This window comes from Nicotiana tomentosiformis, chromosome 12 (genome assembly GCF_000390325.3).
Source record: "Nicotiana tomentosiformis chromosome 12, ASM39032v3, whole genome shotgun sequence".
Lineage (NCBI taxonomy): Eukaryota > Viridiplantae > Streptophyta > Magnoliopsida > Solanales > Solanaceae > Nicotiana > Nicotiana tomentosiformis.
This window is the reverse complement of record NC_090823.1, coordinates 127,537,124-127,609,212: the sequence shown is the minus strand read 5'-3', so window position 1 is coordinate 127,609,212 and position 72,089 is coordinate 127,537,124. Positions and strand designations below refer to the sequence as shown.

Here is a 72,089-nt window from a genome sequence, read left to right as displayed (position 1 = left end):
ACCTGGTGGTTTGCTTAAGAAATTAGAGATTCTTGAGTGGAAGTGAGAGCATATAACTATGGACTTCGTTGTTGGACTCCCACAGACTCAGAGGAAGTTCGATGTAGTTTGGGTCATTGTGGATAGGCTGACCAAGTTAGCGCACTTTATTCCTGTGGCAATTACCTATTCTTCCAAGCGGTTGGCAGAGATTTACATCCGCGAGATCGCCCGTCTTCACGGTGTTCCTGTGTCTATCATTTCTGATCGAGGCAAACAATTCACCTCACACTTTTGGAGAGCAGTACAACATGAGTTGGGCTTGCAGGTGGAGCTGAGCACAACATTTCATCCTCAGACAGACGGATAGTCTGAGCACTTTATTCATATATTGGAGGATATGCTCTGCGCTTGTGTTATAGACTTCAGAGGTTCTTGGGATCAGTTGTTGTCGCTCGCAGAGTTTGCCTACAACAACAACTATCGGTCGAGCATTCAGATGGCTCCCTATGAGGCATTATACGGTAGATAGTGCCGATCGCTAGTTGGATGGTTCGAGCCGGGGGAGGCTCGGTTGTTGGGTACATATTTAGTACAGGATTCCTTGGATAAGGTCAAGATTATTCAGGATCGACTTCGCACGGCTCAGCCCAGGCAGAAGAATTATGTTGACCGTAGAGTTCGTGATGTTGCATTCATGGTCGGAGAGGGAGTGTTGCTCCGGGTATCACCCATGAAGGGTGTGATGAGGTTCGGGAAGAAGGACAAGTTGAACCCTAGGTATATCGGGCCTTTCGAGATTCTTGAGAGAGTGGGAGTGGTGGCTTACAGGCTTGCATTTCCACCAGGTTTATCAGCAATTCATCCAGTGTTCCATGTGTCCATGCTCCGGAAGTATCACGACGATCCGTCCCCTGTGTTAGATTTCAGCTCTATCCAGTTGGACAAGGACTTAACTTATGAGGAGGAGCCGATGGCTATTCTAGCCTGACAGGTTCGTTAGTTGAGGTCGAAGAGTTATCCTTCAGTCTGAGTGTAGTGGAGAGGTCAGCCCGTCAAGGCAGCTACTTGGGAGTCCGAGTCGGACATACGGAGTAGATATCCCTACCTTTTCACCAGCCCAGGAACTTTTCTATGTCCGTTCGAGGACGAACGGTTATTTCAGAGTTGGAGAATGTGATGACCCGATAGGTCATCTTATATTTTAGAACCTAATTCTGCACTATGAAGCCTTAAATACCTCATTTTAGCCTTTCTCTATTTGCGTGCGGAGTCCGAGTGTTTTTCCGAAAAGCTTTTATGTTAAAAACTGAGAAAATATGATTGTTTTGCCTTAAAAATCTATTTGAGTTGACTTCGGTCAATGGTTTGAGAAAACAGACCCGGATTTGTATTTTGACGGTCCTGGTGGGCTCGTATCGTGATTTGAGACTTGGGCATATGCCCGGAATCGAATTCGGAAGTCCCTAGCCTGAGCTATCGCACTTTGCCAAAATTTAAAAGTTAAAGGCTTAATGACTTTGAAATGTTTGATCAATGTTTGACTTTTTGGATACCGGGTCTGTACTTTGGTTCCAGAACCCGGTATAGGTCCAATACTATGTTTATGACTTGTCTGTCATATTTGGTGAAACCGAAGTTGGTTTGACGTGATTCGGACGTCCGGTTGTGAAATTAGAAGTTCATGAGTTTTCTTGAAAATTTTCTTTGATTTGATGCTAAATTCGTAGTTCTAGGTGTTATTGTGGTGATTTGATCGCGCGATCAAGTTTGTATGATATTTTTAGACTTGTGTGCACAATTGGTTTAGAGAACCGAGGGCTCGGGTGAGTTTCGGATAGGTTACAGAGTGAAATTGGACTTAGAAATATTGCTGGTGTGTTTCAGTTCTGGTGCAGGCCTTTGATCTCGCATTTGCGAGGTCAGGCTTTGCATTTGCGACCTCTAATGGGTTCGCATTTGCGAGCAACTCATCGCATTTACTAAGAGTACCTGAATCACCTCAAGTTCGTCTTTCGAAGTGGGTCGGGGGGAGGGGGGGTACAGTGATCACAATTGCGATCAAACGGTCGCATTTGCGGAAGGTCAATGTTCGCATTTGCGAACAAATCATCACAAATATGATGACAACTGCATGGAAGGGACTTCGAATTCGCAATTGTTTCTTCGCATTTGCGGGGCTCGCATTTGCGAACCCCAGGTCAATGGGAGTTAGACGGGATTTTTTTTCATTCGTCAAATTTTCAAAACAAGAAAACCCTAGAGGCGATTTTTCAATGAACTCTTCTTCCCCAATCCATTAGTAAATGATTCTAACCTATTTTCCTTCAATATTTCATTACATTTCATAAATTTTTAACCTAAAATCTAGTGTTTTCATGGTGGAAATTGGGGGTTTGGGTAGAATTAAGGATTTTTATAAAATGGGGATTTAGACCCTAAATTGAGGTCGGATTCCAAAATAAATTACATAACCGGGCTCGGGGGTGAATGGGTAATCGGGTTTTGGTCCGAATTTTAGGATTGGACCAAGCGGGACCGGGGGTTGACTTTTGTTAACTTTTTCAATAATGACCTAAATTGAATCCTTAGCAATCATGGGTAGTTCCTAAGGCTTAGTTTGATTCGTTTGGTTGGTAATTTTCTAGATTCTATTGGTTCAGAGGCTTGTTTGAAAGGCAAAGTTGTGATTGAGCTTTGAGTGGACCTTTGGAGCGAGGTAAGTGTCGTGGTTAATCCTGACTTGAGGGATTAGGAATTGTTTGTCTATTTGCTACATGTTTAGATGTTGGGTACAACGTATATGTGAGGTGACGAGTACTTATGCGTTGTTGTCGGGTTAAAGCATGTGGGTGAGACTTATTCCTTGTAGTTTATTGCTTACTTTGATTTTGTTATCCATGCTTAAACTAGTTACTTACTGAATTGATTGTTCTTATCGTATTTATAGGCTTTTGTGATAATTGAGTATTGATTCTAAATTTGAGATTTGTATTGTGGAACTATTGTTGAAGCAAGGCTTGTTCTTGTTGATTCTATCTCCCTGCTATGACTTGTTCATTGATATGTGGTAAGGGAGAGTATTAATGCACGAAGGGTGATGCCGTGCCATATTGTGAGTGTTAATGCACGAAGATTGATGCCGTACCATATTATGAGTGTTAATGCACGAAGGGTGATGCCGTGCCATATTGTGAGTGTTAATGCACGAAGGGTGATGCCGTGCCATATTGTGAGTGTTAATCCATGAAGGGTGATGCTGTGCCGTATCTATTAATTTTCATTGTGAGGTTGAGAGTAAAAGCACGAAGGGTGATGCCATGCAATTTTCTTCATTGTGTTTAGTCGTTTTCACGGGTTAAAAGCATGTTGACTGTTCTGGTTATCATTTCCGTTGTATCTCTTATATTTTGTGCCCCTTTAGCATGTCCCCCCTCCCATTAGTACATGTTTAGCTGTTATTGTTGTTTTCTTATACATATGTTGTTATCTGCACAAGGTTTATTGTGTGGGTCTCTTGTCATAGCCTCGTCACTACTTCATCGAGGTTAGGCTCGACTCTTACGAGTACATGGGGTCGGTTGTACTCATACTACACTCTGCACTTTCTGTGCAGATTTTGGTACCGGTCCTAGCTGATCGTGAGGCTTAACAGCTTGGACTTGCTTATTGGAGACTCAAGGTAGATCTGTTGGCGTCCGCAGACCTTGGAGTCCCCTTCTATCTCCCCTATTTTACTGCTTCTTTTAATTCAGAATAGTTGTATTTCTTTCAGACTCTATTTGTAGAAAATGTTAGAAGCTCGTGAGTTGTGTCTCCAGATCCGAATTGTATCAGATATTATGGGCTTTATGTTATTCCACATTTCAGTTTTAGCTTCTATTTAGTTTAATTGATTGTGTTATTGAAGTTGACTAAAATTGGTTTAAAGAATCCTCTAACACTGGCTTGCCTAGCAAGTGAAATATTAGGTGCTATCACAGTCCCGAAGGTAGGAATTCCGGATTGTGACACAATAAAATTGCAATTCAGTCTGTTATTCCAAAAGCCCCAGATTTTGGTGCTGTCATTAGTGATGGCTTGATCAAATTCTAGGTACCTTTTGTATTCCTCTACTTGATCTAAGGATAGAAAAGGCTCATGTAGAGTAACCAGGTCCACCTTATGCATTTTGATTAGTCTTGCTAACCTTTCACTTGATCCTTTGAATTTTATCCCTTTCATATTCCAATTAATGATGTTTATCATTAGAAAGGTTGGGGGGATAGTAAGTCACCTTGCTTTTGATTGGCCTTACTGACCTTAGGTTCTATCTTTTTCCTTTTGTATTTTTCCTTTCCCTGTCCCCTGGGTGATAGTCCTTGTTTTTCTATGACATCCTCTGTCTCCTTGAACACTGGGCTGATTGGTTCCTTTGGAGCAGTGGCAAATGCTTCAACTAGGTTGTTGGAGATCTCATCATTCTCTTCATCAGTATCTTCTAGAGAGCTTTCTGCCACTTCCTCAGTAGAGTTTTCCTCCTCTCGAAAATCAGTGTTGATATCTTCTCCTGATTCATATTCAGAATTGTTGTCTATGTCAGGGCCATGACAATTCTCCAGCTGATATCCACCAAAGTCTATTTCAATATTTCCCCCTAGCTGTAGCAAACATGTAGTGTCAGCAGTGAGTGGGGTTAGTATGCATGCATTGAGACTTCCCTGACTATTGTCCCTAGCCTTGTTGAGGTCTTTATCATTGTTGTTGACTTGTTTGTCTTTGCTTTGTTGCTTTGATCTATCTTTTTCCTTTTTCTTTGGAAGAACAATGCTGCTCTGTTTTTGAACTGCCTCAATATTTTTTTCCTCAATGTGTCTTGTTTTTTGTTTAGTCCATAGTTTGCTTTTCACGTTGAGAATATTTCCAATAATTTTGTTAGACTTCTTTTTCTTGCGATTGTTTCTCTTCTTGACATGTTCCTTGTCTTCCTTTTGCTTTGGATTGGTATGACCTTGCACAAGGTTCTGCTCCTTTTTCACTTGCCCAAATGCTTTATTTTCTTTTCCTGATGTGCCTTCTTCCTGTATATGATGCTGGTCATTGCTTTGATCCTTTAATTAGATTTTGCTACTATCTGTCTTTGATTGATTTCTTTGTTGTTTATTTCTTCTTCCTGTTTCTTTTGCTTTTCACTTGCGTGAATCCATCATCATCTTGGTTCTTTGGTAAGTTCTGTGCTTCTTTAATCACTACAAGAATTTTGATCTTTGATGACCATACTTTTACGAAAGGACATGAAATCGGTCGTTATAAGTATACTTCTAGTGGCCGGGAATTATTCTAGACATTAAAGTCAAGTTTGGATTCAACATTAGTGAGGGTAAAATATCTTGCTGTTAAAAGTATATCATCCCTTCGTGAAAACATAATTTATAGAGTAATTAAAAAAGAAAAAAGGCAGTCTTTTCCCAAATCCCCCCGCCCCCAAACCCACTCCCACTCCCACTCCCACTCCCACTCCCATGTCCCCTTTCTAACTAAAGTGAAACGAACCGGACTCTACTTCTCATCATTGTGATTTTTCATTCTCTGCGCCTCTCTAGTGAATTAGTCTTAGGGTTTTTTCTCCTTCTCATGGTAAGTTTCGCCATCTTCATTTTTCGATTGGTTTGATTTCGTGTAATAGTTATGGTTCTACCTAAAGAAATTTATGATCGTACAAAATCAAATATTGAAAATGTTAGATGTAGTCTACAACTAGCACTCTTTTTCTTTTATTCCACCAAACTAAATAGTTAAGAAATGAAAGGTTTTGTCATTTTTTGAATTTTTATATATAAGAACAGTGCCTTCTCTTCGTCTGAATGAAATTATATGCTTTTAGTTTTCCGATTTGGTTGAAAAAATAATCTTAACTGTTGAAGTGTCGTAATTATGTAACTAATGGAGCGGTGCATATATGTAAAATAGAACTACGGGAGGATGTTGTAGTTTATCCCAACACTTTTGGGAAAACAAGCAGAACCTCTTTTTGGGGGCTGAACTTGGATTGTTTCCTCTCCTAATTTAGCTGTGAGATAGGACCTTGATTAGCTGTGATGCCATTCAAATGCCATTCATTACCTGCGATGAGTATTTAGTGTTTGTGCATTTAGGGATGTCCAATTGACTATTCTGAGGTATTTTAGTTGTTTAAGCAATCAAAAGTATTGAGGGTGTTGTGCACCCAAAATCTAAGCTGCTATATAGTAAAAGTTGTCAGCAGAGTGTAATACTATTATTTATTATATTTCTCTATGTGAGCGAAGTGGTTAATATGTGAATTTGAGTTCCTTCTTTGTCTTTTTGTTCCTCCTCTACAATAGATCATCTATGGTTCTCTGCTTATTAAATATAAGGGGCTTGGATATATGGAAAAGAGAATCTTGGGACCTACTTTATTTGCAAAATTTTGATCTTTATCTTTATTAAACATACAACTTATGTTATATAAGGTGGCTTCAAGATATACTTTATGATGTCACAACAATGTCCTTCATGCTCTATTACCAATAATTTAATTATTAAAGTTGATTCCACATTTGTTTGAGAACTTTGTTGTAGATAGTCTAGGTTTAGCATGATTATTATCATTTCTGTCAGGTTGTATATTAGTTTGTTGTTAGATTAAGGTTTTATATTAGTGTGAATCAGTAAACTTACAATTTCAACTATGACTTTTTTTATTCTGAAGTGTCCTATATGCAAAGTTTCATGTCTTTCTAAAGATGGATATCCTTTCCAACGCATAACCTTAAGTTCTACATCCCTTGAGTATGGTGGTAATTTTTTTTAGCAAGTTTACAAATGTTGTTTCAAAACATAATAGATGTGGTTTGTCATGTTTACAAAAAGTTGCTAACAATGTAATGGTTTAATGGACTTAGCAGTTCGTCATGTTGTTCAGGAGCACTTAGGATAGGCTAGGAGATATGAAGAGGGAGGAGGCTAAGGAAGAGTATGTAGCCTTGATCTCAGATAGAGTTGCAGATTGGAAGATAGATAAGATTGATGTGCGAGTCAATATTATTGACAGCTCGCTCTTACTGATGTTAACAAACTTCCTTTGTAGTCATGTTTTCCCACTGATTAGTTGGTATATGGTAGCTATAACTAATTTCTAAAGATGTCAGACACATTTCATCGAAAAATCCTGTTACATCGTTGATAAACTGGTGGCAGATTAACTATAAATTGATCTTTCTAGATGTTGTAACGTCTCAGGATAGCCAACACTTTTCGCACAAGTTACTCGATAAAGATGAAAAGGTACACTTTCTACAAATATTGGGATAAATTAAACCAAGTCATAGTCTTTCATTTTGAGTTTTATCATCTTGAGATATGTTTATAACTCTGCGAAACTATAAAATCTGTATGTTTTTGACTTATGAAAATCGATAGTTTTACTTATTAACTGAAATAATTGACTCATTTCTTGTAAATAAACTATTAAAAGACAAAAGAAAGGAAAAACGAAGTCTTGATTGTGATTAATAATGATTTTCACCTTTCTTCTAGTTCAAGTATTAGTAGTTTTTTTTTTATTAAACTAACATAAACCTATTCTTTTAACAGATCATAAAAAATGATGTGAAGAAACCGGCCTTAAAGAAAGTGAGCAAGTAACAGAATCTGAAATGTTAAAGAACAAGTTGAAGGACAATAGGACTTATGTTTATCAGAAATATTTAAGGTATGACTTCATATCTATTTTCGTGGACAATTTATGGTGGGGTCAAGTTCCAACTATGATGTTTCATTTTCTATTAGAGATGATCCCATGTCTCTCTTCTTGGACATGGTAATTTACAGTGAGCTGTAAATCTCTCAGTAAGCTTTGCATCTAATCTTTATAGATTCAAAATTTGAATAATTAAAGAGGAAGCAAGTAAAGAAACCGAGTCAATAGATCTTAAGACGTTAGTCAGTATGAGTACATTTACATGTTATGATATATGGTGGATACTTCGACATTGTTATTCATCCCTACTACGTTTTCCAATTCATGTTGCGCTTATGTCAATATCTTCAGATTATTTAGAAGATCTTCCATTACCACGATCATCGTGCTTGTGGTATCAATCCTAATAACAGTGTCCTGTTATAGAAAACACAGCTAGAGGGTAGGACTGTTGATTTTACTTGCAACTGGATAATTTCCTCAGAGCTTATGAATTATAGATCAAGAGTAGGTTGCTAAACTTATATCCAACCAAAGTTAGCTCTAGTTTCTCAACTAGAAATAGGAAAAATCTAACCAGTCACTATTCATTTTTTTCCCGAAACACTCATAAACAACTTTTTTCATGGACCTTTTGTAATATATGATTATGAAATATGTTATCCAGTCAATTTACAGCATGCTAAATAGACACCAAGAAATTTGACCAGTAAGATTTTTTTGTTAATAGTGGTAGTAGTAACCGAGGCTGCAATTTCAATTTTATCTCTCATTTGATTTGTGGAAAGAGGTCGCAAAAAGCTTCAGCTTGAGTAGAATATGATTACTAATTCTGTAAGTTTCTTGATACAATAGTCTCCCAAGTAAGAGCCCTGCAGTAGAAGTTTTCTTTCACATCCTAAGTAGTAGCAACCTAGTAATCGAAATCTTATACATTGGTTCTGTAAACAAAATGAGCTAGGAGAAGCTTTCTTACTAAACTAGCTTGAACTTATTGTATTTACAGGTCAAATTTGAAATTTAATAAATCTTCCCTTGAAGATAGTGCGGCAGAGCAAGTTGAAGCAGTTGAAATATTAAAGAACAAGTTGAAGCCAAAAAGGAACTTACTTTATTTTTCTAGGGGCTGTTTGAAGATGTTGCCATTTGTGGACCCTACAATTCTTCTCTTCCTTTTTAGGAGTTGTAAAAATAGTGTTGTACAATTTGGATATTTGGTTATGTGATTTTTGTAAAAATAGTGTTGTACAATTTGGATATTTGGTTATGTGATTTTTAGTTCTTTGTAATTTACAATGATAGTTAATATAATTATTGAGTATTTTGTATGTGTTCTTCTATATACATGTGAAAACATATGCAATAATGATTACTATTTGGGAATTACCAAAAAACAATATTAAACTATCATACCAAGGAAGGGAAACTTGGTCGCTAAAAGTGTTATTTGTGAAAATGATATACAATTAACGAAAGGCAAACTGGCCGTTAAAAAGGAGTTGCAACGACCGGATATCTTGCTGCCGCTAAAAGATATTTAATGACCAGGATTGAGTCCGGTTGTTAACTTTTAACGTTAAGGCTTTTAACGACCGGTGACGACCGATTTTTCTTCGGTCGTTATCGACTGGATATACTTTTAACGACCGAATTTTCCCTTGTTAAAGACCATTTTTCTTGTATTGAATGTTGGTGTTCTTTCCTGTGTCATGGTTGGCATTGGGTCTTGGATGATTGTCAATGGCAGATGCCTTTTCTTTGTTCCTGTTTGCTTCTGCTTGTTCCCTTTTCCTAGCTTCAACTTTGCATCGCGCAACATCATGACCCTGCAATTTGCATGTCCTGCAGAATGCAGGGACTTCTTCATATTCTAGGGGTTGATCTTTTTTCCTTTTAGTCCCGACCCATCTCCTTCAATGCCCACAAATAAAGAGTCTGGTTGTGGCTTCATAAGGTCAACCTCAATTCTTACCTTGGCCATGTGTGGCCTAGTTCTAGTGACAATAGCAATGTCTTCTTTGAGGGGTTCCTATTTGTTCTAATACTTGTTTCAAATAATCCCACTTAAACACATGAAATGGGAGTTTTTGTAGCAGCACCCATATAGGGGCGAGGGAGGTTTCTTCGTTTGGGTCAAAATCGGGTGACCATTTAAACATTCTCATTAATGACCCAGTAATTCCCATGAATCGTTGGAAGTAGACAGTATTGAAATCAATTTCATTGTCAAAGTCGATAAAAACGTGTCTGTAATCATAAGCCCCAATTCGTACCTTTCCTTTCAATGGAGTTTGCTCTATGAATTTAGCGAGAATTGCTTCAATTTTTGGTCTCCCCATTGTAAATTTTCCAACTAGAGTCCACTTACAATCTTCCTCCATCACCCCGCAGTAATCGGAAGCTTTGAAGATGACTGCCGGCTTGCCATTATGGGTGGTTTGCCTTGCCACAACAGGGGTGCCGTTTTGTGCACTCGAGGTATGTTTGTAAGCGATTGCGGATGAGTACGTGCCTTTTGATCTAATTGCTTCTTCTGGTGGCCTGAGCTCCACTGGGGGATCCTTTGGCTGATCAATACGCGCCGGTTGTCCGGCCGTAGGTAGATCCATATAGGTGGCACGTGAGATCAAACGTTTGGTTTAAGAGGTTACCATTGAGAGAGTATTTTGTAGAGAGAGAAATTTTAGTCTTTTAATTGACAGTTCAATCTACAAATACATACATAACGTAACTAGTTTTGCGGAAAGACCATGATTTCACGCGCTTCATAATCTGAACTATAAATCCGCCCTCTATTAAGGTTATGCATATGCTAGCTAAAATACTTTTGCTAAAAAAGGAAATAGTCTTATTTGGTTTAAGAATAAAAACTGGACTTTTGAAAAGAGAGAAAAGTATTTTTTCAGCGGGATATAGTGTATAAGTTTAATCTTTTTTTCACGGCGTTAAAAAATAATTACTTGATAGAAAAAAGTTAAACTCAAATTGTTTTTTATGACTTTCTGAAAGCTACAAGAAAAAATACCGACACGCCTGTTTAAAAAACAAACTAATTAAACTGTAGTTCGTTATTTTTTCAAAATACTCAAGTCTCGTATTATTAGTTACACCTTCGTTATGTAGCAAACATTAGTATAAAAGTTAAACAAAGTGACTTGCATTAAAAAAATGATATACGATCGCAATATACTAATATGAAAATGTTAACCATGCAGGCACCAATTCATGAGTTTTTGTTGAAACACTTCTTTCTTTTTATGTGTTATTTTTATAACCAATTAGTATTCAGTATTTATTGGTGCGACTAATTCAAATTCGCGCCAGTAAAAAATATTAAAGGGGAATCACTCCCTACATGAGGTTTCTCCACTCGCATAATCAAATTAAATTCAAGACTTCTGATTAAATGGAGGAATCCCATCTATCCCTATCCAGTGCCGAAGCCAAAATTTATCAAGAATATTCAAAATATAAAAGAAGTACCTAACAAATTTTTTTGATGAGGCGATTCATTGACATCTTGTTCAGCCTAGCGATAATCTGCCATGAACATCTCACTTATCTGTTTCCACCAAAAACAAACAGCCTAGAAATTTTTATTTTTCTCAGTTCTGTTGCTTTTATTTTTCTCAATCCTGTCTTCGCCTAATCAGTAAAATAATGCTCAAGTGGATAGAATCCTGATTTCAATCCAACTATAAAATGGGGCTAGTGATCAATGTTGATAGATTCCACCTATTTGCAGGTTGATGACATCAGTTGTTGTGGATCATAGATGACTATTTCTTAGTTCTTTAAAATCTACATTACAATTTTATCCAATGAGAATTATATCAATACATTTCGTATTGGAACTTTGTTCTTTTATAATAGCATATATGAATAATTGAGATTTGACAAATTAAATATAACCTTAATATAGGTCCCTGTTAAGAAATAATTTAGGGATGTTTGAGGTTTAGAAACGCTTGATAATTTTCTTTTTTCTTTTTTCTTATAACCTTCGATAGATTTAATTCACGATTACATGTATAAAGTGAAAAATAGTGAAACAAAAGAAAGAAGATACACATGCCGCCTAAACCCGAAACCCTTTCCAAGCGTGAAAACTATATAACCCTTCCCTTTTTGTCAACGTAACATAATGTATTAAGCCTTTTCTCCTCTTTGCCGCCTCCCTACTACAAGTACATAGAAATAATTTGCTTCAAACACCAAAACACTATCTATGGCAGATTTACCCAACGAAATTACTCTGATTATTCTCTCAAAATTACCAGTGAGATCCCTCTTAAGATTCAAGTGTGTTTGTAAACCATAGCATTCTTGGATTTCACATCCTAAATTCGAGCTCTCTAATCATCAACGAGCGGGTGCCTTGGCACTTCTACGGTCCCTCGTTGATTTCTGCAGCATAAACATGTATAGGGTAAAATATGCTATGACACGTGGCCGTCCAAAAGAAGGACATGTGGAATCCAAGACGGGGATGGCCAGAGACCGTACGCAGCTATTCCGCTTGTCACCGGAAATAATAACGTTCATAAAGGTGTGATAAATGCTATGCGTCCGGTAGTATTTAATAAAGAATATTCCGTGGCATTAAGAGCGATGGCCCATTATAGGAAATTTGGCATTCATGTTCACCGTTACATCTTCATCAATGACCCTTATAATTAGCATTAAAGAAGGGCACGATCCTGGGACCTCCTTCCCTAGACATAACTAAAAATAGTGAGCTTAGTTATCATTGCAAGGGGCACGAATTTTTTGGCAAACTTACACTACATTCTATACAAAGCTTAATAAAATCTTACTTTCTCGCTTTTTGATTAAATTATTGTTGTACCCGGAAACCTTGTTCCCGGAACTGTTGCTTCTGCCGTTTCGTCTATATTTTAAGGCTAAGTTTTACATAATTCTTCGATTATTTCAGGATCAAATTAGTTCACTTGTCTAGAAATCAAGTATAAATTTAACTATACCATTTTACGGGTAAACAGTTTGGCACCCACCGTGGGGCCTAGACAGCCGTGTAATTAAATTGATCCTTGTCTTTTTTACTAACATGTTTTGATTATTTTGTCTTAGAAAAAATCATTAGAAATGTCAGATAGCACCGTTAACAACACGCACAACCCCGAGATTCGAGGAGATCAACGTTATTTCGAGGACTCAATCAGTGACACCCATAATGAGAGGAATGACGCCTCACCGGTGCATGACATGCAATATCCTCGACATGTTGAGGAGACAACTCCCGATGATGCTGATAAAAAATATGTCATTGACACGGTAAGGGTCTTATAAGAGCAACATGCGATCATTCTAGGCCACCTCACGCGTATAATGTTATGACGGAGTTGAAGCAGGCGCTGTCGGGGGGTTCGAATAATGCAAACCGACGAGATCCAACTCCTCCCGGTGTTCCCGCAAACCAAACAATGCATAGGGTCGACAACAACACTCCCAGGGGTGAAGTTGGCTCCGATGGGGTTGGGGGGAGCGGATCCGGCCTCAATAGCGAGAATGAACCTTTCAAGAATGAACTTTTACGGTTTATGAGAGAAGTGAATGCCCGCATGGACCAAAACCCGGGCGCGCCACCAGTGCTGAAAGGACCAGACTCAAAGAAGTATACTCAATTTCCATACAAGCCAAGTGCGGCACCAGAATTAATCCCGAATCGGTTCAAAATGCCTGAAGTGCCAAAGTATGACGAAACTTCAGACCCTCAGGAGCATATTACCACCTACACAATGGTGGTAAAGGGAAATGATTTAGCTCCTCACGAAATTGAATCTTTGTTGCTAAAGAAATTTGGAGAAACTCTTACGAGGGGAGCCTTGACGTGGTATTCACTGTTACCCGAGCATTCCATAGATTCCTTTGAAATGCTCATGGACTCTTTCATCAAGGTTCATGTCGGGGCCAGAAAAGTACAGGCCTGAAATGTCGATATATTCAGGATTGCGCAAGGAGAGTCTGAGTTACTACGAGAATTCATTATCTGATTACAGAAGGAAAGCATGTTGCTCCCGGATGTCCCGGATGAGTGGGCAGCTGAAGCATTCACAAAGGTATTGAATCTGATAAGTTCAGATGCTTCTCGTAAACTGAAGGAAAGCCTGCTTGAGTTTCAAGCAATGACTTGGGCGGATGTCCACAACCGATACGAGTCAAAAATAAGGATCGAGGATGATCAGGTTGGCTTTCCATCGTCGACCAAAGGACGGGAGAAGAACAGAAAAAAAATCAAAAGATGGTTAGGACACGGACAGACAGACTTCAAGGGGTCGGTTTTTTCCCTACAAACGGACCGAAAGCTATGGCAAAGGTTTCCGGACAATGGACAAGTTCATCATGGACAGAAGGACTGATCGTGGTCAGAACAATAGATCATTGGAGGATCAAGAAACGTCAGGGTCACAGGGTCCTTCTTACCCCAAGTTATTGGAATACAACTTCAACGTCAGTATAACAAAATTGGTTTCAGTCATGAGAAACATCAAAGAGGCACAGTTTTCGAGCAAAGAGATCTAATTCTAGCCAGAAGTATCCCAACTTATGGTGTGATACCATGGGACGAATGGCCACAGGATAGGGGACTGCCGACACCTCCGGGAAGAAGTGGCAACATTTTTGAAGAATGATCACCTCAGAGAATTCTTAAGTGACCGAGCTAAGAACAATTATGGTCGTAACTGGGACAATGCAGAAACCTCAAAAGCAGGATAAGATCCCCCCACACTAAACGATCAACATGATCTTCGGAGGGAATGAGATAAACGGGGTCACATTCTCAGCAGCAAAGAAGACTAAAGTGACAATAACTCATAGTAAAAGGCTCTGGGAAGATGATATCACTTTTACGAAGGAAGGAACAGACGGATTGCTGTTACCACACAACAACGCTCTGGTAATTTCTTTAAATATGCTAGATTTTAAAATTAAACGCATTCTAGTAGATCCAGAAAGTTCGGCTAATATCATACAGTGGAGAGCGTTGGAGCAAGCTAAATATACTAGAAGCATCATTCTGGCCACGAAGCTCCTCACCGGATTCAACCTCACAAGCGTGACAACCCGGGGAGAAATTGTATTACTCGCGAACGCTGAAGGAGTAATGAAAACAACTCTTTTCGAAGTGGTAGATGATAATATAGGATGAAACATCATTCTAGGAAGACCGTGGTTGCACGATATGAAAGTTGTACCATCAACATATCATCAATTGCTGAAGTTTCCAACGCCCGAGGGAACTAATCAGATAAGGGGTGATCAACCGGCGGTGAGGGAGATAAATGTAATTCGGTCTCCAGTAGCAAATGAAAGGAACATGCGGCATAGCAATTACAGGAACCGGCACATACTCCCGAACTAGAAGAAGTTAGCCCGGGGACAGAGGCGTTAGAATATTATCAGGTGCCAAGATATTTTCAAGTTCCAGAAGAGACGGATGCAACGAAATCCATGGTGGAAGAACTGGAGCAATTTACATTGTTCAAAGAATTTCTAGAAAGAAAATTCCACTTGGGGACGGGAATGCACCCAGAGCTCAGGTCTGATTTTATTGAATTTCTTAAATTTAATACCGATTATTTTGCATGGTCGCATGAGGATATGCCAGGCATCCCGACGGAGGTAGTCATACACAAGTTAAGCTTGGATCCCAACATACCTCCAGTAAGGCAAAAGAAACGCCATATTGCCGAAGCCAGGAATAAATTCGTCAAAAAAGAGGTAACCTGCTTACTTAATATCGGTTCGATCCGAGAGGTAAGATATCCAGACTGGCTAGCCAATGTAGTAGAAGTTCCTAAGAAGAACAATCAATTTCGCATGGGTGTAGAATATAAAGATCTTAATAAGGTGTGCCCGAAAGACTCCTTCCCACTGTAAAATATCAATCAACTGATTGATTCCACGGCGGGCACGAGTTAATGAGTTTTCTCGATGCTTATTCCTGGTAAAACCAAATTAAAATGAACCCGGAAGATCAGGAAAAGACTTCGTTTATACTGAATTTCAGTACATATTGTTACAATGTGATGCCCTTCGGGTTGAAAAATGCCAGAGCCACTTATCAGCAATTCGTGAATAGGATGTTTGAACATCAAATAGGAAAAACTATGGAAGTTTATACAGACGATATGCTCGTTAAGTATTTGAATACAGGTGATCACCTTAAATATCTGTAAGAAACTTTCAACATCCTGAGTAAGCATAATATGAAACTTAATCCCGAGAAATGCGCGTTCGGGGTTAGCTTTGGTAAGTTTTTGGGATTTCTAGTCTCACAAAGGGGAATTGAGGTAAACCCCGATAAAATCAAGGTCATAGAAGACATCCCAGACCAACTGTCAAACGTAAAGGAAGTCCAAAGGCTCACGGGGAGGTTGGAAGCTTTGAGCAGGTTCATTTCCCGGTCGTCAGAAAAATGTCATTGCTTATTCGCACTGCTCAAAAAGAATAATAATTTCGAATGGACACCGGAGTGCTAGCAGGCTTTGATGGATTTGAAGAAGTATTTGTCAAGCCCTCCATTGCTCTCAAAACCAAAAAAAGGTGAAACGTTGCTAGTTTACCTCGCGGTCTCGGAAGTTGCGGGGAGTGTGGTTTTAGTCTGAGAGGATGAAGGTACACAATCTCCCATTTATAATGTTAGTAAAATTTTAACGGGGGGAGAAACGCGCTACCCAGATTTCTTCTGAAACTAAGGGTTTAGAGCAAAATCGGTATTTTACAGAAAATCGGACAAATTTCGTCTTTGATATTGTTTCATTGTCACAACCCTAAGGGTTTAGAGAAAAAAAGAAAACACAAACAGTATAACTAAATTATTTATATCTCACATATGGAAGGCGGCAGGAAAGGGTTTATATTTTATACATATTTTTCAAGGTTTCGAAAGGGTTTAGGGTTTTGAAAGAAAAGGAAAATGAGTTGTGCCCTCCTTGTGTAACGGAGAATCTAAGAGATCTGTTTAAATCTAAAAATTGCACACACTTTATTGGATAATTTATAATTACAAGGGCAGTCCTAGATTAAATTTCATTTCTGGATGATTTATAAATAAAAGTTGTCCTAGTATAGCACAAAAAGACAAATAACTAAAGCTACTCAACCCTCATTTGTTTGCATTTAATGGAGGTCTGAATCTTAATCATTCAGATCTCAGTCATTAAGTACGTCTGTATCTTAGATCTGAGTCTTAATCATTCAGATCTTAACGATTAAGTCTTTTTATTTTATTTTTTCAATTTTACAATCACTTAATGAGTCTGAATATATTTTAATGATTAAGATCTATATTATACTTTCAATAATTTAGGTAAAAATGATATTTCACTATTACTTATATACTTTCACCATCGGAATCGATGTCCCCTATCATTATAGATCTAGTCCTTTAGTAGCCAAGATCTGCCATTCAAAATCTCCTTCAAACACTTAGGAGAATTTTGAAAAACAGATTATCATTAAATGTAATGCTACAAAAAATTGGCATCAATACTATCTCTAGCTAATTGTTGTCGTTGCAGGACTCCAGTAGAGGAAACTACAAATAACCTATTTGCTAGTAACAAGATAACAAAAAGGATATGGATAATCATTGCTACACCTCTAGGATTCCAACCACAAGGTAGCACAATTTTCAGCATCATAAACTAATGGTGGAGCATGCAAGTAAATAATTCCATCCACAAATTTCTCCAACAAATTACCCCAAACATTGTATGCTGGGAATTATGGAAGGCAAAATGTGGAAAGAAATATTAAAACCAATTAATATCAACTTTCAGGATATGCAAACAAGTGTTGTTTCAGGCAAAGGTCTCTTTTGGAAAAAAGTATAGTCAAATGGATTGGGAATAGCCACGGAGCAAAGTATGTCAAGTTGTAGAAGCCTACATGCCAAAAATTTAAAGTTTGATGGTTAAATGGGACATGCTAGAAGGGGATGCATGGAAGCTGAACACAGACAGAAGTTACATGGTTAATAAGGGTAAAACAGATGTTGGTGGTGTTGTTAGGAAGAGAAATGGACAAATGGTAATGGCCTATGCAGCACCTATCCAATTCATAACTAACAATTACTCGGAGGTTCAAGCGGCTCTAAAAGGAATCCTTTGGTGCTGCAATCAAAACTGCACTAACCTCACCCTTGAAATTGATTCACTATTGGTTGTCAATATGATACTAGGAAAATTCAACCCTCCATGAAATCTACGCAATGATATCTCCCAATCCAAAACAAGGTATCTCAATATGGCATATCTATAAAGCATTGCTTCAGGGAAGGAAATGAGGTGGCAGACACGTTATCCAAATATGCCATTTCAATCTCTGATAGTTAATTTTTCTTCAATGAAACTAATTTGCCTAATGAAGCTAGAGGCGCCATTCGAATGGACAGAATGCAAATTCCAGCTTTTAGGATAAGGGCAAAAAAACATTCTGGTTGGTTCTTCTAACCACCATATGCACCATCGGCAGAGCTACATTAATGTACTCGAATCCTCAGTCCTCCGGTAGCTCTTCCCTCTCCTTTTTGTAATGTGCTCGCACAACCCAAAGCCTAGGTCTTAGTCAACTACTGTTACATGTGTTTGGCTCTTTATTCCCAAAGGTTTTGGTTTTATGCCCCCTACTTTGTATCTTTTGCTCATCAAATAAACAAGGTAGAGTCCAGCAAAAATAAAAAAGCAAGTGGAAATTATCTGAGATGGCGTCAAAATAAATTACCTCATATTGAGGACCAAAAAGTCGGAAATATTTCCACTTTGTATCTGCATCTTCATCCCCCGGTTCATCATCGTCATCCATGCTACGCCAATCGGGACTAAGTCTATTTCTTCCGACTAAACTCTCATGCATGTCAAAATAGTTATCTTCGAGATTTGTCCTAGAGTGAAGCCGTCCATGCATTTTGATCCCATCACGGGCCGAGAACATATCATAGGGGATTTCGATGCGTCTCCACTTTTTGTCTTTAAGACTTGCAACCAAAGCATAAGCACCATCACTAGCATAGACGGACTTATTGTATACGTAGAGAAGTACCTTGTATTCATTCTTGGAGAAGTCGAAACAAAGTCCCCCAGCACTTATAACATGTTCATCGCTTATCAATAGGTAGAGTTCAATCACTTTGTTGCAAAATCGAGTAGCAGGATTCCACAAGAAAATATGCTTGTTTTCGCTTATTATGAGTACGAGACCATTACAAGAACCCAACAATCTTAGACATGGCTCTAAATACTTATTCTTGTAAATACGGCTTTCCAATGCGCCTCCATCCTTCAAAATCGCTTCTGTTCTTCCTTGTCGTTGTTTTGAGAGCTCGGGTTCGGGATGTGAAATCCAAGAATGCCATTGCTTTGAAACAATTTTGAATCTTAAAAGGGATTTCACTGCTAATTTTGCGAGAATAGTGATAGCGATTTCGTTGGGTAGATCTGCCCTACGCTGTGAAATTGTTTCATTCTCACAACCTTAGGGTTTAGTGCAACTAAGATACTAGTACTAGTAATATAACTGAATTATATGTCACAGATAGGAAGCGGCAGGGAAGGGTTTTAGGGTTTTGAAAGAAAAGGAGATTGAGTCGTGCCTCCTAGTTATGGCTGTCCAACGGGACGGGACGGTCCCGTCCCACTTAATTTTAAACGGGATGGTCCCATGTTAAACGGGAGACGGGATGGGATGAGAAGGCCATTTCATCCCATTTATCTCGTCCCATTTCGTCCCGTCCCGTCCCGCCCATCCCGTCTGTCCCGTTCCGTCCCGTCCCACCTGTCCCGTCCCGTCCCGCGTCCCTTTTTTTTATAATTATAGCCGTTGGGCAACGGCTATAATTGCAAAAATAGCCGTTCCCAACGGCCAAAAAGGCCATATTTGGCCCCCACTCCCACCAAAACACCTCCTACCCCCAAACTTTTAATATAATCCCTAAGTTTATTAAATTACATTTTGGCCCTAGTTTCTACTATAAATACCCCAATCCTTCTTCATTTCTTCCCACAAAAATAAATTATTCTCTCTCAAATCCCTTTCATTCTATCTATATTATTCTCTCAATTTTCTCGCAATCAAGTGATAAGTTTCAAGTATTTGGACAAATATTTGGAGTAACTTTCAAGCTTCAAATTAATTTATCAAGTATTTGGAGCAATAGTTTGGGCAATTTCTTCAAGTCTCAATATTTAATCACGGTGCACTCGTTCCATCTCCTAATTTTAATATATATTTTTTGCGCATTATTTTAGTGCTTAATTTTTGTGTTTACTTTACGTGTTCTATTTTCGTATTTCATTTGTGTTTTTAATTTTTGTGTTAACTTTTTAAATTTAATTTCGTATTTAAATTATGGCACCTAAAAATGTATTTGGCGTATTTAAAAAAACTAGTAAAAAAAGTAGTAAAGGTGAAAGTAGTAGTAATCCTAATCCTAGTCCTAATCCTAGCCCTTCTCCTATAATTAGAAAACATATAGATGAAATGACTCATGTTGATGAAACTTCATTTTCCCAACCCCCGCATGTTATAATATTAATTTCGGAGAACAACTAGATCATGAAACTTTACAAAGACAATTTGGCAAGGATATTTTTATTGAGGACGAAGAAAATGAGGATGAAAAAAATGAGGAAGAAGAATTAAATAAAACACCCACTAGTCCCGCAACACAAGCGGAGAATACAGTGAGATTTCCGTATTATTCAGAGATTGGATTAATTCAGAAAGAAGAAATCTTAGTTTTAAAAAATTAACCACTAGGGAAGAAGAAGAATACAATGAGATACTTAGCACTGGGAGCGATGACGGCATGGAACTCATGGAACATCAATCAACATTGCCAATTTCAGAACAATGTCCGAGAGAAATTATAGATAAGTTACAACGAAATTATATAAGAGCTTATAAATATTAGTATGATAATTTTTTATTGGCTACTAAGAGGCCTAGTTCAAAGTTCAAACAGAACCCTTCCTAGAAGGTGGCTGCATAGATTAGGTGCTCTTCAAAAGAATTATATTTGTATGTGAGATTTGAAAGTTCTATTAATAAAATAAAAGGCTCTAAGCATTGAATTTGTTTTATGAATTCTCTTACACTCTTACTTAGTTACTTAATGTATTGAAATTATATTAAATAAATTATAACTCTATTATATATTTATAATTGCTAGAATATTTTATTACAAGTCTTTTGTTTTAATATTTTATAATTCTTTACTTAGTTTTCTAATTTTTGTTTAATTTTTAAATTTATTGAATAAGTCAAAAAACTAGATGTTGCAAACTTTAAAAACTTAGTCATTGCCAAAAGAATATCCGTTGTCAAACTCAATGCTTAAATAATTTTTTTTAAAATGGCACTTAAGGCCCGCGAACCCGTCCCGTCCCATCTCGTTTGTTAGCTGGACGGGATGGGCCTACCGTCCGTCCCGTCCCATCCCGTTTGTTAGCGGGACGGGATGGGCCTACCGTTTCGTCTCATTTGTCCCATCCCATTTCATCCCGTCCCGCCACTGTCCTGGCTAAATATCGTCCCGTCCCGTTAATTTTATCCTGTCCCGTCCCGTTGGACAGCCATACTCCTAGTGTAACGGAGCATCTAACAGATCTCTTGCATAGGCTTTTTCGGATGATTTATATCTTTTTTGAAAATTTCCATAGAAACCCGTAGCCGCTATCCTTCGGGTGCGCACTCGGTAAATGGGCGATGTGCACAGTTAGCCAATAATAATACATGTATTTACTTTTAAGCCACTGTTTTAAATATATTTAGTCTTTAGCCAATGCTTTAATAAACTTTTACCCGCCCGGACGAAAATACCCTTCTTCTATATAGGATTTCGCTGATACATACGCTCCTTATTCACGATCAGCAGCAGCTCAAACTTACGTGCAAACTTACGTGCAGAAAATTGTTGTGATCGTCCAAAATTGTAGAAGCTTCTTTTCCGATTTCAAACTTTTTTTCTAAGTTTAGAATTCAACTTTCTCTTCCAAAATTCACCATAAAATTACAGTAAGTTCTAAAGTTTCAGATATCTCTATATGCTTTTGTGTGTTTGTGTGGATTTTTATTTCGTTACTGAAGAATAAGATGCTAGGAATTTGATTTTTTTTCTTTTCTGTATTGATAACGTTAAGGACATTGCGTACTTAACTCTATGATTATTCTGTAAATATTGAGGATATATTGTTAAGGATTTTGGTGTCCTTAACATGACTGTTATTCTAAAAAATATTAAGGATAAAGTGTCCTGTGTTTTGCAACTTGTATTAATAAAGTTAAGGACACGATGTCCTTAACTTCATAACTGTTGTTCTAAATATCAAGGAAATAGTGTCATGTATTTGCAAATTGTATTAATAAATTTAAGGACACGATGTCCTTAACTTCATGACTGTTGTTCTAAATATTAAGGATACCATGTCCTTAACATTTTCACTGCACACAACAAAGTTAAGGACACAATGTCCTTAACCTTTTTACTGCACACATCAAAGTTAAGGACAACTTGTCCTTAACTTTTACAATGCACACATCGAAGTTAAGGACATCATGTCCTTAACTTTTACAATGCACACATCTAAGTTAAGGATACTATGTCCTTAACATTTTGACTGCACACATCAACGTTAAGGACATAGTGTCCTATTTTTGCAACTTGTACTGATAAAGTTTAGGACATGATGTCCTTAACTTCATGACTACTGTGTAAAAATTAAGGACATAGTGTCCTGTTTTTGCAACCTATACTAATAAAGTTTAGGACATGATGTCCTTAACTTCATGACTACTGTGTAAATATTAAGGACATAGTGTCCTGTATTTGCAACTTGTATTGATAAAGTTTAGGACATGATATCCTTAACTTCATGACTGTTGTTCTAAATATTAAGGACATAGTGTCCTGTGTTTTGCAACTTGTATTGATAAAGTTTAGGACATCTTGTCCTTAACTTCACGATTGTTGTATAAATATGTCCTGAATTTCCCATTTTCTTGACTTGCAGGATGGATACAATATGTATTATAGTTGCTTTTAATGGTAGATGGACTGCAGACTATAAGTATCATGATCATCAAACAAAGCTTGTTCTAGTACCTGAGGCAATTCGATTTGAAGATTTCATTAACCAGGTCTTTGAAGTTATTGAATTGGATAGAGACAAGTTTGAAGCAATGATATGGTTTGATATCAATCTGGGAACAAGCAAGGGAATGCTTGTATTCAAAGATTTAGATCTTCACACATGTATAGAGTTACTAAAAAGTCATTCACTCTTCAAGGGCTGTCGTTTCATTGTTGATATTTCGGAAAGAGTTTTTGATTCTACAAGCACCTTTGAACATGTCAATACAGAAACTCAACAAGACAATCAAGACAAATGCCAACAGATAATGAAAATAGATGTGGTTGAAGCTCAACCAATAACTGAAGAGGTACTTCAAACATTTGATTCTATTCAAGTAGAAGGACAAAGCATTATAGATATTGATAACGAACAAGCTTTGGGTATTCAAGTCATAGAGAGTGCACCAGTAATAGAAGAAGTTGCTGAAAAAAGCTTTACTCAACTAACTAGACAAAGCTCAAATTCGAAACAAAAAGAATCCCCAACTACGATATTAAGAGAAAATGCTTCGTTGGATGAAATAAAAGCGGGATCAATATTTGACAAAAAGAAGAGTATAATTAACTGTTTTTCCAATATAGCAATTAAAGGACATTTTGAATTCAAGGTTGTTAGATCAATCTCAATAAGATATTCGTTGAAATGCAATGATGATAGGTGTGGGTGGTGTGTGCGTGCTTTCAGAATTAAAGATTCAACACTATTCAAGATAGTAAAGATTGAGAAAAATCACGACTGCTCAATTAACACTATGAAAGCTGATCAAAGGCATGCAACTTCAAAGTTGATTGGTGGTTACATTATCGACAATCTTCGAGACCCAAGGTTTGAAGTTACAAAGACCTTTGTCATGGCAGAAATGCAAAAATTGCATGGACTAGACATTGGTTATCACAAGGCGTGGCGTGCTATTCAACGTGCTTCAGCTTTAATAAGAGGAACTCCTGAAGAGAACTATGAATTATTGTCTTCATACTTGTATATGATGAAAAGTAAAAATTCGGGAACATACACTAACATAAAGATAGACGACAATAATAGGTAAACAATCAAAAAGATTTTTATTAGTCTGTTTTATAAACTTTAGGACATGGTGTCCTTAACTTGGATATGTGCAATGAAAATGTTAAGGACATGGTGTCCTTAACTTTGATGTGTGCAGTGAAAAAGCTAAGGACATGGTGTCCTTAACTTGGATGTGTGTAGTGAAAAACTTAAGGACATGGTGTCCTTAACTTTGATGTGTGCAGTAAAAATGTTAAGGACATGGTGTCCTTAACTTTGATGTGTGCAGTGAAAAAATTAACGAGATGATGTCCTTAACTTTGATGTGTGCAGTTAAAAAGTTAAGGACATGGTGTCCTTAACTTTGATATGTGCAGTGAAAAAGTTAAGGACATTGTGTCCTTAACTTTGCTGTGTGCAGTGAAAATGTTAAGGACATGGTGTCCTTAACTTTGATGTGTGCAGTGAAAAAGTTAACGAGATGGTGTCCTTAACTTTGATGTGTGCTGTAAAAATGTTAAGGACGTGGTGTCCTTAACTTTGATGTGTGCAGTAAAAATGTTAAGGGCATGATGCCCTTAACTTTGATGCGTGCAGTGAAAATGTTAAAGACATGGTGTCCTTAACTTTGATGTGTGCATTATAAAAGTTAAGGACATGGTGTCCTTAACTATGATGTGTGCATTCTAAAAGTTAAGGATAATTCTCCTTAACTTTGATGCGTGCACTGAAAATATTAAGGACATTGTGTCCTTAACTTTGATATGTGCAGTGAAAATATTAAGGATTTGGTGTCCTGTATTTTTAACCTTCTGTTAAACTATATTTTCAGGTTTCTTTATATGTTTTATGCATATGAATCATCAATAGCTGGTTGGAATCATTGTACACCAGTGATTGCTGTTGATGCAACTTTTTGAAGTCAACATATCGTGGTGTTTTAATGATTTCAGTTTCAAAGGATGCAAATAACCAAATATTCCCACTAGCCTTTGGAATTGCAGAATCTGAAAATAACAATTCCTATGAGTGGTACTTTAGTGAGCTTCGCAATGCAATTGGGAGCCGTGACAATTTAATTTTTTTATCGGAAATGTATCAATCTATTGCACATGGCATTGCAAAGGTATATCCTGAAAGCCACCATGGGATTTGTATCTATCATTTAGAGCAGAACCTAAAGCGAAGGAAAGTGAAAAGTGAGGTCATAAAACTTTTTCAAAGTGCTGCAAGAGTATACATGCGCAAAGAATTTGATCTATACATGTCAGATATAGCAAAAGTTGATAAGAAGACTTTTGACTACTTGATGGAAGAACCACCGAAAAGGTGGACACGTTCTTGTAGTCCACGACGAAGATATGACATGCTCACAACAAACATAGTTGAGTCAATGAATTCTGTGCTATTAGAAACAAGGGAGCTTCCTATATTAAGAATGATGGATTTCATCCAAGTGAAGCTACAACGTTAGTTTTATGAAAGAAGAAATGAAGCAGAAGAAACTTTTTATGACGTTTCTTGTTGGGTAGAAGAGGAATTGAAGAAAAAGATAGATTTAGCTTTTACTTTAAATGTAAGTATTATGTTCTTACTTTAGCTTATTATTTTAATGATAATTTAACATAATGTACTAACTTATAGTTTTTCAACTTTGAAGGTCTTCCCTGTTGATTCATGGTATTCTAGAGTTGAGGAAGAAGGAATTACTTTCTTGGTGGACTTAAACAAAAGAACATGTGATTGTTTTCAGTTTCAATTTGATGAATTACCATGTATACATGCAATTGCAGCTATCGAGAAGAGAAACATCAAGAAGTCCAATTTCTGCTCGGACTGGTACTTAAAGGAATCTTGGCTGAAAACATATGAAAGATAAATACATCCTATAGGACATACGGATTCTTGGATTGTACCAGAGAGTGTTAAGTCACAAATTATTAAACCTCCAGATTTCAATGTCCCGCCAGGTAGAAGGCAGAAGAAAAGGCATATTCCAGCTACCGAATCATCAAAAATAACATTCAATGTGGTCGTTGCAGAAGAATTGGTCATAATAGAACATCTTGTATATATTCTTCGGCAGTCCATCCATTTTCAAGGAAGCATAGAGAATAATAGATATATCCACTTATGTTTATCTACTCTTTTAAGTTTTTGCTATAAATTGGATTCATTTATATTATTTTTATTTGAGCAAGTAAACATTAGCAGATGGTTATAAAAAAGATGTCCTGAATTTTCAAAGTTTTTTGCACTTACTTGCTCTTTGTTTCTTTTTCTTTTTTTGGGAGTTCAATTTACCTTTGTCGGACCAATTATTATTTATGGGATTTTATTCTTGCCGTAAGTAAACAAGAAAGTCCTTTTCTTTATATAATTTGACGCCTGCAACTTGCTACATCTTTATTTTTAAAATGAGATTGGTACAAGTAAAACTTAAGGACATAATCTTTTACAAGTCCTGAAAATTTCAAGTATGAATCTAATATTAAGGACATAAATTTCTAAAATGTCCTTAACTTTTGGAAATCTCATATTATTATCTAGATTTCCAGAAGTTCAGGACATTTCAGAAAAATATGTCCTGAATATTATTTTCATCCTTCAACAAATCAGGACGTTTATGAACATAATGTCCTAAAGTTCTACAACAATCAATGTATCTTTTGCTATATCTCTACATATTTAATAAAAAAGCTGGCAATTTAAAATAGACAAATCAGTAGTTATAAAACTTGACATCTGCAACTTGCTAAACACAGCTTGCTACATCTTATTTTTAAAATGAGATTGGTACAAGTAGACTTCAGGACATAATTTTTTGAAACGTCCCGAACATTTAAAGTATGAATCTAATATATAGGACATAAATTTCTAAAATGTCCTTAACTTCTGGAAATCTCAGTTTATTGTCTATATTCCAGAAGTTTAGCACATTTTAAAAAATATGTCTTGAATATTATTTTCATCCTTCAACAAGTAAGGATGTAGTTAACAGATTCTGAAGTTCTACAACAATCAATGTATGTTGCTTTGAATTTCTAAAAACTTCAAGACAATTTAATCAAAGATTGGCCCTTTAAAACTGTGAAAAAATGGACAAATCAATAGTTAACAGAAAGAAAGAAATTAATAACGCGATGCCTTCATATTACTGCTGAAACTGTAATTTAGCATAGCTGTGACCAAAAAATTATGCTATGTAAACAAAATAAAGTGCCTTGTGATAATTTACAGGATATTTCAGAATTCATATGAATTCTTTACAGCAATTTTATACCAATTTCACTACAGCTGACTTTCTTTACAACTACACTACAGCTCCTTTAGGCAGGAAGTTTCATTTTCACTATCATAGTCGTCGCCGACATTTTCTGGTGGTGTATCATAACCAGAATTTCTTTTTCACTCTCCATGTGTCCAAATATTTGTTGCAAGTTCTTTTCTGAAGTTTGATATGTCCTCAGGTTGGAATTTCTCCATATCCTTTCCCATCATCAACAACTCCACATACTTGATTAGGAATGCACCACAATCAGTCCTAAGAAAAATATGGAGTCAATTAAACAATATCTTTAATAAAATAAATCTAAAGTACATATAAATTATATAGCAAATGACAACACGTACGATCCAGTTTGGTGTGGTCATCTTTGCCACTGAATATCAAATTTGTTGAATGCATTTCCAAAAGACTTATGATTTTTCTCAAACTGTGAGAACTTTAGCAAGTGGGGGATCATGCGTGCATACATTTCAATGTGTTTCATTCCTTGCTCATATGGCTTACTATATATAGAATCGTACACATCAATCTTTCTCTCATTCAAGTCTAATACCCCCAAAAGAAAATGTGTCACAACATCATTATCTTCTGAAGGAAGCCGACATGGAAAATAGATTTTGTCAACCTCTGTCCAAGCAATTCCACATCTACGATTGTCACCCCACACATATAGTATGAGAACCAATTGATTATCATCACACCAAAATAAATCTGAAGCATCTTCATTGAAATCCTTATACACAATTAGCATATAGTTATCAAAAAGTATATCTGTAGTTGTGCAACGAAAAGGATGGGCGCAAGGGTGGTAGCATTCCTTCTTTCTCAAATAATACAGGGCAATACCAATATGCTTCATAAAAATACAAAAAAAAGAAAAACAATCCATCAGTCATAAATAAATAAAAAATAATAAATTAAGAAGAAAGAAATTAAATGCCTTGTGAATTATCAAACCTTATGATCAACTACAAAGCTACTATCTGCAAGCTCAAGGAGGAACATTTTTCTACTGATTTTTTGATGGTACAATTTATATGGATTCTTTCTCACACCATTATCCTCAGCATATATATCAGTTTGTCCCCTGAAAATTTTAAAAATATCAAAGTTAGAAAGTTTATAAGTTAGTTCTCAATTCCTAATTAAGGACATTTGGTCATGAACTTACAGTAACAAGGTCATAAGTTTAGGACACTTAGTCCTGAAGTTAGAGTTGCAAATTCAAAATTTAAGGACAGGATGTCCTTAACTTACAGTTACAAGTTCAAACGTTAAGGACACTTGGTCCTGAACTTAGACTTACTAGCTCATAAATTAAAGGACAATTAGTTATAAACTTAAAGTAACAAGCGCATAAGTTAAGGACAATTGGTCCTGAACTTAGAGTGGAAGTTCAAAAATTAAGGACACTTGGTCCTGAAGTTAGAGTTGCAAATTCAAAAGTTAAGGACAGGATGTCCTTAACTTACAGTTACAAGTTAAAAAGTTAAGGACACTTGGTCCTGAACTTAGACTTACTAGCTCATAAATTAAAGGACAATTAGTCATGAACTTAAAGTAACAAGCGCATAAGTTAAGGACAATTGGTCCTGAACTTAGAGTGGAAGTTCAAAACTTAAGGACACTTGGTCCTGAAGTTGGAGTTGCAAATTCAAAAGTTAAGGACATGTAGTCCTTAACTTACAGTTACAAGTTCAAAAGTTAAGGACACTTGGTCCTGAACTTAGACTTACTAGCTCATAAATTAAAGGACAATTAGTCATGAACTTAGAGTAACAAGCTCATAAGTTAAGGACAATTGGTCCTGAACTTAGAGTGGAAGTTCAAAAATTAAGGACACTAGGTCCTGAAGTTAGAGTTGCAAATTTAAAAATTAAGGAGAGGTAGTCCTTAACTTACAGTTACAAGTTCAAAAGTTAAGGACACTTGGTCCTGAACTTAGACATACAAGCTCATAAATTAAAGTCCCGAACTTAGAGTAACAAGTTCATAAGTTAAGGACAATTGGTCTTGAACTTAGAGTGAAAATTCAAAAATTAAGGACACTTGGTCCTAAAGTTAGAGTTGCAAATTTAAAAATTAAGGACAGGTAGTCCTTAACTTACAGTTACAAGTTAAAAAGCTAAGGACAGTTAGTCCTGAACTTAGACTTACAATCTCAAAAGTTAAGGACACTTAATCCTTAACTTAGAGTTACAAGCTCAAAAATTTAGGACATTTAGTCATGAAGTTAGAGTTGGAAGCTCAATACACTTAGTTCTGAATTTAAAATTACAAGTTCAAGACACAAATGTAAGCAATTAAAAAATAATAAATACATTTAGGGACTTACACTTTTTTGCGACCTTTCCATTTCTCCTTGCCCAACCACCCAATGAATTTCTTCAATAAGTTTTCATCATCTTTGGCATAATGAAAAATACATGTACGAGTATATTTTGATTTTATCCAGCCTGTATACTTAGGAGTATTTTCATTGTGTGCCATCGATGTTCCTCCTTTTCTTTTCTGTTCAAAAGGAAATTTCAATTGCCAACTAAGCTTCTTATTCCTTTTCCCTCGACCAAGCTCTTCTTCAACATTTCCTTCAACCTCCATAGACAAACCCTCATCAATGCTCATTTGTGTAGTCGGAGGAGTAGGAGTAAGAATAGCAAATGATGGACCATCAAAACTAATACTATCTCTTTTCCTTTTCCTAGTATATTGGTTAACGACTTCATTTTTATTTTGCTCTGCAAGCAATACTACATATACATTAGTTTGCTGCAAGTCGTCAATTCTATGAATTATCAAATGAAGAGACAAAAACTAAGGACATAATTTTTGAAATGTCCTGACAATTTGAATTATGAATACAATATTAAGGACACAATCAATACTTGTGTTGGCCACGTTACCTTCTTGTATTTCTTTAACAGACAATAGTGCTGACATATTGCTTGTATTTTCTTTATCTTGCAACTGTTCTTCATGTTTTTCGATTGCAAGTTCACAAGATTCTGCAAAATATTTACAGGATCTAACACAATTAGTACTTGTTACTAATCTTTGATTAAAATAAACATGTATAAGATGAAAAAAACTCCGTCTAACCTTTTGCAACTATCACGATCATGCTAGTTAAATCATTATCTTGACTAGCATTTTTTTGGCTTCCCATATTGTCTGTAAGAGAGAGAGGTGAAGAGATATCATACGTTCCTTCTATACATTTGCAAACAATCTCACTTATGCATGTTCCTTGGGTATTTTCTATGTCTTGAGATTGTCCTCCACTTCTCTCTTTTGAAATTTCATCATCTTGATAGTCCACTCCATCTTCTTTCCTTGCAGTTTCAAAAGATTCTGTAACATTTACAATTAATACTTGTTACTAATAGTTTACTAAAACTAACATTCAACATGTCATGAAAATTCCATCTAACCTTGATTGGCATCATTTTGATTTCCAAATTTCTCTTTAAGTGAGAGAGGTGTAGATAGATCATATATTTTTTCAACACATTTGCATACAATCTCACTTATACTTGTTCCAAATGGATTTTCTAAATCCTTAGATTGCACTCCAGATTTACAAATTATGTCTGTTACACTTGTCTCTTTTGGATTTTCCTGGTCTTGACATTCCATTCCATCTTAAACTTGCACTCTATCAAAAGATTCTACACACATTTGTAATCACAAAAAAGTTTATATGTATTATGCTATTGAATATAAATTTCAATGATAACAAATTCAAAAACTGTATCTAACCTTTCCCAATTTCGATGCCAATATCAGTTTCATCTTCTAGATGCGCATCTCTATAATAGCTTTCATAATGATCTTCTACATGCACATCTATATTATCACATTAATCATCAACTGCATCTTTGCTAATTGGAACACTAAGTTCTCTCTCTATGGTCCATTCATGAGGTTTGTCAAGAAGTTTCAATAAAGTATCAATCTTTGATCCTATGTTTTTCTTTAAAGCCTGTGAGATAGTATTTAAAATAAGAATCAAAATGTTAGCTTCTTATAAGTTACGGACATGTAGTCCTTAACTTAGAGTTCCAAGTTCAAAAAATAAGGACATGTAGTCCTGAACTTAGAGTTACAAGAACATAAATTAAGGACATGTAGTCCTGAACTTAGAGTTACAAGTTCAAAAGTTAAGAATAGGAAGTCTTAAACTGAGAGTTACAAGCTCAAAAATTAAGAACATAGTATCCTTAACTTAGAGTTACAAGCACAGAAATTAAGGACAGTTAGTCCTGAACTTAGAGTTTCAAGTTCAAAAAATAAGGACATGTAGTCCTGAACTTAGAGTTATAAGTTAAAAAGTTAAGGACAAATAGTCCTAAACTTCAAGTTACAAGCACAGAAATTAAGGACAGGTAGTCCTGAACTTAGAGTTCCAACTTAAAAAAAATAAGGACATGTAGTCCTGAACTTAGAGATACAAGTTATAAAGTTAAGGACATGTAGTCCTGAACTTAGAGTTACAAGTTAAAAAGTTAAGGACAGGTAGTCCTGAACCTAGAGTTACAAGTTAAAAAGTTAAGGACATGTAGTCCTGAACTTAGAGCTACAAGTTAAAAAGTTAAGGACATGTAGTCCTGAACTTAGAGTTACAAGTTAAAAAGTTAAGGACAGGTAGTCCTAAACTTCAAGTTACAAGCTCACAAATTAAGGACATTTGGTCCTTAACTTAGAGTTACAAGCACAGAAATTAAGGACATGTAGTCCTGAACTTAGAGTTACAAGTTAAAAAGTTAAGGACAAATAGTCCTAAACTTCAAGTTACAAGCACAGAAATTAAGGACAGGTAGTCATAAACTTAGAGTTCCAAGTTAAAAAAATAAGGACATGTAGTCCTGAATTTAGAGTTACAAGTTATAAAGTTAAGGACACGTAGTCCTGAACTTAGAGTTACAAGTTAAAAAGTTAAGGACGGGTAGTCCTGAACTTAGAGTTACAAGCTAAAAAATTAAGGACATGTAGTCCTGAACTTAGAGCTACAAGTTAAAAAGTTAAGGACATGTAGTCTTGAACTTAGAGTTACAAGTTAAGAAGTTAAGGATAGGTAGTCCTAAACTTCAAGTTACAAGCTAACAAATTAAGGACACTTGGTCCTTAACTTAGAGTTACAAGCACAGAAATTAAAGACATGTAGTCCTGAATTTAGAGTTACAAGTTAAAAAGTTAAGGAAATGTAGTCCTGAACTTAGAGTTACAAGTTAAAAAGTTAAGGACAGGTAGTCCTGAACTTCAAGTTACAAGCTCACAAATTAAGGACACTTGGTCCTTAACTTAGAGTTACAAGCACAGAAATTAAGGACATGTAGTCCTTAACTTAGAGTTCCAAGTTCAAAAAATAAGGACATGTAGTCCTGAACTTAGAGTTACAAGTTAAAAAGTTAAGGACATGTAGTCGTGAACTTAGAGTTACAAGTTCAAAAGTTAAGAATAGAAAGTCTTAAACTGAGAGTTACAAGCTCAAAAATTAAGGACATAGTATCCTTAACTTAGAGTTACAAGCACATAAATTAAGGATATTACCTTGATGTCATTTTGAATCCTTTTTTCTGATAAAGCTATTTTTTGATGTATTCTAGTACATTCTACCTCCATATCCTTTTTGAACTTCTCCGATAATCTCTGAATCAAAAACTATAAAAACAAAAAGTCTCTTAAGCAAAAATAAGTAAATAAAAAACTAATGGTATTCAAAGACAGAAAACCTACGTTAACAATTTCGTTAAGAAAGACTTCATCAAATTGTGTTGAAGGCATTGAACTTTGATCTTGAGACAATGGCACATGCACACTAGTGGGCTCCGCATCTACTTCAGAAGAAAGAAATGGTACCATCTCGAGCAACTGATACAACTATTATATAAAAAAAAAAAACGTAAGTATTCAGAACTAAAACACATAAACAAAAAAATAGCTAGTAATCCTGTTAACTTACTTTTTCATTATGGAAGTACATTTTACATAGGGTGTCATAATGTGGAGATTTCATAACTGAATAACATAGCATCCGGGGGAACCCACATTCTCTGAAGTTCACAAATTATTTTTCCTGAAAAATTGGGAATACTTCCATAATCCAAACACAGAAGGCGAAAGGGAAGCCAAGTATAGTATAACTGTCCTTCTCTTTATCTTTATCTTTCTCTTTCTCTTACTCATTCTCATTCTCATTGTCTGAAGTATTTTGTTTGGGCTTCAAGCAGCTCTTCAACGATTTTAGTAACTTTTCATAACAAAGAGAGCCCCAATTGAAAGAAGAGCAGAGTTCATCGTCATCTACGATTTTCATTACCCGTTCAGACACATTCTGATTCTTGCGCTTCCCCATCAACACAGATTCAACAAAATAAATTGTTGCCAACTTCACCGCATCGTCACGACTGCCTACAAATGATGCAGTTGTACCATATGGGTGACTAGTAATAAAATACCACAAATCGCCTAACTCGATTCTATCCTTTCCAGGGAAGTAAACTTTCGAAAGCCTATTCTCTCTTTCACGTAAAACTTTGAAGTCCACTGAAGAAGAACATTTCAACCCAGTAATTATCTGGAACACTTCACGTGTAAACTTCACTTCATGATCAAAAACCTTGAATGTCATTGAATGCGAGTCATTGCTTATAATTTCTGAAAGCAACACACAATGAATAAGTCTACCACAGAACTTCACACCTTGTAATCGGAAAAAGTTTCCGAAAACACCATCCCTCAACTTCTTCCATTGCGTGTTCGACAAGAAACGTTTTATTGTTTCCTTATACTGAAAATCTCCTTTCCAATAGCTCATCGAATTACGCCAATCATCAAACTCGAAAACACGATCTCCTTCTATTAGAACACTACAAAGAAGGAAATAGAACGTAAACATTAGGACTATTTTTCTGAAATGTCCTTAATATTTAAACTACAAAACTAAAATCCAGGACCTAAGTAGATGCATCTTTAATAGAAGAACCGTAAACTAAAATTAGCTTACAAATTCTTAGGACTACTTTTCTGAAATGTCCTTAATAATTAAACTACAAAACTAAAATCCAGGACCTAAGTAAATGCATCTTTAATAGAAGAACAATAAACTAAAATTAGCTTACAATTTCTTAGGACTATTTTTCTGAAATGTTCTTAATATTTAAACTAAAAAACTAAAATTCAGGACCTAATTAGATGCATCTTTAATAGAAGAACAATTAACTAAAATTAGCTTACAAATTCTTAGGACTATTTTTCTAAAATGTCCTTAATATTTAAACTAAAAAATTAAAATCCAGGACCTAATTAGATGCATCTTTAATAGAATCACAATTAACTAAACTTAGCTTACAAATTCTTAGGACTATTTTTATGAAGTGTCCTTAATATTTAAACTAAAAAACTAAAATCCAGGACCTAATTAGATGCATCTTTAATAGAAGCACAATTAACTAAAATTAGCTTACAAATTCTTAGGACTATTTTTCTAAAATGTCCTTAATATTTAAACTAAAAAACTAAAATTCAGGACCTAATTAGATGCATCTTTAATAGAAGCACAATTAACTAAAATTAGCTTACAAATTCGTAGGACTATTTTTCTGAAATGTCCTTAATATTTAAACTAAAAAACTAAAATCTAGGACCTAATTAGATGCATCTTTAATAGAAGCACAGTTAACTAAAATTTCTAAACACAGTTAGCTTACAAATTCTTAGGACTATTTTTCTGAAATGTCCTTACATAATCAATATATTGATTGAACCACAAACACATTTCAATACCAAAAGGTTCTCAATAACTTTCTCACAAAAATTTGCACCTTATTCCTCAGCGAATCAAGTTATAATCATTATTTTGAACATTTCACACATACTTGATGACAAATACAACATTGATCACGATTAGAGATATACAAAAAGAAAAATACATAAAAGCAAAATCGAAAATATACCAGTACGCTGGTTCACTGCAGAGAAGATGAAAAATGAGAAGAGATTAAGTTGGACAAAGTATACGCAGAAAATTGTTGTGGGCTGGGCAGGAGCGATATTGAGGGAGTGAAATTTTGGCTCTAAACTTAAATGAGAGAAGCGTATAAAGGAAGGGTTTGAGAATAAAAGAAATAGAAGAAAGGGTAAAAATGTCTTTTCATATTAATTTTAATAGAGTAGTGGCTATTTTTGCTCAATATTATAATTGGTGGATAAAAAATAAAAACCACCTTATTTAGTGGCTACCACACGCCATTTTTACTCGGTAAATTGCTCACTGTGCAATAGCTCGCAATGTAAACCGAACTAGGCAAAGCCCGGTGCGACGAGCTCTGATTGAGGAGATTATTTATATTATAGGGGCACTACTAGATTAAATTTCATGTTACTAACGGTAAAAGAAGATATTAAATGTTAAATTAGTTAATCCCTCCGTTCCAATTTATGTGAACATGTTTGACTGGACACGGAGTTTAAGAAAAAATAAAGACCTTTAAAATTTGTGGTCCTAAACAAGTCAAAAAGGGGCCACAGTATTTGTGTGGTTACAAAAGCTTCTCATTAAGGGTAGAATTGTAAGTTTAAGCTAAATTGTTACCAAATTTAGAAATGGGTTATTTTTTTTGGAACGAACCAAAAAAGAAATAGGTTCACATAAATTGGAACAGAGGGAGTACATTTGTTTTTTATATTTCTTGCAATATCTTAAGGAAGATTATGAAAGGTAGAGAACTAATCCAAACCACAGAAAAATAGAATTAATATATACTCTCTATCCCATATGTGGCAGTTTTCGCTTATCGAGATTCAAACTTTTTAATTTTGACTGTGATTTTGGACATAGAATCTTATAAACTTTTTGAGAAAAAATTTTACGTTTGAAACTATGTAAAAAGTATTATAATTCATAATTCAAAATATATAAAAGGCATATGAAAAATTGCGGTCAAAGAAGGATTCGTTTGACTCTCCAAGTCCGACATCTTCCCATAAATTGAGACGAAGTGAGTAATAAGAAGAAAATTTTACGGAAATGTCCCAAACAAGTCCTAACTTATCAACCTCTAGTAATTAATCATAAACTCACCAAAACTAGCCAAGCATATACAAAAATTAAAAATCCAAATAAATAAGGATTCTTTCTCTCCAAGCATCACATGCAAAGATCTTCTTCCATATTTGTAAGTGTGATTAGCAACATTAGATGGACGGAAAAGAAATTTCATGGATGAGGTAGCAAACAAAGTGATGAAATATATATATATATATATATATATATATATATATATATATATATATATATATATATATAAGCAAAAAGGGACCTTTTTCATGGGTATTGTTGAATTTCATTAAAAGAAAAATTATAGATGAGACAATATACAAAATTTGAGGAAGATTGGAGGTGATTTGGACTGATTGATATCAAAATTCGTAGTTGTAATCGAGTTCAAATTTTTTTTCTATCTCACACATAGGTATACACAGATATACATGCATGTGATACACAAGTGATACAAATATGATACATATGTGATACATAAATGATACACATTGCGATGCACATATCATTTTTTTCCATGTTCATCTTTTACTTCGAACCACCTTAAAACTCTACCATAACATCCCAAAACTGAGATTTAAACTTCTTTAGATGTATCAAATCTATTCCAACAATACTCACTCAAAAGAAAGTAAATATTTAATATTTTTTTGGCTACAACTAGGTAATTGACTAATATTGGTAATATTTTATGAATTGACTAATTTTTGTATTAACTTACTTATGGGTTGGTAATTTCCTCTAATAAAAAAGGGTCCAATTTGTTTAAGCTGATTCCACTTGTTGATCTATCAATGGTAGTAGTTTGTAATGGTATGACGAGAAAATATAATGGGAGTTGGGGCTAATGTGCATGAATCTCATTTTGGTGTAGAAAATACAATTAACGAGAAAAAGACAATCAAATAAAGAAAAAGAAATTAAAAAAAAGGGAGATGAGGTGTGGTAAACACTTATCAATTGTTTGTTAACAGTTACAAATTAAAGTAAAAATATACTTCATTCCGTTTCACGTGAACTTATTTAATTGGGCACGGAATTTAAGAAGAAGAAAAAGAAAACTTTTGAACTTGTAGTGTAAAATGAGGCATAAATATTATGTGTGACTATAAATTGTTGCATAAAGATTAATTATTTTCAACTATGGAAATAGGTCATTCTTTTTAGCAGAAACTAAAAAGAAAATAGATTCACCTAAATTAAAACGAGAGACACATATCCTTTTCTTTTGGTTGAGTTTTCTTACTTCTTCTTCTTCTCTCTTCCTGTTCTACATTTGGCTTGCAACCTCTGTATATTCAAACTAATTAGCCCGTTAAAGCTCCTGTCTAAAATGTCCACTCTTCATTATCTTCTTATTTCCTTTTTATATGGTTTATTTTCTTTCCTTTATTAATCCATTTTAAAAGATTTATCCATTCTTTAATTTTAACATCTCATTTACCCGTAGTTTATTACTATAATTTTTTGGAGAAAGATGCTCTTATAAAACATGTTGAAAACCACTAAATACTAAGCCGCTAGCTTGTTTCAACAATCATTGCTTATTTCTTAAGTATTGTAAACATTCAAACACTGAAATTAATAACAACAATAATATACCCAATATTATCCCACACCGTGAGGTTTGGAAAGAGTAGTGTGTACGCAGACCTTACCCCTACCTTGTGAGGATAGAGAGGTTGTTTCCAACAGACCCTCGGCTCAGGAAAGCATAAGCACCACATTAATAAAAATATAGACAAGAAGGGACAGTACCAAAAAGCCATATAAAAGCAGAATAAAAACAACAAGACAGCAAGGTGATCAACAATGAAAGAATAAAAATAAAAAGAAATAAACAGATTAATAATAGTAGTATTAGCAGCAGTATTGACAAAAGTTCAAAAAAAATACAAACTTACAAAAAGAGGTTTCTAACATTGTAAGGTCTTATCTGTTACTACCAAACATGATACAAGGCTCAATACCTCCATAGTCAAACAAATATATGTACACACTGGTATAAATTCTTGATTGTAGAACCCTGCAAAAAGGAAAGAAAGGCCTTCAACTTTCCCATGAGTTTTTCCATCTTTTTCTTCAAATTATCCAAGTTGTCCACTTACTTGGAATGCATAATAAGCTAACCATCAACAGATTAATGACTTGAACAAAGAAACTGAGACCACTAACACTAACAGAGAACAAAATAATGACCAAATGTCAGCTAGAAATCATGCATAAACTCTCATATAGATACAAATTGAGATGGAGAAATATATTGGTCGACAAAAAGTTAGCTCGTATCGATATGGAAAACCAGCTTTTAATATTTAATATAGCAGTCCAAATAATTTCCTATCTGATCACGAAGCTTTACAACTAATGTAAACAGTCATTATTTTGATTGCTGTACTATCAGTTCCATGAAACTAGTTGTTGTGGAAATGACTGCAAAAAATATATTAGCTTAAACTTGATAATATGTGACTTTGAATGTGTTAGACATGGCACGTCTTAAATCTCAGAGGTATAGTTATTCTACAGAAAGAAAGAGCATGAATATCCTAGCCTAGGAGCAGTATTTCAAGCAAAGGAAGGGAAACTTTGGAGAAACGGCTAAGTTGTCTCGGTGTGACCTATAGGTCACGGGTTCGAGCCATAGAAAACAGCCACTAATGCTTGCATTAGATTAGGCTGTCTACATCACACCCCTTGGTGCGATCCTTCCCGGGTCCTACGTGAATGCGGGATACTTTCTGCACCAGACTACCCATTATTATTTTCAAGCAAAGCAGAGATAAGGATGTGTAGCACATGAGATTGTACTAGATATTGCTGCATCATGCTTTTGTTGGAATTAACCACAAAGTCTTATTTTCTTTGGGATGAAAAACTTTAAGTTTTTGAGTGTCTAGTTTGCTTACCATCTTTATAATATCATCCCTGTGAGATCTTATGGCCTCTTCCATTCCTTTGGCACAGTTGACGGATAAATAGTCTGCAATAATCCGCCAAACATTTGTCCTGAAATCACCATAAGCTTTGTTATAGTCAACATATAATTGATGTATACATCAAGTGTTGAGATATAGGGGCACACTAGTCTCAACAGAAAAGTATTTCGGGGTTCTTAGGTTCGCGATTAAGTATTCAAGTAAAATGGAATGCACCTTATGTTAACTAGTACAGTCAAACCTCACTATAATAGCCTCATTTGTTCCGATATTATTTTGCTGCTATAGTGAAGTGCTGCCATGGAGTACATATATAATAACATAACATAAAAATTGATTCGAGAAAAAATTGGCTTTTATAATGAATGATTGCTATATAAGTATGTTGTTATAGAGAGGTCTGATGAGGTCTTACTGTATGACTAATTAAGTACCTGATGTTAGCATATTCGGTTTAATATTGGGAAACTTCTTCATGTCGAAAATTTTCCTAAACCGAACTTTGTAAAACTCTTCCCCTTGAACCTCTTGAAGCCTGGTTTGGAAAGTTTCTGGCATGTCTATAACTATTATCTCCTGTATTTTAGTTAGACATACCAATCCATCTGGAACCTTCTCTAATTTCTTGCAACCGTCGATTTCTAGATGAATTAGATTGGGCATTGCTCCTATCTCCACCCTCCAGCTTTCTAAATTTGGAAGCCCCTGGAGTTTAAGAGTATTGAGGAGAGGAAAACCTTGTTGAGAACAACACATTTCCTTGCCAATGAACGCGTTTCCACGTAATGAAAGGGAGAATAGTTTAGGCAGCTTCTGCAGAATAAGCATAGGGTCTTCTTCAAGTCCACTCCTTCTCAAGGTTAACTTAGTGAGGCTTTGTGAAAAGAAGTGGTGTTCTGGTAGCTTACTGATATGTCCGATTAAGTCTAACTTGCGGAGATGGTGACAACCGATCAGTAGCTTCAGAATGTTTAACTCTTTTTCTGAATGAAATCTGTAGTAAACACGGAATGATGTTTCCTTGAGACTCACAGTTTTTAGGGTGAGGTAATGAGTGATGATCTCTTCCATTTCATCAAACTCTAGTGAGAAAACAGCGGCTAGTTTCTGAATTTTTGTTAACTTGAAGAGATCTCTAAAAGGAGAAACTTGTGTATCAAAGTTCTTAAGCATATCCAATTGGCTTAAAGGACTAAGCTGCAACTTATGTGTGTTCTGATGTGAAGGGGGAAGATATAAATTCCTCAAGTTCTTCAGCTTCTGTATAGTATTCGGCATTGTCAAGTATGAGAAGAAATTCACCCTCAAATCAAGTGTTTGTAGGTACTTGAGATTACCTATAGAAGACGGAAGTCTTTGGAAATGTGAATGTCTTAAGCTCAGGTATCTCAAGTGTACAAAATTACCAATTGCTTTGGGTAAGTTGTCCCCGAAAGAGAACTTCTCAAGATGCAAAACGCGCAACATTGTGAAGTTATTGCACAGACCTTGAAATATAGGCAGGGGATATGTTGTTCCTTCGCCAACTGTCTGTCGTCTGGGAAAGAACATAGCTGATCTAACATGCTGAAATGACTTATCATTAGTAGAGAAATAGTTTTGAACATCATTGTCTACAGTGATAGAGAGTCTGCGTATGGCGCGTGTTGATATTGCTTTAGCTGAAGAAGAGCAACAAATTAATTTTTGGCAATACTGATGAGAAACTGTCTTGAGAAAGTTTTCCTCCTTTGCCTTTGACAAACATGTATCTCGCATCAGATCATGAAGTCGACAAGATTTGATCCTTCCATTTGTTTCATCTAGTTGAACTTGAACCATGTACCTTTGAGCTAACTCCTGCAGATAATATTCTCCTAACTCCATCATTTCTGTCTCCTCTCCTTGGTTATTTTCCAATGATATAATACCTTCAGCAGCCCAAAGCTGATACAACCTTCGCGCAGAAATCTTTTGATCCTCAGGAAAGTTTCCCAAGTACAAAAAACACGGCTTAAGTTGATATGGTAAATCATAATAACTTAAAGCCAGGACACCATGAATTCCTCCATCTTGTTCAAAACTTTCACCACTCATGTGTGAGTTTAGGTTTTGTCGCGTCCTTCTCCACTCGTCTACTTTAGGCCTTCGAGCTAAAAGTCCAGCAAGCACAATAATTGCTAAAGGCAAGCCTCCGCATTCACTGACCATTTCCTTTCCAAGCCTCTCTAATTCCAAGTCAATCTTCAAATCTGCATACAACAAGAGATGAAATTTTCAATATTCGCGTTGCTTTTCAGTATGCTATTATATGAAGGGGAGCCTTGGAGCAATGGTCAAGTTGTCTCCATGTGACCTATAGGTCACGGGTTCGAGCCATGGAATCAGCCACTAATGCTTGCATCAGGGTAGGCTGCCTACACCATATCTATGTATTTTGGAAATGGAATAGTTGATTTTGATACTAAGCTTGTTGACTTTTTACACTTATTTGGGCAAATTATTTGAATCAAGTTCATTGAAATGAAGATTACCTGGAGTGTTTACTCTGGGGAATGCTTTCCTATGAAGTAACTTCCAACTCTCTTCAGCATCCAAACATCTAGGCTCAAAGAAGAAACAAGTTGGATCTACATGTGTACACACATCCTTCTTGCGCGTTGTGAGCAAGATTTTGCTACAACCTTTCCCCTTAGGAAAAGCATGTCTTACACTATTCCAGAAATTTGTTGACCAAATATCATCCAATACTATCAAGCATTTTTTACTCTGCTGAAGTCTATAAAGTTCCTTAACGAGCTCGTCGTCCATCATCATGTTAATCTGTGTTCTGTTCTCTGGTTCAAGTTTTGTGAGAATTCCCTGCAGAACATCTCTTGCTTGCCATTGTTTTGATATACTAGCCCAAGCAAAAGCTTGAAAATGACTTTGTACATAAATGTGTCGGTATGCTTTTCGGGCAAGTGTTGTCTTGCCTATACCTCCCATCCCACATATGGCAAAAACTCCATGAAATTCATCATTTTCTTCATTGGTAAGTTCAACAACCAATTTATTCAGCTCTTCTTCCAATCCAACGAAATCTTCGTCGATAAGATGAGAGTAAGATCTTGTTAGCCATTGACTTTTCTCATATGCTGCAGAATTTGAGGACTCTCCTTGACCTAAAGTTCTTATTCCAATATCCACATAAGTTTTCATGCACCTTCTTATGTTATCAATTCTTGACATCACATCCTTAGTTTCCATACCTATGTTGTGTAAAGCTATATTCTCTTTCCATATAGACCGATCTTTTCTCAAAACAATTTTGTGTGTATATTTCTCAAGAATATTTTCCACATCATATGAAACTTCCCTAATATCTGCTATCCAATTCCGAACTGTCTCGTATTCAGGTTTTTTAGCATCTGCATCTTGTAAAAAGCATTGTATTCTGTTTAATTCAGCTCGAATATTTTGAACTTGGTTCGGAACATTTAACAGGAATTCTGCCTCGTTCTTTAGTGACTCGTACAGAATTTCCAGGAGAAAAAAGAGAGGACTATCATGCATTTTGTTTTGTTTTGATAAATTAAAACTGTTCAGGGAATTTAGCTATAGAAAAGAGAAACATTGGTGAAATTCTGGCACCAGATAAATTTCCTGGAAACTTCATAGCTATAGACAAGTAATTTAAGACTATAGATAGTGACATATTACCTACTTAAACTATTTGACTTAAATAGATAAGTAAGTTAAGAGCAAGATTTCATGTTGAAGAGTCAGGACTGTAGATATTGTATTTATTAGCAGAATTAATTGACGAGAAAATGACAATAATAGTCTTTTATGTTTGAGAGTAGGTTCAAAGTAGTCCCTTAAGTATGTATTGAACAGTTTTCATCCTTTAACCGTCAAATATTTACAAACTTTGTTAGATTTAACATGAACTGGGAAAAAATATTTAACTTTAAATAGCAGGAAACTCCTATCAAATCCTAATAAATGCAACACAAAAATGCACCCGACACCCAAAAAATACCAAAATAAACAGAAATTATACCTCAAAAAGCTGCATCTAATTCTAGAAATAGAACAAAAATAGCAGAAACTACCAAAATTGTACCTTTTTTTTGGTCCAAAAGTCCACCATTGGTGGGTGTTGGGGTTTAGGCAGTAGCCTCAATTCGTATATCATCTAAAAGAATAAGTACACGGAGGAGGACATAAACCATAGCCTCCAATATATTGTGAAGAATGATATATCTCATCCTTCGGTACAAAAGCATCAGAAGAGTCTGCCTACTTTGAGAGATTTCCTCCATTACACTTTGAAATATATGAACTTCACTAATAGATGCTATACATATAGTTAACACTATATAAAAATCAGTTATATCTAGAAACATCATAATAGCAAAATGGTTTTTCCTTGATTTAAATCTGAAGTTTGGGAAATGTGAGTTCCCGCTAATTTTATTTTTTTCATAGTTCCTATCAAATCTAGCCGACAAAGTTTATAGTTAACAGAGACTATAATTTGTTTAGCCAAGCTTCTCCAAGGCCAAAAGCACTTTTTATTTTTTCTAAAAAATAAATATATTTTTTTCAAAGTTGATGTATTTGGCCAAGCTTCTAGAAAAAAAAAATATTTTTGAGTAGAAGTAGAATCAGTTTTTGATAAGCATGAAAAAAGTAGCTTCTCTCTGAAAACACTTTTGAGAAAAATACATTTCGAAACACTTTTTAAAAGTTTGGCCAAACACTAATTGATGTTGAAAAGTGTTTTTCAAAATAATTAGTCAAACACAAACCGTTTCTCATCAAAAGTACTTTTTTAAAAAATAATTTTGAAAAAACAAAAAGAACTTTTTAAAATAAATTAATTTTAGAAGTTTGGCCAAATAGGCTATAAACTGTTAACTTTTAGCAAAGGAAAAGAACCAAAACTGTTCAATACATACTTAAAAGGACTGCTTTGAATCTACTCTCAAACATAAGATGCATACTTAAAGGATTATTTTTGTCATTTTCTCCCGAATTGACTATGGAAATATTTAATAGACTATGTTATTCCTCTATGATTATATTTTTTTTCCTACTTTGATACAGATGTGTCTGCTGTCTAAGCCTATGTTATTCATGTTGCATCAGTGCCTACAATTTCATAATTTGCTGACTGTTGACTAAAGATTATTTTAATCATTAACTTGCCGACCTTCGGTAATTACATAGAACAGATTCATTTAATATACAGTACCTCTTTTATATTCCAACTAAGTTGGTGGATGTTGATAGTCTGACTAGTATATGATTCTAGGATCTCTTATATTTATTTGGAATATATATATATATATATATATATATATATATATATGCTGAGCTATTTTCATGGTATGGAGATAGTTTACCATTTGGATTGCCACGAACCAAAATCCCACCACAGGCGTCGTGATGACACTTAGTCTCTAAGACTAAGTAAGTCGATTATAATAACAATTTAAGGCATTTTTTTTAAACATATAATTTATTACAAGTGTCAAAATCAACGGCGAAAATATTCAAACAACCTCCCAAGACTGGTAATACTGAGTCACGAACTCTAACTGCATATATGGAATGATCTCGAGAACCGAATATACAATATTGTTCTAATAAGAAATTAACAATACAATAAAAATGGAAAGACTCCAAGGGACTGCGACGACCAAGTAGCTCTACCTTAAGTCTTTGCGATCACACTCTAACTTTGTCCGAGTCCGATATCTTCAATACCTGGCTCTGCACAAAAATATGTAAAAGTGTAGTATGAGTACACCACAGTCGATACACTAAGTATCAAGACTAACCTCGGTGGAGTAGTGACGAGGTACAGTCAAGACACTCACTAGTCTAATAACCTATGCAATATAGTATACAAAAGTAATAGAAAACAAATAGCAGTGATAGCAACAATAATCAACTAGTGATGTAAACAGCAAAGCACCAAGAACTCAATAAATATTGCTCAAACAGATAATGAACACAAGTACAACCAATAATCAAGCCCTTCAAAATATACACCTTTCATCTATAAGTTTTTCAATAAAAAACTCTAGAATATAATCATTTCCAATAAATATATTTCGAATGTACTTCCTTCAAATAAATATCTTTCAAATATAGTTCTTTCAAATATATATCTTTCGAATATAATTCTTTCAAATAAATATCTTTCGAATATAACATTCATTCAAATAAAAGTCACCCCGTAACACCTCATTTCATAATCATAAAATACGGGTCTCAACCCACTTTTATATTTTTCACAACGCGGGTCTCATCCCACTTTAATATTTCCACGGCACCTCGTGCTCATATTTAAATCATCATCTGCACAGACAGTTCACGTGCCAATAATAAAAATCCTCATATTTTTTTCCGACACCTCGTACCCACATTTTATATTTGTTGTAGCGTACAACCCAATCCCATATAACATTAATCATATCTGTTACGGCGTGCAACCCGATCCCATATAACATTAATCATATCTTTTGCGGCGTGCAACCCGATCCCATATAACATTATCTGGCCGACAATAGCCACAGGCTTACGATTTCAACATAGATTAGACTATTATCAAGTTTACCGAAACAACAAGACAAGTTGCACAAAATATAAAAGAGAGACACAAGGAAAATCACAACATCACATAAAAATTACCAACACAATAATCTCACATCATCACATATCATCCCTGACAATAGCCACCCTTATCTCTCCTATAGCCACCCTTATCGCTCCCATAACTGCCATTATCTCTCTTATAGCCGCCCTTATCGCTCCGTATAATAGCCATCCTTATCACTCCGCCCAGACAATATCCCAGCATACATAATCATAGTGAAATGCCACCCTTATACCCTCATAATATCAACAGCGGAATGCCACCCTTGTATCCTCATAATAATAACTCAAATCACATAACAATTTACACGAACTATTATCACGACAACACAACATAATCAATTCATATCACAATTTGCCCAATGACCACAACCAATTCTAAAGATATAGCAAATCAATAAATTTCTCAACAAATAGCCCAAGACTCCACACAACGTATATAAAACCTCAAAACAACAACAAAGATGGAAAAGTAACTCAGCATAAGACAACGCCTTCATTAATCCAAATTTTAATAAATATAAATTAATGCATCATTTTAAATTTATTTAATAATTATTTGCAGATAAGGATTCCATAATGAATTTAATTCCAAGAAAAATATCAAATCAAGAATACACGGAATTCACATAAAAATTCAAGTGACAATAACACCAAATTATCATATAAAATATAAATTCTACAAACAAAGAATGAGGCATGATAATTCAAGGACATACTAAGTTCCAACAATTTTTTAATTTAATACATAAGGGCGTCTACGAATTTCAACCGATATAATTTGCACATATAAACTAAGTACGTACTTGCCACCTCGCGTACACGTCTTCCAATCACACAATATCCACATAAGAATTAATGTCTAAGGGGTAATTCTCCCACTCAAGGTTAGGCAAGATACTTACCTTTATGAAGTTAGGCCGATATTTCAAAACTGCCTTCTTGCTTGAATTGACCTCCAGACAACTCAAATCTATTAAAATTAATTGTATAACTTCATTAAAATTTATCGAAAATAATTTCGGATACAAAAACGTCGACTTATAATTTCATATTTAAAAAGTCAACCAAAGTCAACGCGGGGCTCGCATCTTGGAACCCGGCAGAATTTTTACGAAATCCGAACACCCATTCCAATACGAGTTCAACCATACTAATTTTATCAAATTTCGGTAATAACTCGGCCACCAAATCTAAATTTTTCGTTTTTGAAAGATTTTGCAAAACTCCCAATTTCTTCCATTTAAATCCGAATTAAATGATGAATATAACTATGGATTTATGAAATATAATCCCTTTTGGATATAGGACACTTACCCAAGTTGAAGTCTTGAAGAAATTCTCAAAATCCTCCAAGAACCGTGCTCCAAAAATCCAAAACGAAATGAAGGAAATGACCATTTTTGGTCCTTAAGTTTCTGCCGAATCAAAACACTATTTTGGTCGCTAAAAGTCCAATTTCTGTCGCTAAAAGTGCCAAATCTGGTCGCTAAAGGCGCGCACCAGAACTGTTTACACCAGGAGTTTATGTTTCACTAAAAAGGCTCTAACTCCTTCATACGAACTCGGAATTCGACGATTCTTATTCCTATGAGTCACAAATAATAATACGAACCTACCCGTTTAATCAAAACTCAATTTGGAGCTCATTTGCTCAATTCAATACAAATTTCGCTCGTTAAATAATCAACCCATGTTTCGTGCTAAAAACTCAATCGCAACTTGATGAAATTATACCAAATATTCCAAATCATTCCTATAATTCATTAGCAAACTCCCGGAAGTCTCAAAATCGATTTTCGATCTCTAGAACTAAAAATAGACCTTTGGATCATTACATGCTTATGCTCAAAATACCAAACTCTTCCAAAAACTCTTCCTAGACAGTATGTAGTGTATCAACTATAACCTTTTGAACCCAACTCCAACTATAAAAACTAGATACAAAGAGCTACAACTTTTATTTCTGGATCATCACCAAATTCCTTATAGATTATGAGATATAAGCTTCCAAAGTCAGCCATGTGCAGCAGAAATTTTTGCGATGCACACTGTCACGCAAAATAACTGCAGTACCAGGCTTCGATTAATCGATCATAACTTTCTGTACAAATATCCAAATAATGAATGGTTTACATTTCTAGAAACTATACTCAAAGGGCTACAACTTTTATTTTTGGATCATCTTCAAATTCCTTACAGATTACGTATAAGCTTCCAAAATTAACCCTCTACAGCAGAAATATCTGCGATGCACACTGCTGTAGCCAAAAACCAGCAGTTAAAAATGGCCTAAAAATGGTTCGAAACCACTTCAAAACTCACTCGAGCCCCTTGGGACCCTGTCCGAACATACCAACAAGTCTCAAACATATTACGAAATTAGTCGAGGCCTCAAATCACATCAAACAATGCTAAAACCACAAAATTAAAACAAAAATTGTTGAATTAGTCCTTCATATAATACCCAAATTCTCAAAAGTCAGTTTGGTAATTACTCAAAAGGTTTAAAAAAGAACTCAAAAGTATTAAATTTAAAAGTAAAGACCTTTTTTATTTATTGATTTAAGTCCTAATTCATGGTTTTTTCAATTTTTTATCTTGTCCGCTAGTCTGCTAATATCTCCCAAAAGCAACGAATATTTAATTTTTTTTACAAATACAAAGAGAACTACATTCGTCTTCATAGCAGCAAATTCAAAATTCAAATTATAGGTTAATCATCCTTTTTGTTCCTCCATATAGAAAACTTTATTCTTTGACTCAAATTACTTGTGCTTGTAAGTAACGTATAATAGATTGTTTTGATTAGTTTTTTGTGGGGATGAAGCACACATATATATAGTTTTCTTCAATATTTATGTAATTTTACCTGTTTATAAATATTTACTGTCATTATATTATTTTATAAAATATTAAAAACTAAATACATATGGGGCTTACGCCCCGGTGAGGCATATGTAAAATGCCTTCCCTTACGCCCACGCCTTTTAAAACACTGATCATACCCCAATTCAAGCCTAATGAAACTAACAAATTACAACTTCTACATTCGATGCCGAAACCTATCAAATCGAGTCCGATTGACCTCAAATTTTACACACAAGTCATAAATAACATAACAGACCTATACAAATTTTTAGAACTGGATTCCGACCCAAATATCGAAAAGTCAACTCCTCGGTCAAACTTTCTAAAAGTTTTCTATTTTTCAACTTTCGCCAAAATGCATCGAATTGTCCTACGGACTTTCAAATCCAAATCCGTACATACGCCTAAGTCCTAAATCACCATACGAAGCTATTGACATCATCAAATTTCTATTCCGGAGTCGTTTTGCTCAAAAGTCAAACTCCGATCAACTCTTTTTATTTAAGCTTCAAAAACAAGAATTGTTCTTTCAATTAAATTCCGAATCTTCCAAAAACCAAACTCGATCACACACGCAACTCATAATGTATATTACAAAGCTACTTAGGACCTTAAGTCACTGAACGGAACGTAAATTCTTAAAATGACAAGTCGGGTCGTTACATGGATTAAGAACTCTATTCGACTATAGTAATTCTGGCGATGAAATGTACGGATTGAAATGTGTTTTCTGGTTAGGAGTGTCAAATGGGCAGATTCGATTAAGTTTGGGCATGTGAAAATGAGTTGAACTAATAAATCAATTGGATCATAGTCTAAACAAAATTAGCTTGGATCAAGATTGGCGGATCAATTTGAATTAAACGATAGGTCATAACCTAACCCAATCAACTCAATGTCAATTTCTACTTGTTTGATTGTTCTTTCATAATTTGTTTAATTATCAAATCAAACTAACCAAAAAAAATCCATTATCATGACTAATTAACTAAACCCAATTCTTTTTAACGTATTAATAAATTTGTTATCACACCTTCTTGGGGTGCGCCCTTCCTCATGCGAGAAGTTTTGGCTGTCATTTTATTATCAGTTAATTTAAGCTATATAGGTTGCTCAAATTGATCCGAGTTTTTCACATGAGCTAAGGGATATGTCATGAATTGGTCCACACACGTGTTGGGTGGGGTGGGGGTGGGTGGAGGTGGGGGGGAGACCCGAAACTTGAGCTAATTGGCGAATTGGCCTATTTAGTAAGGGTTGATGTTTACAAAACTTTAGAGCTGATGGTCAGGTAACTAAAGGGTGATATGGTGCACAAATCATTTCATATTCACGTTAAATTCTAAGAAATTAAAAATGTTTTGTGCATCATACTTAAAAGTAATCAAAAGGCTTGCACTTAAGAGGTATGATGTAGACAACCTAACATAATATAAATATTATTGGCTACTTTTATCGCTCGAACACGTGACCAATATGTTACACAGAAAAAACTTTACCGTTACTTCAAAGCTCCGGTTGAATAGGAATTGTGCGAGTGGAAAGATTCATGGGCAAGATAGGGATTTGACACTCATAATTAATGCTGGTGGTATCGTTGAATCTTCCAACTAGAGGACCATATTAAGAGTGGGCATATTTTCTTGCGTGCTTCATTTTCCTGCACAAATTCTCAAGACTAGGCTTGATGTACTGCGGTTGGTGAGACGAATTAATTTCCAGGAAATTCATTCGAAGTTTACCATATTTAGATGGCTAAGGAACATATGCTGTATTATTTCTATTACTTTGTCAAAGTCTTGTTCTGGTAACAGAAGCATAAATTATAAGTATACCATAAACATTATAAAAAGAAAAGAATAGTACCATAAACCATTAAAAAGAGAGATCTTAATGTAATTTAATCCCTTTTGTTTTCTTTCTAAGAATATACCACAAGCAGAAATTCGATAATCTGAAAATTAAGTGGAACTTTAGCCATATATATAGAGTAAATTAATGACTAATCCTTGTACTATAGATGCATTTAGTTAACTATTTTTTAAATGCTCCTACTTCAAGTCTTCTAGTCATCTTTATAATCACGTGATGTGGAAAATCTTTAGTTTTTTTTTATTTTTTATTAACTGCTGAATGATGGTCAGGAGAGGCAATTTTGAGCTCCTGACATTTTCAAAATTTTCGGCTCTGAATTGTATACTTTCTAGTTTCCTACTGACCTATCCCGAGTGATCGAATCTTTAATTGGCTATCATTAAATTTGATTCTATACATAATAAGCACGCAATTCAATCCCAATAAGATTAAAAATACCGAAATCATAAATTTTATTTTTTCAATAATCGAAAAATTTACTATTTAAAACCTCGAAACTCAATAAATAATGAACTCTATCATCTATCTTTCTCCACTTATATACCAAACTTTATTTTCACCTTGTGTTTCATTAGTGTGCCTAAACCACATCTCACGTTGTATTGCGTTAAATATTTACCCGCACTTATTGTTTACAAAAGAACTTAACAACTAAACCTTAGTATGTAGTTAAAAATTAAAGTGAGAATATATATCACTTAACCATATTGGTTAAATGGTAAAGAGCGTTTATAAAAGACATATGTCTTGCACTCATTCGTTTAAGGTAAACACCAATTGCGGATAAACTTTTATTGTTGTACTGTACCTTTGTCGTTGAAAAAAGCTTTGGGGCAGCAGTCTAACCGTATATTAACAAGTGTGATTAGATAAAAACTCATAAACTTTGAGCATTGAACTCAAACATAAGTAAAGAATAAATAAATTCAAGACATAATAAATAAACAGGCCTTCAAACTTGGCCCTGATAAATATGGCTCCAACTTTAGGTGTGCAAGGGTAGACACCTAAACTTGTATAAAGTTGAACACGTAAATATAAGTGGTGACGTGGCACCGATGTAGCACATAAATTTTGAAGGTATCTAGATGATTATTTTGTAAATTGAGGTGTTCAAGTGACAAACTTGAGACAAATTGAGGTGCCTATTAGTGCTCACCCAAAATTAGAGGGTATACTTGCCAGCTGAGGCCAAGTTTGAGGATATGTTTATCTATTATGCCTAAATTCAATTGGTGTATAATAAGTAATTGAATTTAGACTTGGAATGGACAAGGCCAATGTTTCAAGTCCTCATCTTCAACTTTAGAATTGCTGTTGAATTTTGAACTCACTTCAACTACTCCCCCATTCCCTTCCACAAAAGCATTGTACCTTAAGACAAATGCCAAAAGCAAAACAACCCATTCCAAGCAAAATATCAAAATGCATAATCCACCAGCCAATTTCAAGATCGTTGCACCATCTTCTACTCTAACATAAGAATTAAAATTTTCTAATAAATCCGAAGTCCTTGTAAATATAAGGACCGAAGCAGAGCCTTGAAATATAGCCGTTAAAACTGTAGCAACCATGTGGACACCGTACCACTTGTTAGAATCTGCAGAGGCAACAATCGCTGTGCAGCTAAATGCTGCACTGGCGATTGTTAGCACGTGGAGGAGGATAAAAAGACCACCGTAGAGGGACGGGATTAACCGAAGGGAGAGAGTGAGGAAGACGCAAGTAGACGCTGCTCCTAAGAGAATATAATTTGTAAAGAGGAATATTTTGTGATTTCTATGATGATCAGAGTGAAATTCAGTTTCTTTAAAATCTGAAGTGGTGATTGATAGACCCATTGGTTTGGATTTGTGATCTGTATAAGAAGAATCTAAAAATTTGTATGAAGAATGTAATGCAGAAAATTTGAAGTTTTGAGGATTATATACTAGTATTTGACAATCAGACCGTTAAGTAAAGGATTAACGGCTAGTTTAAAAAAATGAGGGGGGGGGGGGGGGGGGGGGACAGCAAATGGATTGGATCTAGATCCAGCAAATAGATCTGGATATTGCAACTTGGCCAGTACAAAGAAATGCAAAAGGGTTCCTTTACCAAATTAAGGTGCACAATTTGTTTTTCAAGACTAGACATATAAAAGATTGGCTACAAATTTACAGCTTAATTGGATGGTTGTATCGTATTGTATTGTACTGTATTGTTTTGATGTATATAATGTTTGGATAGATTGTATCGTTTTTTGTTATTTCATAATGTTACATACAAGCAAGACGAAGAATAAACATGAAATATTGCCAAAGAAAAGTAACGTACGGGGTTAAATTATTATATAAAAAGGGGGGATAAAGTATAAAATAAAATTATTTAATAATAAAAAATGGCAAGATGAGAGAAAAAAGTAAGGTAACGGCGCGAACATACCAAATCGGTCATTACATAAAGTGACACTTTTTATCATTACGTAACAATAGATTTAACGATACGGAAAAATTTAAGTAACAATCAAAACAAACATTATATTTAAAGTAAAAATACGATACGATACAATAGGTAACAACCATCCAAACAAGCTATTAAATTTAAATTGTTCAATCATTTGACATTTTAACATGGTTTTCGAATATTCGGGCCCGGCACATTGACACCTTTAGGCTGCACATGTATGTGAGTATTTATATTGTGAATCTGAATCCACAATATAAGAGAGTGTTAGATATTCACTTGGATTTTTGTGTGTACACAATGTACCAATGTCCCAAAACGAATAAATGTACATCGTATTGTAAAGTATGTCTATAAAATCTATTACGCATGGTCCCGGATTCAAGTTGATTCTATTTCGATTCCTCGTTAGAGAAAAACAATCAGAAAACAGTTGTTTACACTCATTCCTTCAATCTCTTCTGATTGTTTCTGTTATTTCTCAAAACATCAATATGTTCGATCACACGCCACGCTTCCTCCTCTGTACCAGGAACAACATTCCTAATTTTTAAACCATTTCTTAGTGAATCAGAGCTGACAGTGAAGGTGAAGTAGAAATTATTCGAAACCTGTTAAAAAAGCAGAGCAATAACAAACTAATTAGCTGAATCTTGCCACATAAAATGAAACAGAAGGAGTATTAAAGAGTAAATTCTGCATATCAGTAATATCTACATTAAAAATGCAGGATATGCCGATATGGCCGCATACAATAGACCTTTGTAGTCCGGCCCTTCCCTGAACCCCGCGTATGGCGGGAGCTTAGTGCACCGGGCTGCCTTTTTTAGTAATATCTATAGTACAGGATATATGCTCACCTCACTGGAAATATGTTTGGGATGTGTAACATGAGCTACAACTTCCACATTAATCAGAGGCCGCGACATGTTTTCTAGTTCTGTATACAGAACACATGATTTGAGCTGGAGGAAATCTCCAACATCTACCTGCATCAGCAAATTTCAGACTTAAGCATTTTATTTATATATTCGTATCCTACAAATCCAGTATAATCTCATATGGTGGGGTCTGAGTGGGTCGTAAACAAATACTTAAAGTAATAATTTATGCACTTACAGGTTTCAAGAAATCAACATAGTCAACTTCCACAAAGCAAGGTATACTGCCAGCAAATGAATAAGCTGTTGCATAAGCCAATTCAAAAGCTTTCCTCATTAGGAAACCTCCAAATATTTGACCATGCATGTTTCTTTGCTCAGGTTGGCAAACCAAAGAATTTTGAAGACAAGTTTCCTTTATTAGAATGCTGTCTCTATCTAACAAAGCTTCAGCCAACAATCTATTTATCAGCCTATTTACATTGTCTCCATTTGTGTCCTTTTTCTGTTCTCTTTTTTCCTTTCTCATTTTGTTTCTTTCCTCTGCTTCTTTCCAAAGAAGCTTTTCTTTTTCAGTTTCAGGTAAAATCGCGTTGATTCGAGTTGATTTTCCGGACATAGAATCTCTGGCCACAAATGTGAAGTTTGCTGTAAGAGCTACTGACTCTGTGGTATTGTATGCTTCTGCAAAATGATCATACAATTCAACATGGTACCAGAATAGACAGAGATACTGAATTCGAGTCACACCGTTACAAATTATATACTAAATAAATTTATCACATCCTTAGTGCATGAAAAAGAATCAGGCTCACACGTTGAGAAAACGTATCGCAAGCTAGTAATTACCTGGAGTAGATTGCTTCACTTCAAGTTGAATTTCTAAAGATGAACATCCAACCCATATAACAGACCCTTCTATAGTGAGATCAGTGTCAATACGAATAGTTTTTTTCAGAATCATCTTCTCCATAGATGCAGTCACCAGTTTTATGGACCTAGCTGTTCCATCATTAGAGGAACAATGCTGTTTTGCAAAAAAGAGACAGAATATCATGAGTATGATACTTCAGAAACAGGGATTTTAATTTCCTAATGCATTAAAGAAAATTAACAGGAATATGGTCAAGGATGAGGTAAGTATACTCTAACTACCTAAAATTATCATTTAATATGATAAGTTAATACTCTAACCCTGTCTATTTATGTGAACCTTCGAGGGTCAAATTGATTAATTTTTTTGTATGAATTTAGGCATAGAATTTTCATATTATTAAAATAAAATTTACATATTTAGAAATTAGATAAAAAGCGTTATAAGTCACTACAACTAATAATTCAAAATATTAATGAGTATTTGCTTAAAATGTGATCAAATAAAACCTTGTTTGTTTGACTCCCAAAGAATAATAGGTTCACGGAAACTGAAATAGATAAAATATGTTTTTACTGACATTGAAATATCATGAAATATTTAGTATCACAAGTTCAAAATACGCGTTAAACTATGCATTTAGTAATTAAACAAACGCCCATATAAAAATGATTATAAGAAGCATATAAACTATACCTTATAGGATATGGTTGCGGCCAAAGCATCCAAGTCTTCTACCAACTTTCCAATTCTAATCTCATTCCTGGGATTTCTATATCGTTCCCGAAGTTCATAATCAGAAGAAAATTTGAATAAAACACTAGTCCTATTCCTCAACGGTGTTTTAGCAATCAAATCATTTTGAGGAGAGTGAGCAACTGCAAATATTGATGGCCTTCCAAAAATACTCGATCTCGCTTCCCACATTGCATTTTTCACAGGCGAATGATGCATAAACAACAATAAACTATTTGGTTTAGCAATCAAATCACATTGCATTGAAATATTGTTGATGGTATTCGCATTATGACCCGTTGGCTTTTCTGGTGATACGAACGTATTTAAGTAATTGTCGTTAGATGAACCAAGAAAGTTAGTAAACTGAGATTTTTTCTTTCGGAGTAAGTTTGGATATGAAGAAATATCACCATTCAACTCCTTAACGAAATTCTTTGTTTCGGAGTTGTATGATTGTGAAGTAGAAAAATAAGAAATGAGTGTATAGAGTGAAGCATTTTCTTCATACTTGAGAAAGTTGAAATGAAAATTAAGAGATGACGGTTTGAAAAAATGGTGACAAACTGGTTTTGTTGGAGCTTTCATCTAGTAAAAGAAAATAAAACCCAATTAGGAAGATGACAGAAGCTTATACAAGTTGGAGGAAATTAATCTTAGTTTAGGGAATTGTGGATTTCGATATTACTTAGCTTAAATAAGAAGAAAAGAAAATATGGAGATACAATTGGATGGAGAAATTAAAGATGTATGTACCACTAGCAGGGGCAGAGCCAGACTCGGGAGCGGATTTGGCTGAACCCAATAGCTTTGTTTCGAATCCTGTATTTGTCTTAAAAAGTTTATTAAATATATATAAATTATTAATTTCGAACTCAGTAGCTTAAAACAATTCGAATTCCGAACTTATAAATTTGAAATTCTGACTCCGACGTACGCATAAATGATAATATGACAAGATCATAATGTAGATGTGACAGCTAATAATAGCTGTTGTAACTGTAATTCAGAGAGGAACAGCTGGGTATATTTAATCACATGTGAGTTGTGAGATTGAATAATGTTTAATGTTTCTTTTCTTATTTTAATAATCCTCTTAAATTCGGTAGTTCGGATTTCAATTTTGTTCGGATTATACCAACCTCACTAGCGAGTTGTGTTGAATAGGCTTAAGCAAGGGTAACTCAAACATAGACCTAAATTTTTAAAAGAAAGTTATGGCGTACTCCTCCTGTTCGAATCGGGGTTTGAAACCAAACTCCTCCTCAGGAGGATAGATGGGGCGATTCGGATATATATATTTTATTTGAAATCTATTTTGTTATCTTTTCAAGATGCAAAGTTGTTAATTCCTCTAATAATTCCTTTTCAGTTTGATAATATAGCCAACTCATTTAATTTATCTTGAGACATTACTAATCTCAAGTAAGATTTTATCAATTATAATCTTGAAAACTTTTTTTTCTTTGAGGCAATTGTTATAAAAAAAACTCTATTTTTGTATGAAAAGTACTAAATTATTCTTTTTAAATACCTATAAACATATTATTAGGGGTGTCATCAATATTTAAAAACCAACTAAATCGACCGAACCGTACCGTCGAACCGATTTTTAGGTTTATTTTAATAAACCCGTCGGTTTTTATATAAACGTATAACCGTACCAATAATTATGGTAGGTTTTTTATTTTAAGAAAATAAACCGAAAAAATACTGAATCACACCGAACAAGTTACATAGAAAAAATATATTTATATATTAATTAAATTTAAATATAATAAAGCATTAAACTTTTCCTTAGACCTTGGAATTATGAAAACGGTTACAAGACAACAAGCAATTAAATTCAAAATCCTAATTCTCAAACCTTTTATACTATTCCAATTGGTACTAAATTATTTTCAGCATATTCACTAGTAAGACTCAAGGTGTTCTAGCAACTTTGAGTAGCAAACTACAATGTATCAAATATGTTTCCTTTCGTATGATCTAAATTTATATTTTCGAATATTTAATCTTCTATAAACTTTATTCTTGAGTCTCAGTTTGCTTAATATCTTTCCACTCGTGTGATTTATATTTTATTTATCTTTGTTTAGTTTCTTTTACGCTGCAGTAGAATAGTTGATGGATCTATACTCTAGTCATCTTTCATGTTTTCTTAATTTATCACTCTTTAAATATTAAAAATGTCTAGAGAGTTTTGTTAAATCCTATAAAAGTACGTATGTTATTTCATTCTGCTTCTACTAGTGACTTTTAAATGACATTTTAAAAGTACCAAAAATTAACCAAACCATACCGATACCGAAGAGAAACCGACATGATTGGTACGGTTTCTAAAAGTCTAATTTTGGTTATACATAGTAGAATAACCGAAAAATTGGTATAGTATAAATTTTATAAAATAACCAGCCAAACCGAATCATTGACACCCCTACCTATTATTTCTAAAAAATGGGGACCCCAAAATTTGGGGGCCTAAGGCCAACGCCTTACTTGAAACAACGTTAGAGCCGGCCCTAGGCTTAAGCCTTCGGGACCAAGCTTATTTTGACTAGCTAGACATGACTCATTTTTTTTTTAATAATTGTGGTGTTTGATCAGTTGTGCGTACCTTAACTAACCGCATGAGATATCTGTTATCTTTTATTAGCACAAATATTGTATAATTTTGTCTATCAAGACACGGACAGATAGAAAAATATCACATAATATTTTTGCCTCTATTGAAAATTAAACCTAAGACATTCCGGGTGTTACTGTCTTGTCTAAGATGTTTCCATGATTTTGTAATGATTTAGTTGAGGTTTGAATTTTTTTGGGACGGTTCAGGAATAATCAAAAACATGTGATTTGTGAAATACTGCTACTAATTTTTTTGTGATTAACTCGTACAAATGATCATACTCTAAAACCTTCAACACATTTAAGTTTGATCACTTTAAAAAGGTCAAAACTTAAGTTTGCAACGTATTTTCCAACTTTGTAAACTCTTAGATTCTTTTCGCTCTTTATGCAAAGGAAAATGTTTACTTTTTCAAACCTAATCTTTGGATTTCCGGGGATCTCTCGGCCTAGTCATAGCCCTGGGATCGTGGCGTTTTCTCCTCTGCGATTCTGATTATAAAGCTATCAACCATAGAACTTTTAATTTATTAATTAACAACTTAAAAATGGGAGATCATATCCTTTCTGAATCTTCTAATCACCTTGTTCTCTAACTGGATGCCACGTTGGTCAGATAAAATAAGATCGCCATGTGTAATTTTTCATTACATTAGGAGGGAAGATATTGAATATCATGTCATGGATCGCTCACTAACTTGACTATTTAGAATGGATAAAAATAAAAGAAAATTACGCGACACATCAAATATTTATAATATATTTATTATTCGTACCTATATTTGAATTTTATAGCAAATCCATAAAATACGAGATTAATTGTTTTGAACCGAAACAAGAGAGCAACAAGCTCTCATATCTAAGTTAGTTAGAGCACATGCTTAGCTAGCGAAGGTCTTGAGTTCAAATCTCAACAAAAATATTTTATTTTCTGTATTTCGTTTTAGTTGTATTCGTTGCGCGAACAAATAGGTATATGAAAATTCCAGGGTTAAGTATAAAGCCACTTAGTTCTAATTTGACTTGGAGGGAAAGAAAGGAAAGATCACCAAGTGAGTTATCCCTCAACCTATGCCATGTGTAATTAGAATATTTATTTATTTTTAGATCATTTGTTATTCTTGCATAGTAATAGCGAAATCTACTGTTATGGTCCATTGCAAGGTATGAGACTTGAGTCTCACATCGGTATTGCAATGTGTTGATGTAGGGTTTATATAGCCTTGGGCTCTCCCACTTTAATAGCTAGCTTTTGGGGTGTGGTTCTCCCTTGGTTGTATCAATAGTATCAGAGTCACACACCACCTTCCGTGCCCACCGTGCCATGGATGGTGACGCCGGTATTACAGTGTTCACTCGGGGCTAGAAAAGTCTAGGGTACAGCCGTCGGGACGAAGGATGCGGAGCGTGGTGGTTTGTTATGGTCCATTGCAAGGTATGAGACTTGAGTCCCACATTGGTATTGCAATGTGCTGATGTGGGGTTTATATACCTTTGGGCTCTCCCACCTTAATAGCTAGCTTTTGGGGTATGGTTCTCCGTGGGTGTGGTTCTGAACTCGCTCAAGGCCGTGTTAATGACATAAAAAATCTGGTTTCTCAAAGTAATTTAGTTGAAAAGAGTGTAATTTGTCATGTATGGGACCCAGGACTAAGTCTGCAGCCCTTGAAGTTAAACAATTCGAGTTCCAGCATTCTGTCCTTAATTGTAGTTCCAGCTGGTGCAAAACATGTCTCTTCCATTGAGGCATCTAAGATGCTTGAATCTGCCAGAAATCATATTTCTTGTGCTTATTTTAGTCTACCATGTAATTGCGTGGACATTTGGTTCGATACTGGATATGATTATCAGGCTGATTCTAATGCGCTTTTTATCTAGTGAATCTAAAGAACTAAAACAGTATGATGTATTTGTATCACTTGTCACCCACGCAGAGTTAGACTGTGAATGTGTCGAGGTTGTAACATCTTTTTCTTACATATTCGAACAACCATCTGTAACCTTGGTACCTAATGATGTTGAGTATGAAAACACGATTGTTGAATTTGGAGGTAGTGACTTTCCTTTTGATCCTGGTACTATTTTTCTTGCTACATGCCTTTGAACTATACGAAATTGTGATTTCTGTGAGGCGTTGGGTTTGGCTTCAACTACGTGGGATGCTTGCATTGAACCCTTATATCTTCAGTTGACACATATTGAGGCTAGTAAGATTGATACATCAAATTATTGAGAAAGTGAGTTTCAAGTCCTATGGTCACCAACTTGATTATAATGATAATGTGACTAAGCATTCGACTCGATTTATGACTGTGGTTCTAAGTGGAGCTCTCCTAAATTTAATTGTTACATCTGTTGTTTGGATTAACCAAGCTATTCACGCGGCAGTTTCTGAATTCCCTACGAGAATGGCAAAGAGAGGGAGGAGACAGTTCCTTTTGGCTAAAGCTTGTGTTGCGGCTGAAGAGATGCTTTTTGGTTTAGTTAAACATAAGGTTGATCGGGTCGTAACCTTGCTTGAATATGTGAGTTGGTGTGGTTGCTGGCATGATGTACTCATTTTCCTTGAAACTCTGACTGTTTCTGCGCAACTGTAATGACCCGGCTAGTCGTTTTGAGAATTAGAGCCCCGATCCCCTAATATCTGCTTTCCCCATATTTGTTTCTGCTTTTGGGACTTGACGGAGTGATTGGTTATGGAATTAAGAGAGTTTTGGGACACTTAGTCCCTAGTTGTGAGTTTAAGCCTAAGAGTTTGGACCGTAGTCGGAACTATGTGAAGACGGATCCGGAATGGAATTCTGTCAACTCTATTAGCTCCGTTGAGTGATTTTGGGGTTAGGAGCGCGTCCAGAATATGTTTAGGAGGTCTGTAGTAGATTTAGGCTTGAATTGGCAAAAGTTAATTTTTCGGCCGATAGTGAAAATTTTGATATCGAGCTCGGAATGGAATTCCGAAAGTGGTTGTAGGCTCGTAGTGTCATATGTGACCTGGGTGTAAAATTTGAGGTCATTTAGACTAGATTTGATGTGGTTCGGCGTCGTTTGTAGAATTTGGAAAATTTTAAATTCTTAGGCTTGAATCCGTGCTTAATTCATGATTTTGGTATTGTTTGATGTGATTTGAAGGCTTGACTAAGTTCCTTTGGTGTTTTAGAATTGGTTGGTAAGTTTGGTTGAGGTCCCTGGGGCCTCGGGTGTGTTTCGGATGCTTAACGTGTGAAAGCTTGGACTTAGAGGAATTTTTGAGTTGTTGGTTCTAGTGTTTTCGCACCTGCAGTGGGGAGTCCGCAGGTGCGGCCTTGCAGAAGCGAGGTTGGGATCGCAGGTGCGCTTTGAGGCCAGGGAGTCAGTGGTCGCAGATGCGACAAGTGAGCCGCAGGAGCAGAGCCGCATCTGTGGAAGGGCAGTCGCAGATGCGGAGGTGAGAAGGACCCAAGGTTCCTCAGAAGTGGACGATTGAGCGCAGAAGCGCATCCGCAGGTGCGGACTCAAGCGTGCAGGTGCGTACCCAGTCCGGATAAGTGACCTTCGCACCTGCGTTATTTTTTTCATAGGTGCGTGATCGCAGATGCGGCCCCATGCGCGGAGGTGCGGAAATCGCTAGGCAGAAAAAAAGATTTCAAGGGTTTGAAATTTCATAACACAAAATTCGATTTAGAGCTCGGTGGGAGACGATTTCTCGAGGGACTTTGAAGGAGAACTATTGGGTAACTAATTATAACTCTATTTTAATCATAATATATTAATTTATTGTTATTTTCCTCGTCTAATTAAGGAAATTGAGGGTAGAAGTTTGGAAATGGGGGAAAAGGTTCCCCAATTGAAAATCTAAGATTTGAATGGGAATTTGACGTCAGATTTAGATGATTTTTGTTCGGGTAAACTCGTGAGTGAATAGGTGATCATAATTTATAATTTTTGCCCGATTCCGAGACGTGGGCCCATGGAAACCTTTTGGGCGATTTTTCTAATTTCACGTTTTAGCTTCGAATTAATTAGCTAAATTAATTACTTGTAGTTATATTTACATTATGAAATTAATTTGAATATATTCTGGCCATTTGGAGTCGGATACTCGTGGAAAGAACGTGATATCGAGTTGATTTGAGCGGTTCGAGGTAAGTGGCTTGCCTAACCTTGTGTTGGGGACTTTTTTCTTAAGATGTTTAATATTAATTAATGTGTGGGCACCGTGTATATGAGGTGACAAGTACATACATGGGCTATTATTGCAAAAATCCCGTTTTTCCTTTCTAAATCATAAACTGTTTTCCTTTATTAAATTGCACTAATACGTTTAATTGTTTAGCTTAGATTAGAGGAGCATGCTTACGTGTTTTAACTGCTTATTTGACATTCTGTGCGCCATGCTTAGTTAAGTCCTTATTTTCCTTATATGTGTTCAGTATAAACCGTATAACTCAATGCCATACCTGCCATTACATCTTGCGTTGCATATTTAAATTGGGACTACAGACGTATTCCGAGAGATCTCCCTGTCTTGCAAATTTATTTTGGGACTACAGACGTATTTCGAGAGATTCCCCAGCACTGCATATTTACTTTGGAATTACAGAAGTATTCCGGGAGATCTCCTAGCACTGCATATTTACTTTGGGACTACGGACGTATTTCGGGAGATCCCCCTGTACTGCATATTTATTTGGAACTATGGGACGGTATCCCGAGAGATTTTCCGCTGTGTTTACCTTGTTCTGAGCCGAGGGCTCCCTTAACTGTTAAATTTTCGAGAATGTCTTTAACTGTGTTAGCGTAAATTTTACTTATATCTTTTACTGTTTAATTTATTATATTTACTCTGGTAGAGCCCTGACCTGACCTCGTCACTGCTCGACCGAGGTTAAGCTTGGCACTTATTGGGTACCATTGTGGTGTAATCATGCCCTTCCCTGCACATGTTTTCGTGTGCAGATCCAGGTGCGAGCTATCAGCCTCGGGGTTAGTACGTGCTGCTGATTTTAGGAGACTTCAAGGTACTTCTTCTTGCGTCCGCATATCTTCGGAGTCCCCTTCTACTCCCTCGCCTAGAGACTTTCTTTATTATCTTCAGACTTTTGTATAGAGTTACATAGATTATAGCAGCTTTTGACTTAGTGATATTCCGGGTCTTGTGAAATAATTTTGTATAGGTCGAGTGGTACTACTCTTGGCTATTCACAATATGCTGTTGATCTTTTAAAAATGTTATGTTTTCTTTATATTTTATTTTATAATATTAGGCTTACATATTCAGAAAGACTAGGTGCCATCACGATACCTTACAGAGGGTTAATTTGGGTTGTGAAAAATTGATATCAGAGCACTAGGTTCATAGGAGTCGCGAGTCACAAGCTGGTTTATTAGAGTCTCGCGGATCGTTGCGGAGACGTCCGTACTTATCTTCGGGAGGCTATGTAGCCGTTAAGAACAATCATATTTCCTTGATTTCCTTGTCGTGTGAGTTATTGACACAAATAAATTCTAAGATTCTATTCTATTCTTTCTCACAAATGGTGAGGACCTGTACTGGAAGGACCGACGATCAGGCACCCGAGCCCCCTGCTAGAGCCGCCAGAGGCCGGGGTCGGGGTAGAGGACGACCACGCAGTGTAGCCCGAGCACCAACGAGAGTTGCGTCAGAGGAGCCCCCAACAGCTCCAGCTGGAGGGCCAGCACCAGAGATCCCTATTGCTACTCCAGCCCTCCACGCGACTTTAGCTCGGTTCATGAGCATGTTTAGCACTCTGGCTCAGGCTGGACTATTTATGATAGCTCCCGCTACATCTCAGGTCGGGGGAGGGGCACAGACTCCTGCAACCCACACTCCTGAGCAGAGGGTCCAGATTTATCAGGCCCGAGAGTATATTCTTATGCCTCTAGTGGCTCCGATTCAGCGTGAGATCAGGGTAGCTGCTTCTGAGGCAGAACAACTCAGACTTGAGAGGTACAAGAAGTACCACCCGCCTACTTTCAGTGGACTAGCTTCAGATGATGCTCTGGGTTTTCTTGAGGAGTGTCATCGTATTCTCCGCACTCTGGGCATTGTGGAGATGAGTGGTGTTTCGTTCACCGCTTTCCAGCTGAGGGGAGCAACATATCAGTTATGGCGTGCCTATGAGCTGAGTAGTCCGGATGAGGCAGCCTCACTCACTTGGACTCAGTTTTCAGAGATGTTCTTACGTGAGTATGTTCCTCAGAGCCTCAGGGATGCTTGGTGCGCAGAGTTTGAGCAGTTGCGTCAGGGTGTTATGACTGTGTCGGAGTATGCAGTCCGTTTCAGTGAGTTAGCTCGCCATGCACCGGCTCTGGTTGCTACAGTCAGAGAGAGGGTTCGTCGCTTCATTGAGGGACTCCACCCTAGTATTCGGACCAGTATGGCCAGGGAGTTGGAGATGGACATCACTTATCAGCAGGCAGTGAGCATTGCCATGAGAGTGGAGGGCATGTTTGCCCGGGACAGAGAGAAAAGAGAGGCTAAGAGGTCTCGAGAGACTGGTCATTATTCAAGAGCTCGTGCACCAGCATCACGCTATGGTAGGGGTTTTGTGAATCGCCCTGTTCATTCAGCTCTTCCAGTAGCAATTGGTGTTCCAGCTCCTCCTAGACTTCAGGAGCCCTATTATGCACCGCCAATATCCAGTATGCCTCCTACTCGAGGTGCTAATACCGGCTAGTCCAGCAGGCCAGGTCTGAATCAGTCTCAGCCGTCGCGTCCTCCAAGAGGTTATTTTGAGTATGGTGACACTCATCACATGGTTAGAGATTGCCCTAGAGCTAGGAGGGGTACACCTTCACAGACTTATCAGCCTCCACGTGCTCCACCGGGTCCTCCGACCATTCTTCCAACACCAGCTGCCACCCCACCTCCTCAGCCAGCTCGAGGTAGAGGTCGGGGAGGTCGAGGTCGTCCTAGAGGGGGAGGCCAGGACAGGTACTATGCCCTTCCAGCCCGTTCAGAGGCCGTTGCTTCATATTCAGTCATCACAAGTATCATCCATGTCTGTCATAGGGATGCATCAGTATTATTTGACCCATGCTCTACGTATTTATATGTGTCTTCTTATTGTGCTCCGCATTTGGGGATATGTCATGATTCTTTGAGTTTTCCTGTTTATGTATCTACTTCCGTGGGATATTCTCTCATTGTGGACCACGTATATTGGTCGTGTTTGATTGCTCTTAGTGGTATTGAGACAAGAGCCGATTTGTTATTACTTAGTATGGTAGATTTTGATGTTATCTTGGGCATGGACTGGTTGTCGCCCCATTATGCTATTCTTGATTGTCATGCTAAGACCGTGATGCTGGCTATGCCAGGCTTGCCGAGATTAGAGTGGAGAGGTACCTTAGAGTATACTCCCCGCAGGGTCATTTCATTTCTTAAGGCTCAACGAATGGTTGAGAAGGGGTGTGATGCGTATTTGGCCTATGTGAGAGATATCAGTATTGATACCCCTACAGTTGAGTCAGTTCCAGTAGTAAGGGACTTTCAAGATATGTTTCCAGCTGATCTTCCGGGCATGTCGCCCGACAGAGATATTGATTTTGGCATTGATTTGTTGCCGGGCACTCAGCCCATCTCTATTCCTCCATATCGTATGGCTCCTCCTGAATTAAAGGATTTGAAGGAGCAGTTACTGGAGTTGCTTGATAAGGGCTTCATTTGGCACAGTGTGTCACCTTGGGGTGCTCCTACCTTATTTGTGAAGAAGAATGATGGTTCTATGCGGATGTGTATTGATTACCGCAATTGAACAAAATCATAGTGAAGAACATGTATCCATTGCCTCGTATTGATGACTTATTTGATCAGTTAAAGGGTGCCAGAGTGTTTTCCAATATTGACTTACGTTCAGGTTATCATCAGTTGAAGATTCTGGAGTCGGATATCCCGAAGACTGCTTTCAGGACCAGATATGGTCACTATGAGTTTCTTGTCATGTCATTTGGGCTAACCAATGCCCCATTAGCCTTTATGCATTTGATGTATAGTGTGTTCCGTCCTTATCTTGATTCCTTCATCATTGTGTTTATTGACGACATCCTGTTATATTCCCGATATCGGGAAGATCATGAGCAGCACCTGAGGACCATGCTTCAGATGTTAAGGGAGAAGAAATTGTATGGAAAATTTTCTAAATGTGGATTCTGGCTTGATTCAGTGGCATTCTTGGGCCACATAGTGTCTTATGATGGGATCAAGGTAGATCCGAAGAAGGTAAAGGCAGTGCAGAGTTGGCCCAGACCATCATCAGCTACGGAGATCTGCAGTTTCCTTGGTTTGGCGGGGTATTACCGTCGCTTTGTAGGGGGATTTTCATCCATTGCAGCACCTATGACCAGGCTGACCCAGAAGGGTGCTCCATTCAGGTGGACCGAGGAGTGTGAGGAGAGCTTTCAGAAGCTCAATACAGCTTTGACTACAGCCCCAGTATTAGTATTGCCTACAGGTTCGGGGTCCTACACTGTCTATTGTGACGCCTCGATGATTGACCTTGGAGCGGTATTGATGCAGGATGGTAGGGTAATTGCCTACGCGTCTAGACATTTGAAGGTGCATGAGAAGAATTATCCGGTTCATGATCTCTAGTTAGCGACTATTGTTCATGCCCTGAAGACCTGGCGTCATTATTTGTGCGGTGTTCCCTCTGAGATTTACACTGATCACCGGAGTTTGCAACACTTGTTCAGGCAAAAGGACCTTAATTTGCTCCAACGGAGGTGGTTAGAGCTACTTAAAGACTATGATATCACTATATTTTACCACCCGGGGAAGGCCAATGTAGTGGCCGACCCCTTGAGTCACCGGGCAGAGAGTTTGGGGAGTTTGGCATATCTTCCGGTAGCTGAGAGACCCTTAGCCTTGGATGTTCAGGCCTTAGCTAATCAGTTTGTGAGATTGGATATTTCTGAGCCTAGCCGGGTATTAGCTTGTATGGTTGCTTGGTCTTCTCTTTATGACCATATCAGGGAGCACCAGTATGATGATCCTCATCTTCTAGTTCTTCAGTACAGGGTTCAGTGAGGTGATGCCAGAGATGTGACTATTGGTGATGATGGTGTGATGAGGATGCAGGGCTGGATCTATGTGCCCAATGTAGATGGGCTTCGGGAGTTGATTCTCGAGGAGGTCCACAGCTCGCGGTACTCCATTCATCCCGGTGCCGCGAAGATGTACCAGGATTTGAGACAGCACTACTAGTGGAGGAGGATGAAGAAGGATATAGTTGGGTTTGTGTCCCAGTGTCTCAACTATTAGCAGGTCAAATATGAGCACCAGAGGCCGGGTGGATTACTTCAGAGGTTAGAGATCCCAGAGTGGAAGTGGGAGCGGATCACCATGGACTTTGTAGTTGGACTTCCACGGACTTTGAGAAGGTTCGATGCTATTTGGGCGATCGTGGATCAGCTGACCAAGTCAGCTCATTTTATTCCAGTGTTGATAACTTATTCTTTTGAGAGGTTGGCTGAGATTTATATCAGAGAGATTGTCCGCCTTCATGGTAATCCAGTATCCATCATTTTAGACAGAGGTACACAGTTCACATCACGGTTTTGGAGAGCCGTACACTAGGAATTAGGTACTAGGGTGGAGTTGATCATAACCTTTCACCCTCAGACGGACGGGCAGTCAGAGTGCACGATTCAGAAATTTGAGGATATGCTCCGTGCCTGTGTGATGGAGTTCGGAGGGTCGTGGGACCAATACTTGCCACTTGCAGAGTTCACTTACAACAACAGTTACCAGTCCAACATTCAGATAGCTGCCGGTCCCTAGTGGGATGGTTTGATCCGGGCGAGGCCCGATTGTTGGGTACAGATTTGGTTCAGGATGCCCTGGATAAGGTGAAGGTGATTCAGGAGAGACTTTGCACAGCCCAGTCTAGGCAAAAGAGTTATACGGACCGTAAGGTTCGTGACTTGGCATTTATGGTTGGTGAGCGGGTCTTGCTTTGGGTATCGCCTATGAAGGGCGTCATGAGGTTTGGGAAGAAGGGAAAGCTGAGCCCGAGGTTCATTGGTCATTTTGAGATATTGCGGCGAGTTGGAGAGGTTGCTTATGAGCTTGCCTTGCCTCACAGCCTAGCAGGAGTTCACCCGGTATTCCACGTGTCTATGCTCCGGAAGTATCACGGCGATCCGACTCATGTATTGGATTTCAGCTCATTCCAGTTGGATAAAGATCTATCTTATCTTGAGGAGCCAGTAGCCATTTTGGACAAGCAGGTCAAAAAGCTCAGGTCAAAGAATATTGCTTCAGTAAAGGTCCAGTGGAGGGGTCATCCGGTCGAGGAGGCGACTTGGGAGACCAAGCAGGATATGCACAGCCAATACCCTCATCTTTTCACAGTTTCAGGTATGTCTTTATACTCGTTCGAGGACGAACGATTGTTCTAAGAGGAGGAGGATGTAACGACCCGGCCAGTCGTTTTGAGAATTAGAGCCCCGATCCCCTAATATCTGCTTTTCCCATATTTGTTTCTGCTTTTGGGACTTGCCGGAGTGATTGGTTATGGAATCTAGAGAGTTTTGGGACACTTAGTCCCTAGTTGTGAGTTTAAGCCTTAGAGTTTGGACCATAGTCGGAACTGTGTGAAGACGGATCCAGAATGGAATTCTGTCGACTCTGTTAGCTTTGTTAAGTGATTTTGTGGTTAGGAGCGCATCCGGAATGTGTTTTGGAGGTCTGTAGTAGATTTATACTTGAATTGACAAAAGTTAGTTTTTTGGCAATTTCGGCCGATAGTGGAAATTTTGATTTCGAGCTCGGAATGGAATTCCGAAAGTAGCTGTAGGCTCGTAGTTTCATTTGTGACCTGTGTGTAAATTTTGAGGTCATTCAGACTAGATTTGATGTGGTTCGGCATCGTTTGTAGAATTTGGAAAACTTTAAATTCTTAGGCTTGAATCCGTGCTTAATTAATAATTTTGGTGTTGTTCGATATGGTTTAAAGGCTCGACTAAGATCGTATAGTGTTTTAGGATTGGTTAGTATGTTTGGTTGAGGTGTTTCGGATGCTTAACGGGTGAAAGCTTGGACTTAGAAAATTTTTTGAGTTGCTGGTTTAGTGGTCGCAGATGCAACGAGTGAGCCACAGGAGTGGAGCCACATATGCGGAAGGGCAGTCGCAGATTCGAAGGTGAGAAGGACCCAAGGTTCCGCAGAAGCGGACGATTGAGCGCAGAAGTGCATCCGCAGGTGCGGACTCAAGCACACATGTGTGTACCCAGCCCGGATAAGTGACCTTCACACCTGCATTGATTTTTCCGCAGGCGAGTGATCGCAGATGCGGCCCCATGCGCGCAGGTGCGGAAATCACTGGGCAGAAAAAAAGAATTTCAAGGGTTTGAAATTTCATAAAACAAAATTCGATTTAGAGCTCGGTGGGAGACGATTTCTCGAGGGATTTTGAAGGAGAACTATTGGGTAACTAATTCTAACTCTATTTTGATCATAATACATTAATATATTGTTGTTTTCCTCGTCTAGTTAACTAAATTGAGGGTAGAAGTTTGGAAATGGGGGAAAAGGTTCCCCAATTGAAAATCTGAGATTTGAATGGGAATTTGACGTCGGATTTAGATGATTTTTGTTCGGGTGAATTCGTGAGTGAATGGGTGTTCATTATTTATAATGTTTGCCCAATTTCGAGACGTGGGCCCGAAAAGACTTTTTGGGCATTTTTCCTAATTTCACGCTTTAACTTCGAATTAATTAGCTAAATTAGTTATTCGTAGTTATATTTACATTATGCAATTAATTTGAATAGATTCTGCTCATTTAGAGTTGGATACTCGTAGCAAGAACGTGATATCGAGTTGATTTGAGCGGTTCGAGATAAGTGGCTTGCCTAACCTTGTGTTGGGGACTTTTTTCTTAAGATGTTTGATATTAATTGATGTGTGGGTGTCGTGTACGTATGGTGACGAGTACGTACATGGGCTATTATTGCAAAAATTCCGTTTTTCCTTTCTAAATCATTAACTGTTTTCCTTTATTAAATTGCACCAATATGTTTAATTGTTTAGCTTAGATTAGAGGAGCATGCTTACGTGTTTTAACTGCCTATTTGGCATTCTGTGCGCCATGCTTAGTTAAGTCCTTATTTTTCTTATATGTATTCAGTATAAACCGTATAACTCGATGCCATACCTGCCATTACATCTTGCGTTGCATATTTAAATTGGGACTACAAATGTATTCCGGGAGATCCCCCTGTCTTGCAAATTTATTTTGGGACTACGAACGTATTCCGAGAGATCCCCCAGCACTGCATATTTACTTTGGGATTACGGACGTATTTCGGGAGATCTCCCAGCACTGCATATTTACTTTGGGATTACGGACGTATTCCGGGAGATTCCCCTGTACTGTATATTCATTTGGAACTACGGGACGGTATCCCGAGAGATTTTTCACTGTGTTTATTTTGTTCTGATCCGAGGGCTCCCTTAATTGTTAAAGTTTCGAGAATTTCTTTAACTGTGTTACCGTAAATTTTACTTATATCTTTTACTGTTTAATTAATTATATTTACTCCGGTAGGGCTTTGACCTGACCTCGTCACTACTGGACCGAGGTTAGGCTTGACCTGAACTAGAATGAGACTCCGAAGATCTGCGGACGCAAGCAGTAGTACCATGATATAACGACCAGGATGAGTCGTTACACTTACTTAATCGTAAAGGCTAGGTGCCATCACGACACCTTACAGAGGGCTAATTTGGGTCGTGACAACAATAGATCTTGTCTGTTCAAATTCTTAAAGGAGTTCTGCCAAATGCTCTCTTTCACATATCTTAAAAAATGAGGCTTGGAAAGGCAATATGTAATCTTGAACATCTGTTACAATTTTGGGAGCAAGATATTAGAAGAGTATTATCCTATATCCAACTCAAAGGGCGACATCATGGACACTCTTAGCATCTCTTCACGCACTAGTATCGTTATGAACTATGGGGCTGGTGGTTTGTTTCTGGTACGCAAATGGACCTCGAGCATTAGGATATCAATCTACTCGAACCTTGAGAACAAGATTCTTTTTGAGGATGGGAGTATTATTGTGAACCAGCCTGACTTAGTAAGAGATTTTGGGAAAGAAGTGTGGATCGAGGCCGAACCAATTGGGACTATTGGGCCCGAAGCTAAAGGCCTAATGATTAGACAACTGAATAGTATGCTAGGACATTATATTTGGGATCCGAGCGGGAGATACATGGCATGCGTATTATTGAGTAAAATATCTGCTTCTCATCTTCCTCCTTTTCGAGTGTCTGTATTCCCTCATCCCCATTCTTAGTCTGATCTTCTCATCTCTTCTTCTCTATCCTTTATATTTCAGTTTAGTGTCTTTAATTCGTGTAATAGTTTGAGTTGAGTTGTAACTTCCTTTCACTATTGAAATAATAGAAGTGTTAGAAAAACGGGTTTGTTACATCTACTATCATTGGGGAGCTCTTATTGTATATTTAAACTCCAAAGTTATGACTTTTCGGAATTATATTATAATCCCATGTTTTCTACGATCAATTATTTAAGCTACAAAATCCTATAGGGTATAATTGAAAGAAGGTTAATCCAATAAAATAATAAAATTATTTGAATTATTAATGGTAGAATTTCGTTTTTCATACTAGATGTAGCAATATTTTTTATATCATTAAACCTTTTCTCTTTGGCCTTCTCTCCATCTAAAAGCGGTTTATTATTGAAAAGAAAACACTTAGCTCAATTTTAATATTCATCATTCAGAAAAAGTATTTACCATCATGGGAATGACGCGTATTGAAAAGGTTAGAGTTGTCCGTACATATAAATTAAACTTGAATTAGGGGTTAACTAGAATAGGGACAAACAGTGGCTGGATTAGTCTCTTTAATTTTTGATTAGATCATTTGGTCAACTCCTTAATAACACGCGAATCAGATTTAATTTTTTTAATTAATCACGCGAATCAGATTTGATTTCTCAAAACAAAGAAAAAGATTTGATTGTAATTTGTTTTATTTTTAAACC

General features: G+C 36.4%; 4 protein-coding genes across 5 annotated transcripts; all 4 read right to left on the bottom strand.

Annotated features, from left to right (window-relative positions):
- Window positions 1-33,311: 33,311 nt before the first annotated feature.
- Window positions 33,312-34,031, bottom strand: LOC138903372 (uncharacterized). Its single transcript, XM_070191344.1, has one exon. It carries the CDS (start codon window positions 34,029-34,031, stop codon window positions 33,312-33,314), a length of 720 nt encoding a protein of 239 aa, XP_070047445.1.
- A 3,963-nt stretch (window positions 34,032-37,994) lies between these two features.
- LOC104092495 (probable disease resistance RPP8-like protein 2) lies at window positions 37,995-42,746 on the bottom strand. The gene is made up of 4 exons (XM_009598107.4): window positions 41,644-42,746; window positions 39,565-41,361; window positions 39,101-39,200; window positions 37,995-38,217 (listed from the first exon to the last, which is right to left on the bottom strand). The coding sequence occupies exons 1-3, from the start codon at window positions 42,662-42,664 to the stop codon at window positions 39,130-39,132; spliced, it is 2,889 nt and encodes a 962-aa protein (XP_009596402.1). The 5' UTR covers window positions 42,665-42,746; the 3' UTR covers window positions 37,995-38,217; window positions 39,101-39,129.
- Window positions 42,747-51,467: 8,721 nt separating this feature from the next.
- LOC104103597 (uncharacterized) lies at window positions 51,468-52,394 on the bottom strand. The gene has a single exon (XM_009611510.3). The coding sequence runs from the start codon at window positions 52,345-52,347 to the stop codon at window positions 51,763-51,765; it is 585 nt and encodes a 194-aa protein (XP_009609805.1). The 5' UTR covers window positions 52,348-52,394; the 3' UTR covers window positions 51,468-51,762.
- A 611-nt stretch (window positions 52,395-53,005) lies between these two features.
- Window positions 53,006-56,147, bottom strand: LOC104116770 (acyl-coenzyme A thioesterase 2, chloroplastic-like). Of its 2 annotated transcripts, none has more exons than XM_009627707.4 (5): window positions 55,403-56,147; window positions 54,682-54,859; window positions 54,071-54,516; window positions 53,812-53,940; window positions 53,006-53,562 (listed from the first exon to the last, which is right to left on the bottom strand). In XM_009627707.4, the coding sequence occupies exons 1-5, from the start codon at window positions 56,027-56,029 to the stop codon at window positions 53,395-53,397; spliced, it is 1,548 nt and encodes a 515-aa protein (XP_009626002.1). In that variant the 5' UTR covers window positions 56,030-56,147; the 3' UTR covers window positions 53,006-53,394. The 2 variants fall into 2 exon arrangements, 1 of the variants encoding a protein (XP_009626002.1); XR_011413024.1 differs by having other exon boundaries at window positions 53,330-53,562; window positions 53,812-53,936.
- Window positions 56,148-72,089: the final 15,942 nt, after the last annotated feature.

Excerpts from the sequence above, each read along its gene's own strand:
- LOC138903372 (XM_070191344.1), bottom strand. The coding sequence starts at position 34,031 with ATGTTTACGTTCTATTTCCTTCTTTGTAGTGTTCTAATAGAAGGAGAT.
- LOC104092495 (XM_009598107.4), bottom strand. The coding sequence starts at position 42,664 with ATGCATGATAGTCCTCTCTTTTTTCTCCTGGAAATTCTGTACGAGTCA. Across the intron at positions 41,362-41,643 it reads CCCCAGAGTAAACACTCCAG|ATTTGAAGATTGACTTGGAA; the intron begins GTAATCTTCATT and ends TGTTGTATGCAG. Across the intron at positions 39,201-39,564 it reads ACCGAATATGCTAACATCAG|GACAAATGTTTGGCGGATTA; the intron begins GTACTTAATTAG and ends TGGTGATTTCAG.
- LOC104103597 (XM_009611510.3), bottom strand. The coding sequence starts at position 52,347 with ATGGGTCTATCAATCACCACTTCAGATTTTAAAGAAACTGAATTTCAC.
- LOC104116770 (XM_009627707.4), bottom strand. The coding sequence starts at position 56,029 with ATGAAAGCTCCAACAAAACCAGTTTGTCACCATTTTTTCAAACCGTCA. Across the intron at positions 54,860-55,402 it reads CCGCAACCATATCCTATAAG|CATTGTTCCTCTAATGATGG; the intron begins GTATAGTTTATA and ends TTTGCAAAACAG. Across the intron at positions 53,941-54,070 it reads ATGTTGATTTCTTGAAACCT|GTAGATGTTGGAGATTTCCT; the intron begins GTAAGTGCATAA and ends TTGCTGATGCAG.